This window comes from Nicotiana sylvestris, chromosome 1 (genome assembly GCF_000393655.2).
Source record: "Nicotiana sylvestris chromosome 1, ASM39365v2, whole genome shotgun sequence".
NCBI classification, from domain to species: domain Eukaryota; kingdom Viridiplantae; phylum Streptophyta; class Magnoliopsida; order Solanales; family Solanaceae; genus Nicotiana; species Nicotiana sylvestris.
Genome location: NC_091057.1, coordinates 58,218,111 through 58,289,931, shown reverse-complemented (window position 1 = coordinate 58,289,931; position 71,821 = coordinate 58,218,111). Strand labels below are relative to the sequence as shown.

The 71,821-nt window shown below is 39.4% G+C and overlaps 5 protein-coding genes across 8 annotated transcripts; 3 read left to right on the top strand and 2 right to left on the bottom strand.

The window, feature by feature from the left end:
* Positions 1–30,402: 30,402 nt before the first annotated feature.
* Positions 30,403–37,202, top strand: LOC104227384 (uncharacterized protein At5g19025-like). 2 transcript variants are annotated; one of them, XM_070156576.1, is made up of 2 exons: positions 30,403–31,137; positions 34,777–35,123. In XM_070156576.1, the coding sequence occupies exons 1-2, from the start codon at positions 30,449–30,451 to the stop codon at positions 34,808–34,810; spliced, it is 723 nt and encodes a 240-aa protein (XP_070012677.1). In that variant the 5' UTR covers positions 30,403–30,448; the 3' UTR covers positions 34,811–35,123. The 2 variants fall into 2 exon arrangements, with proteins under 2 accessions (XP_070012677.1, XP_009777922.1); XM_009779620.2 differs by lacking the exon at positions 34,777–35,123 and adding an exon at positions 36,870–37,202 and having other exon boundaries at positions 30,404–31,137.
* Positions 37,203–38,156: 954 nt separating this feature from the next.
* Positions 38,157–40,760, top strand: LOC104227385 (pentatricopeptide repeat-containing protein At5g19020, mitochondrial). Its single transcript, XM_009779621.2, has one exon. It carries the CDS (start codon positions 38,370–38,372, stop codon positions 40,476–40,478), a length of 2,109 nt encoding a protein of 702 aa, XP_009777923.1. The 5' UTR covers positions 38,157–38,369; the 3' UTR covers positions 40,479–40,760.
* Positions 40,761–41,426: 666 nt separating this feature from the next.
* On the bottom strand, positions 41,427–57,730 carry LOC104227386 (mediator of RNA polymerase II transcription subunit 33A). The gene is made up of 12 exons (XM_009779622.2): positions 57,322–57,730; positions 56,400–56,510; positions 55,488–55,832; positions 54,743–55,050; positions 54,554–54,645; positions 53,598–53,955; positions 46,337–46,547; positions 45,829–45,943; positions 45,464–45,625; positions 43,903–44,563; positions 43,377–43,583; positions 41,427–42,821 (listed from the first exon to the last, which is right to left on the bottom strand). Exons 1-12 carry the CDS (start codon positions 57,594–57,596, stop codon positions 41,707–41,709), a joined length of 3,960 nt encoding a protein of 1,319 aa, XP_009777924.1. The 5' UTR covers positions 57,597–57,730; the 3' UTR covers positions 41,427–41,706.
* Positions 57,731–62,998: 5,268 nt separating this feature from the next.
* Positions 62,999–65,686, bottom strand: LOC104227387 (ribonucleoside-diphosphate reductase small chain A-like). Of its 3 annotated transcripts, none has more exons than XM_009779625.2 (8): positions 65,317–65,686; positions 65,180–65,228; positions 64,922–65,048; positions 64,397–64,462; positions 64,165–64,281; positions 63,894–64,021; positions 63,701–63,771; positions 62,999–63,443 (listed from the first exon to the last, which is right to left on the bottom strand). In XM_009779625.2, the coding sequence occupies exons 2-7, from the start codon at positions 65,196–65,198 to the stop codon at positions 63,743–63,745; spliced, it is 486 nt and encodes a 161-aa protein (XP_009777927.1). In that variant the 5' UTR covers positions 65,199–65,228; positions 65,317–65,686; the 3' UTR covers positions 62,999–63,443; positions 63,701–63,742. The 3 variants fall into 3 exon arrangements, with proteins under 3 accessions (XP_009777927.1, XP_009777928.1, XP_009777930.1); XM_009779626.2 differs by having other exon boundaries at positions 65,389–65,686; XM_009779628.2 differs by having other exon boundaries at positions 65,157–65,686.
* A 2,383-nt stretch (positions 65,687–68,069) lies between these two features.
* LOC138870181 (uncharacterized) lies at positions 68,070–68,498 on the top strand. The gene has a single exon (XM_070147966.1). The coding sequence runs from the start codon at positions 68,070–68,072 to the stop codon at positions 68,496–68,498; it is 429 nt and encodes a 142-aa protein (XP_070004067.1).
* The last annotated feature ends 3,323 nt before the right edge of the window (positions 68,499–71,821 follow it).

Sequence of the window (71,821 nt, the reverse complement as noted above, 5' to 3'; positions counted from 1 at the left end):
TACTATCATCCTCACATCATAATATAATAGCAAGCACGGAAACGATATTCGTGAATATCCTCACATTCTCTCAAGCACGAAAATACCCTTCGTGCAATGATATCAATATATGAATAGATCACGGAAACACCCTTCATGCATATCCTCACTTTCACACACAAGCACGACAACACCCTTCATGCATAATCACTCAACCTCACAAGCATGGCAACACCCTTCGTGCTTTTCACTCTTTATCACCAAGAATCACATAACACAGTACCAAGCAATGTGGGACGCACAAACAACATCAAAAGAACCATTTGGGCATAACTCGCCATATGAGAATTTACCACACATTTGCACCAACAACCAAATCAACAATTCAATGATCTCAATGTCCAATATCTCATTAAATTCAACATAAAAAATATCATGAATACGGGGAATCAAAGAAATACACAATCTATCTAAAGTTGGGAAGACATAATACACAAAGTAACATAGCATAAATAAGACTAATTCTACCCGCTTGCTTATTCTATGGCCAAAGCATATACACTCGTCACCTTGTATATATGCCACTCCCAAATCATAGATCACATAGCAAATAGACTCGCTTATACCTTATTTCTCTCAAATCAAGGTAAACCAAGACACTTACCTATTTTCGGAACAAGATCAACAACTCAACATGGCTTTCCTTTAAGAACAAGCCTCCAAACCACCTAAATCTAGTCAATTATAGTTCAAACAAGCGAAAATAAGTTTTAGAAACTACCCTTGAATGAAAAAGGTTCAATCTTTATCATAATTGAAAAGGTCAACAAAAAGTCAACTCGAGCATACGTAGTCGAAATCCAAAATTAAGACCAATTCTCGATTAACCATTCACCCCCGAGCCCGGATATGTGATTTGTTTCGAAATTCGACCTCAATTTGAGGTCTAAATCTTAATTATATAAAATCCTAATTTCTACCAAAAACCCCCAATTTCTACTCTAAGAATCTTAGATTTGATAGTGAAATTGATGAAAAAGTAATGGAAAGTGAATGAAAACAAGTTAAAGATACTAACATATGAAATTGGGAAGAAATTGCTCTCCAAAAATTACCTTTATGGAGTCTAGGTTTCGCAAATGGTGTAAAATGAACCAAGTCCAAAAATCCCCATTTTTTATCGCAAATGCGACAGAACCATCACAATGCAAAGAGCACCACCATCGCAAAAGCGAAGCCGTCCCAAACCCTTCTAGTATCCCAAATGCGAGCTTCACATCGCAAATGCGAGGCTCGCATTTGCGAACAGGTCTTGGCAAATGCGAGACCTCTAGTTTAGCAACACCGATTGTTGCTTCAATTGTCCAAAACCATCTACAACGCATCTGAAACTTACCCAAGATCCTCCGGCATCAATTCGATATCCATATAGTGTAATAACATCATACAAACTCGCCTGCAAGCTCAAATCATCAAAATAACATCAAAACTCAAGAATCGGTCATTAAAACTCAAGATTTTTCAAAGTTAAACTCAATTTTTTAACTTTTCACATCATGCGTTGAAATGGCCTTGCATCACCAGTGACCCAATCAAACATGTACAAGTCCAAAACTATCATACGAACCTACCAGAATCACCAAAATACCGATCTGAGGTCGTTTACCAAAAAAGTTGACCGTGGTCAACTCTAGTCATTTTAAAGTTAAAAATTACATTTTTAAAAAAAATTACATATGAAGGGGAGCCTTGGCGTAACTGGTAAAGTTGTTGCCATGTGACAAGGAGGTCACGGGTTCGAGCCGTGGAAATGCCTCTTGCAGAAATGCAAGGTAAGGCTGCGTACAATAGACCTTTGTAGTCCAACCCTTCCCCGGACCCCGCACATAGCGGGATCTTAGTGCACCGGGCTGCCCTTTTTTTAAAATTTCACATATAAAATTTTCGAAAATTGACGCGGATCATGCAAGAAAGTCATAAATTATCAAATTAAGCTATAAAAAGTCTCGTAACACAGAAAAGGGAGTTAGTACTCAAAATGACCTATCGAGTCGTTACATATGTATATACTGCAAATATAAAATCCAAAAACAACTACTACATTTTAGTGTTAAGCAAATTGGAGTTGGTTATATGATTCCTCATTGACCATGACATGTCGTCCGGTGTATATAAACGTCATATGTGCCTAATTATGTATCAACACCTATATGATGTTGGTTTTCTTGTAATATACCATGTGACCGGTATATATATCTTTTATTATGTGGAAATTAATTATTCCATTAGAGAAGTATTCACTTGTAAATTTCCATTAAAAGAATGCAACAACCCGGTCGGTCGTTTTGAGAGTTGTAGCCTCGTTCCCCCATTTACTGCTACTTTTGTACTTTATAGCTATTATTTGACTTATCGGGTCAGTGAGCTCGGGTCCGGAATGATTTCAAAATAGATGGAGACACTTCGTCTCATAATAGAAAGCTTAAGTTAAAATAGTTGACCGGATATTGAATTATGTATAAACAACTTCAGAATGGAATTTTGATGGTTCTATTAGCTCCGTTGGCTGATTCTGGACTTAGGATCCTGTTCGGATCGTGATTTGGAGGTATGTAGTATAATTAGGCTTGAAATGGAAAAATTTAAATTTTTGGGAAGTTTGACTGGGTGTGAACTTTTTAATATAGGGGTCGGATTCCAATTCCGGAAAGTGGAGTAGGTTCGTGGTTTTATTTGTGACTTATGTGCAAAATCTGGGGTCAATCGAACGTGATTTGATAGGTTTCGACATTGGTTGTAGAAATTTAGAAATTCAAAGTTCATTAGGCTTGAATCCATGTGTGATTCGTGTTTTTGTTGTTGTTTGAGGTGATTTGAGCGTTCGACTAAGTTCGTATGATATTTTGGGTCTTGATGGTATGCTTGGTTGAGGTCCCGGGGACTTCGGGTGAGTTTCGGGTGGTTAATGGATCAAGAGTTGAGGTTGGGAGACTGCTGAAGTTGAGTTTTGCTGGTTCTAGTTTCCTCTTATGCGTTTGCGAGAATGGTCTCGCGTTCGCGAACTGTATCTAGAGGTTGAGGAAGATTTGTTCTTTGTGTTCGCAAAGAAGAGGACGCGTTTGCAAAGGTTTGGGCGGAGAGTGCATTGTGAACGCGAGATGGGTGACACGTTCGCGAAGAAGAGAAGAGGCAACTAGGGACCCCATGCAATTTGTCTATGCGTTCGCGTAGGTGAGGTCGCATTCGCGATGAGAGGGGTTAGTGAAGGTTCGCATTCGTGAGTGGTTTAACGCATTAACGTAGAAGAATTTTGGTCAGAAGCATTATTGTGCTTCGCGAACGTGAGGGTATTTCTGCATTCTCGAAAAAGGCGTACATGGACAGAATATAAGTTTCAAAAATGAGGGTTTAGAGTTCATAATACAAAATTGATTTGGGAGCTCAATAGAAGGCGATTATTTGAAGGATTTTCATGTCGGTGTTTGGGGTAAGTGATTCTTATCTAATTTTGGTTAATTTCCATGATTATGCCTTTGATTCTACCATCAAATTTGTGATTTGGGGTGGAAAATTGGGGGAAAATGAAGAAGAGTTCTTAGGCTAGATTTTTGAGGTTTTGAATGGAATTTTGATATCGGATTTGAGTAAATTTAGTATGGTTAGACTCATGATTGAATGGATTTCGGGTTTTGTGACTTTTGTCGGATTTCAAGACGTGGGACCGAGGGTCGGCTTTGAGTCGATTTATTTTTGAGTTATAACTTCGTAATTTCTTGTGGAATTCATTCCTTTAGCCCGTATTGATTGTATTGTACTTCTTGTGGCTAGATTCGGGACATTTGGAGGTCGATTTACGAGGCAAAGGTGTGTTGGAGTAGAATTTTTCTCGGATTGAGTTAAGTAACATTTCTAAACTTGGTTATGATGGTTCGAAACCCCAAATTATGTGTTATGTGATTGGTGTTGAGGTGACGGACATGCCAATTGACGAGCGTGCGGGCGTGCACCATGAGAATTGTGACCTAGTCGATTCCATGGCACTGTATAGTGGTTCTATCTTGTTGATATCTGTATTTTCATCATGTGATAAAGTAATTGAGCTGTCAATAATGCTAGAGATCATGTTTAGGCTATATGCCAATACTGTTGGGACCCATAGTGGTCGTTTCTTACTGTTGACTTACTGATTTCAATGATATTTCATACTCAGTCATATTTATTCATTTCATATCATATCTCAGTCTCTGTTGTTATTTATTGATACATCATATCATCATGTTCAGGCTAGTTTCATGACATTGTGATCCCGTGAGAGAGACTGGAGAGATTGATGACTGAGTGAGGCCGAGGGCCTGATTATGAGTGAAATTTATGGGATCGGACTGCACGCCACAGTAGTTATACTGATTTATAATAGCGCTTGGGCTGAAAGAGCCCCTCCGAAGTCTGCACACGCCCCTAGTGAGCACGGTTGACTATATTGAGGGATGGATCTTCCTTGGACATGGATCTTGTTTGAAGCATTTATATACCTGGAATGGATCTTCCACACGAGCTGGATTGGCCCTACCCAATACTGAGTGACTGATGGTCAGTTGATGTATATATTCCGAGATGGATCTTCCCTAGGCCGTATTGGCCATATATAGTACTGAGTGATTGAGCACTTGAGAGTGTAAGCATATGAGGCTGCCAGCATGGTGCATCACATACATCATGTGTATTGGCGAGTATAAGTAGCGGAGTATATTCTTCATATCATTCAGATTTGATTTATCTTACTATTTTTAGTTTATTTGTTGAACTTGAAAGCATGCCTACGTTTCAGCACTGTTATTTCAATATAGAATTTTAACGGTTGAGTCCATCACTATCACGACCTTAAACCGGACCCGGTCGCAATGGCATCTATCATAAAACAAGGTCAGTCGACACAAACCCCCAAACCAACTAAGCAGTTATAATAATTCATTTTAAGTCATTAATAAGCTCTAAATCCCAATATATAGAGTGGAATAGAATAGTGCAGAAACAAACACAGCCCGACATCGGGGTGTCACCAGTCATGAGCATCTAAAAATCCGTCTAAGAGTATGAAAAGACTACATAGTCTAATACAAAGCTAGTACAAAGGAAAATAAAGATAGGAAGGAGAAGCACTGGGCTGCGAACGCCGAGCAGCAACCTAGTCAACTCCGAACAAGCCTGCTGGAAAGCAAATTAGTACTCGCTAGCGTGACCCAAAACTACTGGATCTGCACATAGGGTGCAGGGAGTAATGTGAGTATGTCAACTCAGTAAGTAATAAAAGTAAAGGCAACTGAGCATAAGAAAACACGTGAAACACAGCATAATGTTACAACAAAACAATATAAAACCAGAACAATGCAGTAAAATAGTAAAAGCTCGTAAAAACACCTTAGTTCAGTAAAAACCTTTTTAAAACAACTTTTAGTAGTTCAAACGAGTAATGAAAACAAAGAGGAAAAAGGATAGAAACATAAATCATCCCCTTGAGCAAAACATGTACCATAACCGCCCCTTGGGCAAAAATACCAACAGAACCAGACCCTCGGGCTACCACACAATCACTCGTATCAGCCCCTCAGGCAATAACATGGAACAACATCAGCCCCTCGGGCTATATCACATCTCATACTGGGTACCCGCACTCAAGAGGGGTGTATAGACTCTGGAGGGGCTTCTACAGCCCAAGCACTATATCAAGCCATCTCGTGGCATAATCAAACTTGCCCTCGGCCTCATAATAAGCCACCTTGTGGCGTAACAAATCAGGCCCTCGGCCTCATAATCATGAATCAGTACAATACTACTGTGGTGCGCAACCCGATCCCATAATATCCTCACAACACAGGCCCTCGGCCTCACTCAGTCAGAAAATCTCTCAAACCACTCGGGCATAGTAAAACATGATACTCAGCCCAAAATAGCATTTAAAATGTCAAAACGGAGTAAATATGGCTGAGTTATGAAAACAGTAGAATACAGCATGACTGAGTACAAATATGAAGTCAAAACGGTGAGGAATAGTAGTAAAAATCCCCTAAGGGTCCAAAACAGTTGGCACGAGGTCCAAATATGGCATTCAGCCCAAAACATGATAATGCTTTCCAAAACACAATGATATCAAACATGTTTGCAATCAGTTACACGACTTAACAGTCATACGGGACAGACTAAGTCACAATCCTCAACAGTGTACGACCTCACGCTCGTCATCTAGCGTGTGTGTCACCTCAAAGTAGCACAACGATGTAAAATTTGGGGTTTCATACCCTCAGGACAGCATTTACAATCATTACTTACCTCTACCCGGTCCAAAATCTAGCCCGCGATGCCTTTGTCTCTCGAATCGGCCTCCGGATGCTCTAAATCTATCCAAAAACAAATTTATACCATCAAAATATGCTAAGGGAACAAAGCCCACTCGAAAATAACCAATTTACATCAAAAATCCCGTAATTGGCCAAACCCGACCCCCGGGCCCACGTCTTGGATTCCGAAAAAAATATCAAATCGGAATCCTTACACTCTCACGAGTTCATACATATCAAATACATCAAAATCCGACCACAAATGGCCCCTCAAATCCCTAGAATTAGGTCTCCAATTTCCAAGCCCTAACTTCCAATTTTAGGCTTTAGATTCCACAAATTCCAAGTTTAATTAGGTAGAAATCACATTAGGATCGAGTATTAAGTCCATAAATCTTACTTCTTAGTGTTTTCCCTTGATTCCCTCTTCAATCTCCCTCAAAAAGCTCCAAAATCACTCAACAATGGTGAAACATAGACCCAAAATCGCGAAAATGGTCTTTTAAACATTCTGCCCAGCTATTCACGATCCTTCTTCACGAAGCGGTCAACGCGCGTTCGCGAAGCACAAACTTACGTTGACCACTTTTTCCTTCATCAAGAACGCGACACCATGCATGCGAACGCGAAGAACATTTTGACCTGGACCCAGCTGCTCGCCTTAACTCTACGCGAACGCGGCAAAACCCACGCGAACGCGATGACCACTGACCTCAGCCCTTTGCAAACGCGGGACCACCTTTGCAAACGCGAAGGCCAACTCCACTACCTCACACCCTAACCTTTCATGAACGTGGGACATCCCTCGCGAACGCGAAGGCCAAAAGCCTGCAACACCAACAGCAGTTTTCGACAACTATTTCCAACATGAAATGATCCGTTTAACCACCCGAAACTCACCCGAGGCCCTCAAGACCTCAACCAAACATGCCAACATATCCCATAACCTCATTCAAACTTGTTCCAACCTTCGAAATGCTCAAACAACATCAAAACACCAAATTGACGTCGGATTCAAACCTAAGAATTCCAAAACTTCCAAATTCCGCTTTTGATCAAAAAGTCTATCAAACCTCGTCCGAATGACCGAAAATTTTGCACACACGTCACAAATGACACAAAGGACCTAGTCCAACTTCCAGAATTCCATTCCAACCCCTATATAAAAATCTCACCTATCAATCGGAAAATGCAAAATTCCATTTTCGCCAATTCAAGCCTAAATCTACTCCGAACCTTCAAAACACATTCCGATCATGCTCCTAAGTCCCAAATCACCTCCTGAAGCTATCCGAACCATCGCAATTAACATCCAAGCCCCTTTTCACATAAGTCAACATCACATTGACTTTTCCAACTTAAGCTTACTCAAAAAAAGATTAATTGTCTCAAACCTTACCAAAACCTCTCCGAACCCGAGCCAACCAACCCGATAACACATAATACAGCTGAACAATACAATAAATAGCAGAAATGGGGGAAATGGAGCGGTAACTCATGAAACGACCGGCCGGGTTATTACATCCTCCCCCTCTTAACAAATGTTCGTCCTCGAACGAGTCAAGAAATATACCTAAAGCCTCAAATAGGTAGGGATATCTGCTCTGTATCTCCCGCTTGGTCTCCCAGGTAGCCTACTCCACGGGACGAGCTCTCCATTGCACTTTCACTAAAGCTATATCCTTTGACCTAAACTTTCGAACGTGCCGCTCCAAAATAGCTACTGGCTCCACATCATAAGTCAAATCATCATCTAACTGAACCGTGCTGAAATCCAAAACATGAGATGGATCGCCAATATACTTTCGGAGCATAGAAACATGAAATATCGGATGCACACTCGATAGGATGGGTGGCAAAGCAAGCTCATAAGCCACCTCCCCAATCCTCCAAAGCAACTCAAAAGGCCCAATGAATCGAGGAATCAATTTCCCCTTCTTCCCAAATCTCATAACACCCTTCATGGGCAAAACCTTCAATAGAACCTTCTCACCAACCATGTAGGACACATCCCGAACCTTCCTGCCAGCATAACTCTTTTGTCTCGACTGCGCTGTACGAAGCCTCTCCTGAATCACCTTCACCTTGTCTAAAGCATCCTGCACCAAGTCTGTACCCAATAGCCTAGCCTCACCTGGGTCAAACCAACCAATCGGAGATCTACACCGCCTCCCATACAAAGCCTCATATGGAGCCATCTGAATACTCGACTGGTTACTGTTGTTATAAGCAAACTCTGCGAGCGGTAGAAACTAATCCCATGACCTTCCAAAATCAATGACACAAGCGGGCAACATGTCCTCCAATATATGAATAGTGCGCTCGGACTACCCATCCGTCTGAGGGTGAAAAGCTATGCTCAACTCAACCTGAGTACCCAACTCTCACTGCATAGACCTCCAAAACTGTGAAGTAAACTGAGTGCCCCTATCTGAAATGATGGAAACTAGGACACCATGAAAACGAACAATCTCCCGGATATAGATCTCTACCAACCGCTCTAAAGAATAGGTAGTACACATAGGAATGAAGTGCGCGGACTTGGTCAGCCGATCCACAATCACCCAAATAGCATCGAACTTCTTCAAAGTCCATGGAAGACCAACTACAAAGTCCATGATGATCCGCTCCCACTTCCACTCTGGAATATCAATCTACTGAAGCAAGCCACCCGGTCTCTGATGCTCATATTTCACCTACTGACAATTGAGACACCGAGTTACAAATCCCACAATGTCCTTCTCCATTCTCCTCTACCAATAATGTTGTCTCAGATCCTAATACATTTTCGCGGCACCCGGATGAATAGAATACCGCAAGCTATGGGCCTCCTCTAGAATCAATTCCCAAAGTCCATCTACATTGGGCACGCATATCTGGCCCTGCATCCTCAATACCACATCATCACCAATGGTCACATCTCTGGCATCGTCGTGTTGAACTCTGTCCTTTAGGACAAGCAAGTGAGGATCATCATACCGGCGCTCTCTAATGCGATCAAATAAGGAAGACCGAGAAATCACACAAGCCAATACCTGACTGGGCTCCGAAATATCCAACATGACAAACCGATTGGCCAAGGCCTGAACATCAACTGCAAGATGTCTCTCCCCAACTGGAATATACGCCAAACTCCCCATACTCACCGCCTTCCTACTCAAAGCATTGGCCATCACATTGGCCTTCCCCTGATGGTACAACATAGTGATATCATAGTCCTTTAGCAGCTCCAACCATCTCCGCTACCTCAAATTGAGATCCTTCTAGTTGAACAAGTGCTGGAGGCTACGATGATCAGTAAACACCTCATAAGACACTCCATACAAATAATGCCTCCAAATCTTCAACGTGTGAATAATGGCAGCCAACTCCAAATCATGAACATGGTAGTTCTTTTCGTGGGGCTTCAACTGACGAGAAGCATAAGCAATAACTCTACCCTCCTGCATCAACACACACCCAATACCAACTCTCAAAACATCATAATACACGGTATATCAACCTGAAGCTGATGGCAAAACTAACACTGGAGTTGTGGTCAAGGCAGTCTTGAGCTTCTGAAAGCTCTCCTCACACTCATTTAACCACCTGAATGGAGCACCCTTTTGAGTCAACTTGGTCAAGGGTGATGCGATAGATGAAAATCCCTAAACGAACCGGCGGTAATAACCCGCCAAACCATGAAAGCTTCAAATCTCTGTGGCTGAGGATGGTCTGGGCCAACTCTGAACCGCCTCTATCTTCTTCGGATCAACCTGAATACCCTCGCTGGATACCACGTGCCCCAAGAAGGACACTGAACTAAGCCAAAACTTACACTTGGAGAACTTTGCATAAAGCTTCTCCTCCCTCTATCTCTGCAACACAACTCTCAAATGCTCTGTGTGCTCCTCTTGACTACGCGAGTACACAAGAATATCATCAATAAAAACTATGGCAAATGAGTCGAGATAAGGCTGAAATGCATTGTTCATAAAATGCATGAATACTGTTGGGGCATTGGTCAGCCCAAAAGACATCACTAGGAACTCATAATGACCATATCGGGTCCTGAAAGCTGTCTTAAGAATATCTGAGTCCTTGATCTTCAACTGGTGATAACCTGAACGAAGATCAATCTTGGAGAACACTCTCGCTCCCTGAAGATGGTCAAACAAATCATTGATACGAGGCAAAGGATACTTTTTCTTGATTGTTACTTTGTTCAACTGCCTATAATTAATGCACATCCTCATCGTGCCATCCTTCTTCTTCACAAATAGAACAGGGGCACCCCAAGGCAACACACTAGGCCGAATAAACCCCTTATCAAGGAGTTCCTGAAGCTGCTCCTTCAACTCCGCTGGTGCCATATGATATGGTGGAATAGAAATGGGCTGAGTGCCTGGCACCAGATCAATACCAAAATCAATATCCCTGTCCGGTGGCATGCCCAGTAGGTCTGTAGTAAACACATCGGGAAAATACCTTACTACGGGAACAGAATCAATACTACGAGTCTCTGCACCGACATCCCTCACAAAGGCTAAGTATGAAAGACAACCCTTTCCAACCATCCGTTGGGCCTTCAAGAACGAAATCACCCTACTGGGGACAAAATAAATCGAACCTCGCCACTCAATCTGTGGCACACCCAGCATAGCCAACATCATTGTCTTAGCATGACAGTCCAAAATAGCATGACACAGAGATAGCCAATCCATGCCCAATATCACATCAAATTCTACCAGACAAAGCAATAACAGGTCCACTCGGTTCTCCAGACCCCCAATAGTCACCATACATGATCGGTACACACGGTCCACAACAATAGTATCACCCACTAGAGTAGATACACGAAACGATGAAACAAGAGACTCACGAGGCGTATCCATATAATGAGCAAAATATGATGACACATATGAAAAAGTAGAACCGGGATCAAAAAACACAAAAGCATCTCTATGGCAAACTGAGACAATACCTGTAATCACAACATCTGAAGCAATAGCATCGGGTCTAGCTAGGAGTGCATAGAAACGGGCTTGACCACCACTTGATTGACCTCCCCCTCTAGGGAGACCCCTAGCTGACTGACCTCTACCCCTAGCTGGCTGAGTGGGTGGTGGTGAAGTAACTGGCGTTGAAGCCGATGACTGACTCCTCTATTGAGATGGACCTCCAAGACAATAAGCATACTGCCTCCACATGTGGCCCAACTCTCCACACTCATAGCAACTCCCGGGTGCTAGAGACGGGGACTAAAGGGAATCCCTAGCACCGGAATGACTAGCAGATGCACCTGGCATAGAAAAGCCCTAAACTAATGGAGCACAAGACGAACTCTTGGCTGGAAGGGCATTGAGTGATGAATGGCCCTGATGAGAACTATGAGAACCATGACCCGATGGCGCCCCACGATAACCTGGGCGAGCTGACTGAGCATGCTTGAATGGACATCCTCTGCTGTGCTGAAACTGACCTCTCGAAGGAGCACCGCCATAACTACCAGATCTCGAGGCCTCTTGGCCTCTCTCTCATCTCACTCTTGGCGATGAACTGACTTTATCTCGCGAGTAATGTCAACAACCTCCTCAAAAGTAGCACCAGACACCCTCTCGTTGGTCATGAGAATCTGAAGCTGATATATGAGGCCATCAACGAACCTCTTGATCCTCTCTCTGTCTATAGGAACCAACCAAATAGCATGACGAGCTAACTCCGAGAACCTCATCTCATACTGCATCACAGTCATATCTCCTTTATGCAACTGATCGAACTGCCTGTGTAGCTCCTCTCTGCAAGACTGTGGCACATACTTCTCCAAAGAGAGAACGGAGAACTGCTGCCAGGTAAGGGGTGTTGCACCAATAGGCCTACGCCTCTCATAAGTAGTAAATGGAACCCCGCTGGTCTCCATATTACCTGCTGTACGAAGAATCCTCTGACACTTGTCCAAGAAACCCTAGGCATCCTTACTCTCTATACCACTGAAAGTCGGAGGCTGAAGTCTACCAAACCTCTCCAATCTGCGTTGCTCGTCCTCTGGCATAACAGGAGCTATATAGTCCTGAACAGCTGCAACCGGCTGGACTGGAGGTGCCCCCGGTGTCTGAAGTCCCTACACGACCTGCTCAGGTGTGCGAGCGGCGGGAGTCTGAGTGCCTCCCCCGGCCTGGGAAGTAGCTACGACTGTAGTAACTGAGACCGCCTGAGCTAGGCCAGTGTATACTAATAGAATCTGGGCCAGGGCCTCCTGAAGACTTGGAATCACAATGGGCACAACTGGTGCCTGAGCTGGTGCTGCTGGAGCCTCCACAACTGGGACCTAATCATGAACTAGGGTGGCTGGTGGATCTACAGGTGCTGCCCTAGCTGCTGTGCTGGCTACACCCCTACCCCTACCACGGCCTCGACCGTGTCCTCAGCCTCTAGTTTCCCTAGTTGGTGGTACTGGTGGTCGTCCATCCTGACCGGTAGCATGCGTCCTCACCATCTATGAGAGAATAGAATAACAAAAATTTAGTACTTAGATCGACAGATTCGCACGACAAGAATGTCAAGAATATGAAGTTTTCCTAAAGGTTATGTAGCCTCCCAAGGATAAATATAGACATCTCTATACCGATCCGCGAGACTACTAAACCTGCTCATGACTCGTGAGACCCATGTAACCTAGGCTCTGATACTAACTTGTCACGATCCTAAATCGGACCCGATCACGATGGTGCCTATCGTGAAACAAGGCCAACCAACACAAACCCCCAAACTAACTAAGCAATTATAATAATTCATTTTAAGTCATTAATAAGCTATAAATCCCAATATATAGAGCGGAATAGAAGAGTGCGGAAACAAACACAGCCTGATATCGGGGTGTCACCAGTCATGAGCATCTAAAAATCTGTCTAAGAGTAAGAAAAGACTACATAGTCTAATACAAAGGTAGTAAATAGGAAAATAAATATAGGAAGGAGAAGCACTGGGCTATGAACGCCGAGCAGCTACCTAGTCAACTCCGAACAAGCCTACTGGAAAGCAAATCTGCAATCGCTAGCGTGACCCGAGACTCTTGTATCTGCACAAAGGGTGCAGGGAGTAATGTGAGTATGCCAACTCAATAAGTAATAAAATTAAAGGTAGCTGAGTGATAAGAAAACACGTAAAACACAACATAATGCTACAACAAAACAGTATTAACCAGAACAATGCAGTAAAACAGTAAAAGCTCGTAAAAACACCTTAGTTCAGTAAAAACCTCTTTAAAACATCTTTTAGTAGTTCAAACGAGTGATGAAAATAGAGAGGAAAAGGGATAGAAACATAAACTCAGCCCCTCGGGCAAAACAAGTACCATAACCGCCCCTCGGGCAAAAATACCAACAAAACCAGCCCATCGGGCTACCTCACAGTCACTCGTATCAGCCCCTCAGGCAATAACATGGAACAACATCAGCCCCTCGGGCTATATCACATCTCACACTGGGTACCCGCGCTTACTAGGGATGTGCATACTCCGGAGGGGCTCCTATAGCCCAAGCGCTATATCAAACCATCTCGTGGCATAATCAAACTTTCTCTGGGCCTCATAATAAGCCAACTCGTGGCATAACAAATCAAGCCCTCGGCCTCATAATCATGAATTAGTACAATACTGTTGTGGTGCACAGCCCGATCCCATAATATCCTCACAACACAGGCCCTCGGCCTCACTCAATCAGAAAATCTCTCAAGCCACTCGAGCATAGTAAAACATGATGCTTAGTCCTAAATATCATTTAAAATGTCAAAATGGAGTAAATATGGCTGAGTTATGAAAACAGTAGAATACAACATGACTGAGCACAAATATGAAGTCAAAACGGTGAGGAATAGTAGTAAAACTCCCTTAAGGGTCCAAGATAGTTGGCACGAGGCCCAAATATGGCATTCAGCCCAAAACATGATAATACTTTCCAAAACACAATGATATCAAACATGTTTGCAATCAATTACGCAACTTAACAGTCATACGGGATGGACTAAATCACAATCCCCAATGGTGAACGACCACATCCTCGTCATCTAGCGTGTGTGTCACCTCAAAGTAGCACAATGATGTGAAATCCGGGGTTTCATACCCTCACGACAACATTTACAATCATTACTTACCTCTATCCAGTCCAAACTCTAGCCCGCGATGTCTTTGCCTCTTGAATCGGTCTCTGGATGCTCCAAATCTATCCAAAAAAAAGATTTATACTATCAAAATATGCTAAGGGAACAAAGCCCACTCGAAATAACCAATTTACATCAAAAACCCTGAAATTGGCAAACCCGACCCCCCGGCCCACATCTTGGATTCCGACAAAAATCACAAGACTGGAATCCTTACACTCTCACGAGTTCATACATATCAAATACATCAAAATCCGACCACAAATGGCCCCTCAAATCCCTAGATTTAGGTCTTCAATTTCCAAGCCCTAACTTCCAATTTTAGGCTTTAGATTCCACAAATTCCAAGTTTAATTAGGTAGAAATCACATTAGGATCGAATATTAAATCCATAAATCTTACCGCCAAGTGTTTCCCCTTGATTCCTTCTTCAATATCCCTCAAAAAGCTCCAAAATTGCTCAACAATGGTGAAACATAGACCCAAAATCGCGGAAATAGTCTTTTAAACATTCTGCCCAGCTATTCACGATCCTTCTTCGCGAACGCGGTCAACGCCTCGCGTTCGTGAAGCATAAACTTACATTGACCACTTTTTCCTTCATCGCAAATGCGACACCATGTACGCGAACGCGAAGCCTTAGCTTCTCAACCTATCGCGAATATGACTACCAGCTCGCGAATGCGAAGAACACTTTGACCTGGACCCAGCTGCTCGCCTTAACTCTACGCGAACGCGGAAAAACCCTTGCGAACACGATGACCACTGACCTCAGCCCTTTGTGAATGTGGGACCACCTTCACGAACACGAAGGCCAACTCCACTACCTCACACCCTAACCCTTCGCGAACGCGAGGGCCAAAAGCCTGTAACACCAACAGCAGTTTTCTACAACTATTTCCAACATGAAATGATCCGTTCAACCACCTGAAACTCACCCGAGGCCTTCGAGACCTCAATAAAACATGCCAACATATCCCATAACCTCATTCAAACTTGTTCCAACCTTCAGAATGCTCAAAACAACATCAAAACACCAAATTGACATCGGATTCAAGCCTAAGAATTCCAAAAACTTCCAAATTTCGCTTTTGATCAAAAAGTCTATCAAACCTCGTCCGAATGACCTAAAATTTTGCACACATGTCAAAAATGACACAAAGGACTTACTCCAATTTTCAGAATTCCATTCCGACACCTATATCAAAATCTCACCTATCAACCGGAAAACGTCAAAATTCCATTTTTGCCAATTCAAGCCTAAATCTACTATGAACCTCCAAAACACATTTCGATCACGCTCCTAAGTCCCAAATCACCTCCTGAAGCTATCCAAACCATTGGAATTCACATTTGATACCTTTTTCACATAAGTCTATATCCAGTTGACTTTTCCAACTTAAGCTTACTCAAAAGAAACCAAATGTCTCAAACCTTACCAAAACCTCTCCGAACTCGAGCCAACCAACCCGATAATATATAATACAGCTGAAAAAGACAATAAGAAGCAAAAATGGGAGAAACGAAGTGGTAACTCATGAAATGACCGGCTGGGTCATTATAGTCACTACTTTTAGTCCAAAGGTTAGATTTGTTACTTATTGAGTTGGTTGTACTCATGCTACACCCTGCACCTCGTGTGCAGATCCAAGTGCTTTCGGTCACGGCGGCTGCTGAGTGTGGAGTCAAGATCTTGGGAGACTATCGAGGTAGTTGCATGGCTTAAGCAGAACTTGACTCTCATTCATTATCTTTACTTGTATTTCAGTTTTTACTCCTTAGACATTGTTTTAAACTATGTTCTATTTTAGATGCTCGTGTACTCAGTGACACCTTGATTTTGGGAGAGATTATATTAGGTTGCATATTTATTTCTGTTTTCAAAAGGTTTTCCTTAAATATTAACTTCTTCCATATTTTTTAAAGTTTTTGGTTATGTTGAAATGGTTGAGCAGTTGGATTGCCTAGTTCCACGATAGGCACCATCACGACGGTTGATTTTGGGTCGTGACAAGTTGGTATCAGATCCTAGGTTACATAGATCTTACGAGTCATGAGTAGGTTTAATAAAGTCTTGAGGGTCGGTACGGAGACGTCTGAGCTTATCTTCGAGAGGTTGTCGAACCCTTAGGAAACTTCACATTTTTGAATTCTTGTCATGCGAATCTGTGGATTTCGATAACTAAACTTCGATTATTTTATTCTCTCACAGATGGTGAGGACACGTAGTATTGGGCAGGATGGACATCCACCAAGCAGCTAGGGCAGCGAGAGGCTGAGGTCGTGGTAGGGGCAGAGGTGCAGCTGTACAATAATTAGGGTAGCACCTGCAGATCCACCTAGATGCCCCAGTTCAGGAGCAGGTTCTAGTCGTGGATGAGCCAGTGGGGCTAGCTCAGGCACCAACTATGTCCATAGTGATTCCAGGCCTTCAGGAGGTCTTAGCTCAAATTCTGACCGTGTACACCAGTCTTGCTCAGGCGGTCTCAGTTCCGGCTGCAGCAGCCACTTCACAGGTCGGGGGAGGCACTCAGACCCATGCCGCCCACACACCAGAGCAAGTGATGAAGGGACTCTAGACACTAGGGGCACTACCAGCCTAGCCAGTTGCAGCTGCTCAAGTCCATGTGGACCTTGTTATGAGTGATGATGAGTAGTGGAGACTAGAGAGGTTTGGGAGGCTCCAGCCTCTATCTTTTACTGGGAGAGTCGGAGGATGTCTAGGGTTTCTTGGACAAGTGACAGAGGATTCTTTGTACAACAGGTATTCTAGATACCAACAGGGTCACGTTCACTACTTTTCAGTTTTCTAGGGTTGCCTTCAGATGGTGGGAGGCTTATGAGAGGCACAGGCCGGTTGGTGCAGCACCACTTACTTGGAAGGAGTTCTCTGTTATCTTCCTAGAGAAGTTCATGTCACAACCTCGCAGAGAAGAGCTACGCAGACAGTTTGAGCAGTTACATCAAATGACATGTCTGTGATGTAGTACGAGATAAGGTTTTCTGAGTTGGCCTATCATGCAGTTTGGATGGTTCCCACTGATAGGGAGAGGAAAAGGAGTTTCATTGATGGCCTCACATATCAGCTGTGGTTGCTTATGACTAGGGATAAGGTATTTGGTGCTACTTTCAATGAGGTTGTCGATATTCCTCGGCAGATAGAGATGGTCTGCAGCCAGGAGCGGGGTGAGAGGGAGGCCAAGAGGCCTTATGGAACAAGAGTTTTTAGTGGTGTTCCTTCTGGAGGTCAGTTCTACCACAGCAGGGGTTGTCCTTAAAGGCATGCTCAGACAGCTCGTCCAGTTCACCGTGGTGCATCATCTGGCCAGGGTTCATACAGTACACAATAGGGTCACTCATCTCTCAATGCCCTTCCAACTTAGAGTTTATCTCATGCACCATCGGGTTAGGGTTCATCTATGTCGGGTCCTCCTAGCAGTTATCCCGGTGGTCGGGGCTCCCTTCAGTCCCCACCGCCATTCACAGGGAGAGGTTGTTTTAAGTGTGGAGATTTGGGTCATATCAAGAGGCATTGTCCCCGCCTTTTGGGAGGTCCAGCTTAGTAGAGGAGTCAGCCTATGACTTTAGCACCCATTACTTTACCACTCGCCCAGCCAGCTCGGGGTAGAGCTTAGTTAGCTAGGGGTCGCCCTAGAGGAGAAGACCGATTAGGTGGCAGTCAAGCCCGATTCTATGCTCTTCCAGCCAAACCAGATGATATTGCTTCAGACACAGTGATCACATGTATTGTCTCAGTATGCCACAGGGATGCCTTTATATTATTTGACCCTGGTTCCACCTATTCATATGTATCATCGTACTTTTCTTAATATCTTGATATGCCTTGTGAGTCCTTAGTTTCATCTATTCATGTATTTACGCTGGTGGATGATACTATTGTTGTGGATCGTATGTACCGGTCGTATTTAGTGACTATTGGGGGATTAGAGACTAGAGTTTATCTCTTGCTACTTAGTATGGTCGATTTTGACGTGATCTTGGGTATGGATTGGTTGTCTCTACGTCATGCTATTTTGGATTATCACGCTAAGACTGTGACGCTGGCGATGTCGGTATTGACAAGGATTGAGTGGAAAGGTTCTCTAGACTATGTTCCCAGCAGGGTGATTTCGTATTAGAAGGCCTAGCGGATGGTTGGGAAGGGTTGTTTATCTTACTTGGCCTTTGTTAGGGATGTTGGTGCTGATACCCTTACTATTGATTCTGTTTCGGTGGTGTAAGATTCTCCGGATGTGTTTCCTGCAGATCTGTTGGGCATGCTACCAAATAGGAAAATTGATTTTGGTATTGACTTATTGCCGGGCACTCAACCCATTTCTATTCCTACGTACCGTACGATGCCGACTGAGTTAAAGGAGTTAAAAGAGTATATTCAAGAACTTCTTGATAAGGAGTGTGTCGCCTTGGGGTGCAGCAATTCTGTTTGTGAAGAAGAAGGATGGTACTATGAGGATGTACATTGATTATAGGCAGTTGAACAAAGTCACAATCAAGAACAAGTATCCTTTTCTGCGTATTGATGATCTATTTGACTAGCTTTAGGGAGCGAGGGTGTTCTCCAAGATTGATTTGAGGTCTGGGTGTCACCAGTTGAAGATTCGGGACTCAAATATTCTAAAGACAACTTTCAGGAACCATTATGGTCATTATGAGTTCCTTGTGATGTCTTTTAGGCTGACCAATGCCCCAGCAGCTTTCAGGCATCTGATGAATAGTGTGTTTCAGCCTTATCTCGATTCGTTTGTTATAGTGTTCATTGATGATATCCTCGTGTACTCTCGTAGCTAGGAGGAGCATTGTCAGCATTTGAGGATTATGTTACAGCTGTTGAGGGATGAGAAGTTTTATGCCAAGTTCCCCAAGTGTGAGTTTTGGCTTAGTTCAGTGACGTTCTTGGGGAACGTGATATCCAGTGAGGGTATTCAGGTGGATCCGAAGAAGATTGAGGCAGTTCAGAGTTGGCCCAGACCGTCCTCGGCTATGGAGATTCGGAGCTTTCTAGGTTTGGCCGATTATTATTGTCGCTTCATGTAAGGTTTCTCGTCTATTGCATTGCCCTTGACCAAATTGACCCAAAATGGTGCTCCTTTCACGTGGTCAGATGAGTGTGAGAAGAGCTTTCAGAAGCTTAAGACTACATTTACCATAACTCTAGTTAAAGTTCTACCTTCAGCTTATGGTTCTTATAAAGTATATTATAACGCTTCTCGGATTGGTATCGGGTGTGTTTTGATGCAGGAGGGGAGAGTGATTGCTTATGCTTCGAGCCAGTTAAAGCCTCATGAAAAGAACTATCCTGTTCATAATTTGGAGTTAGCTACCATTATTCATGCATTGAGGATTTGGAGGCACTATCTCTACAGTGTGTCTTGTAAGGTGTTTACGGATCATCGGAGCTTAGAGCACTTGTTCAAATAGAAGGATCTGAATTTGAGGAAGCGGAGATGGTTGGAGCTACTGAAGGACTATGGTATTACTATTCTGTATCAACCGGGGAAGGCCAATGTGGTAGCTGATGCCTTGAGTAAAAAGGCACTAAGTATGGGTAGCCTCGCATTCATTCCTGTTGGCTAGAGACCTCTTGTAGTTGATGTTCAAGCCCTGGCCAACCAGTTCGTGAGATTAGATGTTTCGGAGCCCAGTCGGGTTCTAGTCTGTGTGGTTTCTTGGTCTTCCTTATTTGATCGCATCAGAGAGCGCCAGTATGATGATCCTCATTTGATTGTCCTCAAGGACAGGGTTTAGCACGGTGATGCCACAGATGTTACTATTGGAGATGATGGGGTGTTGAGGATGTCGGTCCAGATATGTGTGCCCATTGTAGATGGGTTACGTGAGTTGATTCTTAAGGAGGCCCGAATCTCATGTTATTCCATTCATCCGGGTGCCGCAAAAATATACCAAGACTTGAGGCAGCACTATTTGTGGATAAGAATGAAGAAGGATATAGTGGGGTTTGTAGCTTGGTGTCTTAACTCTCAGCAGGTAAAGTATGAGCATCAGATATCGGGTGGATTGCTTCAGAGGATAGAGATTCCAGAGTGGAAATGGGAGCGGATCACCATAGATTTCATAGTTAGGCTCTCGCGAACTTCGAGGAAGTTCGATGTTATTTGGGTGATTGTGGATCGGTTGACCAAGTCTGTGTACTTCATTCCAGTTGTACTACTTATTCTTTAGAGAGGTTGGCTAAGATTCACATCTGAGATATTGTTTACCTTCATGGTGTGCCATTGTCCATCATTTCAGATCGAGGCACGCAATGTACATTACAGTTTTGGAGAGCTGTGCCGCGAGAGTTGGGCACCCAGATTGAGTTGAGTACAGCATTTCACCTTCAGATGGATGGACAGTTCGAGCACACTATTCAGATATTAGAGGATATGCTACACACTTGTGTCATTGATTTTGGGGGTTCATGGGATCAGTTTCTGCCGCTCGCGGAGTTTTCCTACAACAATAGTTACTAGTCGAGCATTCAGATGGCTCCGTATGAGGCTTTGTAAAGGAGGCAGTGTAGATCTCCGGTGGGTTGGTTCGAGCTAGGTGAGGCTAGGCTATTGGGTATTGACTTAGTTCAGGATGATTTGGACAAGGTTAAATTGATTCAGGATAGGCTTCACACGATGCAGTCTAAACAGAAGAGTTATACCAACAGGAAGGTCTGTGATGTTGCTTATATGGTTGGAGAGAAGGTTCTGCTGAAGGTTTCACCCATGAAGGGTGTTATAAGGTTCGTGAAGAAGGGCAAGTTGAGCTTTTGGTTTATTGGGTTGCTTGAGGTACTTTAGAGGATTGGGGAGGTGGCTTACAAGCTTGCCTTTCCACCTAGCTTATCGAGTGTGCATCCAGTATTTCATTTTCTATGCTCTGAAAGCATGTCGCCGATCCATCTCATGTTTTGGATTTCAACACGGTTCAGTTAGATGGTGATATGACTTATGATGTGGAGTCGGTGGCCATTTTGGATCGGCGGGTTTGAAAGTTAAAGTCAAAGGATATAGCTTCTGTGAAGGTGCAACGAAGAGGATAGCTAGTTGAGGAGGCTACTTGAGAGACCGAGCAGGAGATACAGAGCAGATATCCACACCTATTTGAGACTCCAGTTTAAAGTTCGTCTCATGCACCATCGGCTCAAGGTTCATCTATGGCGGGTCCTTCTAGCAGTTATCTCAGTGGTCGGGGCTCCCTTCAATCCCCACCGCCATTCAGGGGAGACGTTGTTTTGAGTGTAGAGATTTGGTCACATCAAGAGGCATTGTCCCCGCTTTTTGGGAGGTCCAGCTCAGTAGAGGAGTCAGCCTATGACATCAGCACCCATTACTTCACCACCCGCCCAGCAAGCTCGGGGTGAAGCTCAATTAGCTAGGGGTTGCCCTAGAGGGGGAGACTGATCCGGTGGCAGTCAGGCCCAATTCTATGCTCTTCCTGCCAAACCAGATGGTATTGCTTCAGACACAGTGATCACATGTATTGTCTCAACATGCCACAGGGATGCCTCTGTGTTATTTGACACTAGTTCCACCTATTCGTATGTATCATCGTACTTTGCTCATTATCTTGATATGACTTGTGAGTCCTTAGTTTCATATGTTCATGTATATACGCTGGTGGGTGATACTATTATTGTGGATCGTGTGTATCAATCGTGTGTAGTGACTATTGGGAGATTAGAGACTAGAGTTGATCTCTTGCTGCTTAGTATGGTCAATTTTGATGTGATCTTGGGTACAAATTAGTTGTCTTTATGTCATGCTATTTTGGATTGCCACGCTAAGACCGTGATGCTGGCGATGCCGGTGTTGACAAGGATTGAGTGTAAAGGTTCTCTAGACTATGTTCCCAGCAGGGTGATTTCGTATTTGAAGGCCTAGTGGATAGTTGGGAAGGGTTTTTTTATCTCACTTGGCCTTTGTTAGGGATTTTGGTGTTGATACCCCTACCATTGATTCTGTTTCGATAGTGTGAGATTTTCCGGATGTGTTTCTTGCAGACTTGCCGGGCATGCCGCCCATTAGGAAAATTGATTTTGGTATTGACTTGTTGTCGGGCACTCAGCCCATTTCTATCCTCTGTACCGTATGGCACTGACTGAGTTGAAGAAGTTGAAGGAGCAGGTGCAATAACTTCTTGATAAGGAGTGTGTCGCCTTGGGGTGCACCGATTCTATTTGTGAAGAAGAAGGATGGTACTATGAGGATGTGCATTGATTATAGGTAGTTAAACAAAGTCACAATCAAGAACAAGTATCCTTTGTCGCATATTGATGATCTGTTTGACCAGCTTTAGGGAGCGAGGGTGTTCTCCAAGGCTGATTTGAGGTCTGGGTTTCACCAATTAAAGATTCGGGACTCGAATATTCTAAAGACAGCTTTCAGGACCCGTTATGGTCATTATGAGTTCCTTGTGATGTCTTTTGGGCTGACCAATGCCCCAGTAGCGTTCATGCATCTGATGAATAGTGTGTTTCAGCCTTATCTCGATTCGTTTGTTATAGTTTTCATTCATGATATCCTCGTGTACTCTCGTAGCCAGGAGGAGCATGCCCAGAATTTGAGGATTGTGTTACAGCGGTTGAGGGAGGAGAAGCTTTATGCCAAGTTCCCCAAGTGTGAGTTTTGGCTTAGTTCAGTGGCATTTTTGGGGCACGTGGTGTTCAGTGAGGGTATTCAGGTGGATCCAAAGAAGATTGAGGCGGTTTAGAGTTGGCCCAGACCGTCCTCAACTACGGAGATGCAGAGCTTTTTAGGTTTGGTCAGTTATTATTGTCGCTTCATGCAGGGTTTCTTGTCTATTGCATCGCCCTTGATCAAATTGACCCAAAAGGGTGATCTTTTCAGGTGGTCGGATGAGTGTAAGGAGAGCTTTCATAAGCTTAAGACTGTCTTGACCACAACTTTAGTTCTAGTTCTACCTTCAGCCTATGGTTCTTATACAGTGTATTGTGACGCTTCTCGAATCGGTATCGGGTGTGTTTTGATGCTGGAAGGGAGAGTGATTGCTTATGCTTCGCGCCAGTTGAAGCCTCATGAGAAGAACTACCCTGTTCATAATTTGGAGTTGACTACCAATGTTCATGCATTGAAGATTTGGAGGCACTATCTCTACGGTGTGTCTTGTGAGGTGTTTACGGATCATCGGAGCTTCTAGCACTTGTTCAAATAGAAGGATCTGAATATGTGGCAGCAGAGATGGTTGGAGCTGCTGAAGGACTATGATATTACTATTTTATATCACCTGGGGAAGGCCAATGTGGTGGTCGATGCCTTGAGTAGAAAAACAGTGAGTATGGGTAGCCTCGCATTCATTCATGTTGGTGAGAAACCTCTTCCAATTGATTTTTAGGCCCTGGCCAACCAGTTCGTGAGATTAGATGTTTCAAAGCCCAGTCGGGTTCTAGCTTGTGTGGTTTCTCGATCTTCCTTATTTGATCGCATTAGAGAGCACCAGTATGATGATCCTCATTTGTTTGTCCTCAAGGAAAGGGTTCAACATGATGATGCCACAGATGTTACTATTAGAGTTGATGGGGTGTTAAGGATGCAGGGCCGGATATATGTACCCACTGTAGATGGGTTACGTGATTTGATTCTTGAGGAGGCCCACAACTAGTGCTATTCCATTCATCTGGGTGCCTCAAAGATGTACCAGGACTTGAGGTAGCACTATTGGTGGAGGAGAATGAAGAAGGATATAGTGGGGTTTGTAGCTTAGTGTCTTAACTCTCAACAGGTAAAGTATGAGCATCAGAGACTGGGTGGATTGCTTTAGAGGATAGAGTTTCCAGAGTAGAAATGGGAGCGGATCACCATGGATCGGGTGACCAAGTCTGCGCACTTCATTCCAGTTGTACTACTTATTCTTTAGAGCGGTTGGCTGAGATTTACATCTGAGATATTATTTGCCTTCATGGTGTGCCAGTGTCCGTCATTTCAAATTGAGGCACATAGTTTATATTGTAGTTTTGGAGAGCCGTGTAGCAAGAGTTAGGCACCCAGGTTGAGTTGAGTATAGCATTTCACCCTCAGACGAATAGTTCGAGCGCACTATTCAGATATTGGAGGACATGCTACGTGCTTATGTCATTGATTTTGGGGGTTCATGGGATCAGTTTTTGCCGCTCACGAAGTTTGCCTATAACAATAGTTACTAGTAAAGCATTCAGATGGCTCCGTATAAGGCTTTATAAAGGAGGCGGTGTAGATCTCCGGTGGGTTAGTTTGAGCCAGGTGAGGCTAGGCTATTGGGTACTGACTTGGTTCAGGATGATTTGGACAAGGTTAAATTGATTCAGGATCGGCTTCGCATGATGCAGTCTAGACAGAAGAGTTATACCAACAGGAAGGTCTGTGATGTTGCTTACATGGTTGGGGAGAAGGTTGTGCTGAAGGTTTCACCCATGAAGGGTGTTATAAGGTTCGTGAAGAAGGGCAAGTTGAGCTTTCGGTTTATTGGGCTGTTTGAGGTATTTCAGAGGATTGGGGGTGGCTTACAAGTTTGCCTTGCCACCTAGCTTGTTGGGTGTGCATCCAGTATTTCATGTTTCTATGCTCCGGAAGCATGTCGGCGATCCGTCTCATGTTTTGGATTTTAGCACGGTTCAGTTAGATGGCGATATGACTTATGATGTGGAGCCGGTGGCCATTTTGGATCGGCGGGTTCGAAAGTTAAAGTCAAAGTATATAGCTTCACTGAAGGTATAGTGGAGAGGTCAGCCAGTTGAAGAGGCTACTTAGGAGACCAAGCAGGAGATGCGGAGCAGATATCCTCGCCTATTTGAGACTCCAGCTCAGAGTTTATCTCATGCAACATCGGCTTAAGGTTCATCTATGTCGGGTCCTTCCAGAAGTTATCCCGGTGGTCGGGGCTCCCTTCAGTCCCTACCGATATTCACATGGAGAGGTTGTTTTGAGTGTGGAGATTTGGGTCACATCAAGAGGCATTGTTCCCGTCTTTCGAGAGGTCCAGCTCAGTAGAGGAGTCAGCCTATGACTTCAGCACCCATTACTTCACCACCCGCCCAGCCAGCTCGGGGTGAAGCTCAATTAACTAGGGGTCGCCCTAGAGGGAGAGACTGATTAGGTGGCGGTCAGGTACGATTTTATGCTCTTCCTGCCAGACCAGATGATATTGCTTCAGACACAGTGATCACATGTATTGTCTCAGTATGCCACAGGGATGCCTTTGTATTATTTGACCCTAGTTCCACCTATTGATATGTATCATCGTACTTTGCTCATTATCTTGATGCCCTGTGAGTCCTTAGTTTCATATGTTCATGTATCTACGCTGGTGGGTGATACTATTGTTGTGGATCGTGTGTACCGATCGTGTGTAGTGACTATTGGTGGATTAGAGACTAGAGTTGATCTCTTGCTGCTTAGTGTGGTCGATTTTGACGTGATCTTGGGTATAGATTGGTTGTCTCGATGTCATGATATTTTGAATTATCACGCTAAGACCGTGACACTGGTGATGCCGGTGTTGACAAGGATTGAGTGGGGAGGTTCTCTAGACTATGTTCCTAGTAGGGTGATTTCATATTTGAAGGCCCAGCGGATGGTTGGGAAGGGTTGTTTATCTTACTTGGCCTTTGTTAGGGATGTTAGTGCTGATACCCCTACTATTGATTTTGTTTCGGTGGTGCAGGATTTTCCGGATATGTTTCCTGCAGACCTGCCGGGCATGCCGCCCAACAGGAAAATTGATTTTGGTATTGACTTGTCGCTGGGCACTCAACCCATTTCTATTCCTCTATACCGTATGGCACCGATTGAGTTGAAGGAGTTGAAGGAGCAGCTTCAAGAACTTCTTGATAAGGGGTTTATTAGGCCTTTTTTGGAGAGATTTTTACGTGGGTGTTTGGGATAAGTGATTCCTATCTAGTTTTGGTTAATTTCCATGATTATGCCTTTAATTCTGCCATTAAATTTGTGATTTGGGGTGGAAAACTGGAGGAAAATGAAGAAGAGTTCTTAGGCTAGATTTTTGAGGTTTTGATTGGAATTTTGATATCGGATTTGAGTAAATTTGGTATGCTTAGACCCATGGTTGAATGGGCTTTCAGGTTTTGTGACTTTTGTCAGATTTCAAGATGTGGGCCCGAGGGCCGGCTTTGAACCGATTTTGAATTTTTGAGTTATAACTTCGTAATTTCTTGTGGAATTCATTCCGTTAGCCCATATTGATTATATTATACTGTTTGTGGCTAGATTCGGGACATTTGGAAGCCGATTTGCGAGAAAAAGGTGTGTTGGAGTAGAGTTTCGCTCGGATTGAGGTAAGTAACACTTCTAAACTTGGTTCTGAGGGTTGAAATCCCAAATTATGTGTTATGTGATTGGTGTTGAGGTGATGCACATGCCAAGTGACGGGCGTACAGGCGTGCACCGTGAGAATTGTGACCTGGTCGATTCCATGGCACTGTATAGCGATCTATCTTATTGATATCTGTGTTTTCATCATGTGATAAAGCAATTGAGCTGTCAATCATGCTAGAGATCATGTTTAAGCTATATGTTGGTACTGTTAGGACCCATAGTGGTCGTTTCTTGTTGTTGACTTATTGATTTCATGAATATTTCGTATTCAGTCACATTCATGCATTTCACATCATATCTCAGTCTCTGTTGTTATTTATTGATACATCATATCATCATGTTCGGGCTAGTTTCATGACATTGTGAGCCCGTGAGAGAGACTGGAGAGACTGATGACTGAGTGAGGCCGAGGGCCTTATTATGAGTGACATTTATGGGATCCGACTGCACATCACAACGGTTATACTGATTTATGATAGCGGTTGGGCTGAAGGAGCCCCTCCGGAGTCTGCAGACACTCCCACTAAGCATGGTTGATTATATTGATGGAGGGATCTTCTTTGGACATGGATCTTGTCCGAAGCATGTATATACCTGGGATGGATCTTCCCCACGGTCTGGATTAGCCCTACCCCATACTAAGTGACTGATGGTCTGTTGATGTATATATTCCGGGATGGATCTTTCTTGGTCGGATTAGCCATATACAGTACTGAGTGATTGAGCACTTGAGAGTGTGAGCACATGAGGCTGTCAGCATGGTGCATCACATACAACATGTGCATTGGCACATAGAAGTAGAGGAATATATTCTTCATATCATTCAGATTTGATTTATCTTACTGTTTTGAGTTTATCTGTTGAACTTGAAAGCATGCCTATATATCTGCACTGTTATTTCAATATAGAAATGTACCGGTTGAGTTGTCACTACTTTTAGTCCAAAGGTTGGATTTGTTACTTATTGAGTTGGCTGTACTCACGATACACCCTGCACCTCGTGTGCAGATCCAGGTGCTTCTAGTCATGGCGGCTGCTGAATGTGGAGTCAGGATCTTGGAAGACTACCGAGGTAGCTGCATGGTGTTTGCAGACCTTGACGCTCCTTCATTATCTTTACTTGTTTTTCAATTTTTATTCTTTAGACATTGTATTAGAGTATCTTCCATTGTAGATGCTCGTGTAATCGGTGACACCCCGGTTTTGGGAAAGATTGTATTGGGTTGCGTATTTATTTCTGTTTTCAAAAGTTTTTCCTTAAATATTAATTGTTTCCGTATTTTTCAAAGCTTTTGGTTATGTTGAAATGGTTGAGTAGTTGACTTGCCTAGTTCCACGATAGGCGCCATCACGACAGTTTGTTTTGGATCGTGACAAAAAAGCACATTGTACCTCCAGACGAAGGCTCCAAACTAGACCAAAATATGATCCAAATGAAAACATGAATTTTTCTTTTTCTTTTTTTGTATTGCCGAATATGTTATGCAATAATTGTTCTTTGTTTGAGTCTGAAACACAAATAAGCCATCTTTTTAGGAAGAACGATAAGAAAGTATGTCATGTGTAATTTGAATATACTTTTTCGGTTTAAGCTATACACACTAATAATGTAAAAAATAATTAATATTATTAGGGATCATTTAGTTGGTGATATAAGGGATTAAAATTTTAGAATAAATTATGCTATTATTTTATCTCATATTTTGTCATTTTTTATTCGTGGATTAGTAATTTTGGAACTGTTTTACCACAATTGCAATATTATTTTTAATTTAATGTATCTACCAATGAAAGTATATGCACTAAATAATTGTGTTATTAATCTCCGCATTATAATCTCAAAATATTTTGTTCTAAACCAAACGACCTCAGAGTTTAATTTAATATGTTATAAAAAATTACTTATCATTTATTGTAGGCAGCTAGAGTAAGTATTTTTATTAGGGGTATGTGAGTTCCAATTTAACCAATAGACCGAAATAAAAAAAATTATTATTAGTTTATTGGTATGAGGTTATCGATTTAACGGTTAGTAAAGGATTTTGTATAATTTATCCTTTTTTGAACGTTGTTTTTTCATTTTTACTAAAATAAATAAATGTATAAAACATAAAGAACTTGATCCTGCTCTCAACACTCCCCCCCCCCCCAACCAAAAAGAAAAAGAATATATAGAGCGTGAATATAGGTAGCTGTGTGAAAGCAGTAAATGCTAAAGTCAATGGAGGAAGTGAATCTACATGAGGTCCATAAATTCGGTCCTTTACCCAAATTACACCTCCCATAATATGGAATCTAACTAAAGTCTATTTCTCGTACAATTTAATTCGTTATTCTAATAAAATCTTGATTTCGAGGACCAACAACAACAACAACACAGTATAATCCCACTTAGTGAGGTCTGGGGAGGGTAGTGTGTACGCAGACCTTACCCCTACCCTGAGGTAGAGAGACTGTTTCCAAATAGACCCCCGTCATTCTTCCCTCCTCCAAGAACTTCTCACCTTGCTCTTGGGGAGACTCGAACTCACAACCTCTTGGTTGGAAGTGGAGGTTGATTTCGAGGACCAAACTTATTAATTATTCCCTTAATCCACCCTTCCAAGTGGCCCAACGTATTCCTTACTTGTGACTTGCGAGTGAACTTTAGAATCTTGCAATTCCTCTTTTTACCAACTTCTTTTCCTATTGGCCAAATGTACAAGGAATTCGGCAAAGCAATATTATGGAAAGAGAAAGGCGCTTAATGATTAGGGTTGGAAAATTAATTTTCTTTTATCTTATAATAACAATAATAATAATAAAAAGTAATGATTTGGGGTTCATGTCTCCAACTTTAAATGCCGGAAGGAATGGACTCAAATCCATCAATAATAATAACATCAAACGATAGCAATGGAAAAGACAATTCGATCTGATATAATTAATTACATTTAACATATAAATCTTATTTAAATGACACATGTGATTTACTTAATACTTTGTTTCTTATACATTTTAATGAAAATAAATAAACAAATTAACTTATTCAATTCCAGTTCAAAAGATTTAGTTGAAAGGTGAATGTTATTTATTCATTTCAATGAACATAGATTAAAAAAAATTAGCGTAATTGTTTTTTGTAGAAAAGAATAACATCTTTCTCATCAGACTGTTTTAGATTATATGAATATTATTTTAATTTTAAGAAATGAAAGCTTTACTTATTAAAAAAAGTGGATCTCAATATATTACGTATTTAAACACCAAGCACATTCATGAATTCTTTTATTACATAGATTGGAATTTTAAGCCATAAATTCCGAGAATCCTTTTTACAAGAATTAAGGAGTACATGGAGAGGATTATAAATGTTACGTATATTTTAGAGTTGCAAATAAAAACTCCTTGAAAATAAAGGCATAACTCTTATATGGAAAAGTAATCACGCTTAATTATTGGACAATTATATTTCCTTTTTGTAATTATTGAACAATTATTAAAGTGGCAAAATTTTGTAATTGATCGAATGATAACATAGGCCACTAACGTGTACCGCAATATTATCATACGCACTTTCCTCTTCCTCTTTTCCACCTGAAAAACAAAACCCCTCCCCCTAATCACCACCCCACCAGATACTCTCCCCCACCCCACCACCCACCCTTTTTCTCTAACATGCACCATCACCTCCTCTCTTCCTCCATTACCATGGCCCCCCCTTCTTCTTCTTCTTCCCTCTCCAAACCCCCAAAGAAACCCTCAAATCCAAATTTCCCAAATTGCTCCTCCTCCTCCCTCTGTAATCACTCCCCTTCCGCTACCCTTGATCTTCTCATCTTCGTTCTTGTTCTCTTCTCTGGCACTTTCCTCATAATCTCCTACTTCTCTTACATCTTCAATTCCCTTTCCCTTCTTTTCCCCTACCCACTTACCCTAAACGTCGACGTTTTAACAACCCAGTACATCTTTTACGCGTTCTTCTTCGTTGTTTTCTTCGTGGTGGTGATTTCATTCGAGATCTGTTGTGGGTTTTTCGGGTTTTTTAGATCGAGGAAATGTGGGAAACCTGGGTGTAAAGGGTTGAGAAGGGCTATGGAATTTGACTTGCAATTGCAGGGTGAAGAGTGTTTTTTAAGATCTGGTGGGGCTGATAGTAGTAGTAGTAGTAAAGCTGTGAGAGAGATTAACGAGTTGCCTTGGAAAGGTGGGAGTGAGAATAACCCGGATTATGAGTGTTTAAGGGCGGAGTTAAGGAAAATGGCACCCCCCAATGGACGTGCAGTGTTGTTGTTTAGGTCTAAATGTGGGTGTCCTGTTGCTAAACTTGAAGGTTGGGGTGCTAAACGAGGGCGTCGCCATAAGAAGTAAGTAGCTTCTGTTTTGCTTTAAGCATTTACTTTTTGTTGATTGTGTTTTGGTTTCAGTTTCACTACTCATTGTATAGATGATTGTACTTTCAAGAACTGGTTCATTCTAACTGATTGGACAATGAAATCTGTAAAGGTCACTTAATCAATTATAGATTAAAAGGTGCTGAGCTGGTTTATTTCGATTGTGACTGATGGTGCTGAGACTTGTATATGAAAGTTAGAAAAGAAGAAAGAAAAGTGATAGCGATGATGAGTAGAGTTTTATGAGAGATTTATAAAACGGGGTAATGCGGCTTGTATTTTGTTGGGCTTTTTTGCTTCTGGCAGGCAGTTAAGATGTTAGACATCTAAGTGTAGTGAGATAATGTGGCTTGTATACCTGAATTCGTTGCTGATTGATTATGTCCATTAACAAAATGATTAAGTTCGGCGAGCTTGCGCATAACTCGATTAATATACCGGGTAGTTGCTACCTCTCACCATTATATCCATCAAAGCATATATAGATGAGAAGAAATACATTAGCTAGTGATTGTAAGGCTTACTAGTTGACTCAATGGCAACGACTTGTCAAAGAGATCATTCGATCAACTACTTCATAATTGTCTTAATAGCTTCATAGGTGGAACTGGCTTATGAATCCTTTGAATCCATTCTGCTTTATTCAGGTCCATTTCATTCAGATACTAATGATTTGTCTTTTAAGGCAAACGAGGGATTCACTAAAATTAGAAGCTCTCTCAATCTTTTTTTTTTTTTTTGATGAAGTAAGATGTTTCATTGAATGCATCAAGAAGATGCCAGAAAAATACAAAGTGTGAGTCCTTGGCTAACTCTATAAAGACAAAAAAACCTATAAGACCTGAGTTAGCCAAGACCAGAAGCAAAAAGAGGCATTATGCCATGCTAAGGGAGCTAATAAAATCTAAAAGGGAAATGACATCATTTACAGGGGAAAGGTAGCTCCAACTAAACAAATTCATTAGACATTTAGACTTCAAACGGCTGGTGGAAGTTGAGATGCCTTCAAAACATCTGGAATTCCTTTCTGTCCATATACTCCAGCAGATACAAACTGGGATCATTTGCCAGATTTTTTTGTTGGATTTCTCAACTTTCCAGGAGCACCAGCCTTCAAATGCATCTCTAATGTCCATAGGTATTGCCCAACTGAGTCCAAAAACTGCTAAGAACATGTTCTAGATGTCAGATGCCACTGGACAGTGCAAAAAAAGGTGATTTACTGATTCAGTATTGCTGCAGCACATGTAACATCTGTTGACCAGTTGGATTCTCCTTCTGCATAGATTGTCCTGTGTCAGTGTAGCATTCCTGAGGGCAATCCAGGAGAAACAAATAACTTTAGTGGGTAGCTTTGATCTCCAAATGTGTTTCCATGGCCAATTGTCAATCATTCCATTACGTGCACACAGTTTGTTGTACCCTGCCTTCACTGTGTATATACCCTTGCTGGAGTTGCCCCATCTTAGCCTGTCTGTAGTTTGAAGGTCTATGGAAGAACCTTCAATGATTCTGAAGAGATCAAAGAGTTCCTCTAGTTCCCAGTCCTGTAGGTTCCTTCTGAAGAGTGGTTCCCATAAGTTCCCTGCTCTATTCTGTGCAATTGTTGAGTCTGGATCCAAGGCTATCTGGAAAATGCCTGAGTGTGTGTCTTTTAAAGGTTGGGGCAGGATCCACCTATCCTTCCAGAATTTAACAAATCTGCCATCCCCTACTTTGAAGGATACCTCTTGAAAGAATTCCTGTTTTAAGTTGTTGATATACTTCCAGGGCCCAACTCCATGTGGAGCTCTACTTTGTTTGGTGCTCCAGTTGTCCAACTTCCCATACTTAGCTGTCACCACCTTTTTCCATATGCAAGAATTTTCTTGAGCATACCTCCACCACCACTTCAATAAAAGGCTCCTATTGTGCTTTTGTAGATCCCTAACTCCTAGACCACCTTAGTGCTTAGGCATGACTTTGGACCACTTGACTAAATGAAACTTGTGATCTTCACTATTGCCCTCCCATAGGAATGATCTTCTGGCTTTGTCTAGCTGCTTTTTGACTCTGCTTGGCATAGGGAAGAGGGACATAATATAAGTAGGAATGTTGTCCATGACACTTTTAATCAGCATTAATCTGCCCCCAATTGATAAATGCTGCATTTTCCAAGAAGCCAGTCTTTTTCTACCTTTTCAATGACTCCATTCCAGACTTCAATTGTTTTATGCTTTGCTCCTAAGGGGAGCCCTAGGTATGATGTTGGGAAAGACCCAATGCCACAGCCCATAATCCCAGCCAGTTCCTCTAAATTAGTCACCTCATTCACTGAGTAGAAGCTCTCTCAATCTTAACATATCCGTACTTTTCTTTAATTTTCTTTTGACAAATTAGGCACGTCCCCACATTGAGTCCTGTCAAACACCAATCTAATATACATGTAACAATAATAACAGAGCTTTAATCCCAGCTAATTGGCAGAACAAATATGGATCCTTTGATTCCATAAGTTTCTGTGCTTAATTAAGTCTTGTAGTGAATCCGAGATAGTACTTATTTTGAGACAATGTCCCTTTAATGTGATTTTAGATCTACCCTTCCCCTTTTAGTACCTTTAATCATCATTGTGTCGAATCTATGGGGAGTGCATATGAAGGTCTACATACGTAGGATATGGCTAAACCATCCAAACTACCTTCTCCTTACATATTATCTATATAATTTGTCTTGTTTTTGCTCAACCTTAAGCCCTTACTGTTTAGAATGCTCCCTCATAGTTTCAGCTTTCATTGACATCTTCGTTAGTTTCGCTAGTTAACTAATACCATTTGCAAATAACATACAGCATGAAGATCATCTTGTATGCTATTAGTTAATTCTTCCATAAATAGGGTAAACGAGTGTTGGCTCAAGGTAGCCCTCGGGGCTTTGTTCAACGGTACATGTATTATAAAGCGAGGTGTGGTAGGCACTCGTTATGCGTTTGAATTTTGGCTGGTGACCTGAGTCTATTATTTAATTGGAGAGCTTCGAAACAAAAAAAAAAAAAAACTCTCGATCATAAAAAGGTAAGTATCGCCTCAAGGAAAGTTCCTAATGTCAACCCACGTATGTGGGAACTTTGTTGGATTTCTTCCCGCTCTTCTTACCCTTGAGACCACTCTTTTTTTTTTACTTATCAAAATAAAAATATTCTTTCTTGTGAAGGAATAGTACAACAACAACAACATACCCAGTAAAATCTCACTAGTGGGGTCTTGGAGAGTAGAGCGTAGGCAAGACCTTATCCCTACCCCGAAAGGGTAGAGAGGCTGTTTCCGGGAGACTCTCGGCTCTTGTGAAGGAATAGTATCTTGTTCAAACTAAAAAGGAAGTATTGGGAACCAACAGGTGCTATGGTTCATTTTGCTCCCATCTTATGACCTTTTAAACATCTTTTTATTTTATTGACTTTCTTAAAGTCTGGGGTTGACATTTTAGGAATAGCAAGTAAAATGTTCTGTGTGCAAATCTATTGTCCAAATTTATGAGAAGTGAATGTAAAGTTTGTTGCAACTACAATTATTAACTTGTAAGATATTGCCTTTCTGTATATATAACCCTAAGTGGAATGCATGTCTGATGCAGCAGCAAAATGGCTTATAGATCTGCTAATTCATGAGAGAAGGTTAAACTTTAAGGGCTTCAAAGATTGTGTGTTTTCCAATGGTGATGTTAGTACATGGGAGAGTTATAGTGATGTAGACAAGATTGCAGAAGTTCTAAGGGATACTTTGCAGTCTTCAGGCTGAACGTGGATTGGTATCGGGAGTGGACTTCCACGAGTATTACATTCTTTTGTTTCTTAGTTCTCAGTTAATTGGGAATTCTAGTGTATGCTTAACGTGTTTGTTATAGTCCTTGATGATTTTGTTTTTCTTTTTTCTTTCTTTTTTTCAATGGAATTGCATTTCAATAATGAAGCTTTCTACAAATATAATGCCACTAAAGCCAGATTTGTAGGATCTCTAAAATATATCTGGCGTTATCTTTTCTTAACCTATTAGGCTATGATTGCATTATTTAAAGGTCACAATCCAAGATTCCTAGGAGTACATTCCTTTGTACAAGTAGTAAGTCATTTTCACCAATCAGTAGGCAATTCATACTATCTCAACATTCCCATAGCCTTTATGGTGCGTGATCGAATGCCATGGATGAATAATATCTGATTCATTGTTCTATCGGTGCTTGTGAGCATCATGATGTAAGATAAAGCAGATCACTGCTGGTGCTCTTCATTTATGCTTATCTAATTCATAGATGACTCCATTTCTGCTCTAATAACGTTGGTTATCAGATGTGAACTTCATCAATTTAAGACTAACTGAACCAGTTGAGGATTTGGCAGTAGGCTGCTCTGTCAGTTTAAGATTTCTGTCTTTGAGGTAGTGATGGATTTTTTTGAACTTTATGTGAATATGGAAACTGAGCTCCTGGATTTTGCCACCAAACACTTGGTGATGGCCCACATTCTTCCTTTCAGTTGATGGTATCATGATATCGCTGTATAACAGTGCACCTGTATTTTTAGAAATTTAATATGCTAAGTTCTTCGCTGAAGATCCGAGGTCGAGGTACGTGATTAGACGAAGTTGATAATGAATCTTTAGTATAGTGCAGGTAGAACATCCTTTAATATTATCATCAGGTGATCTGATGCTTTAGGTATATATTTTAGCTATGTTGGTTTTTACATAGCAATGTCATATTTTATCAAGTCATGGGTTACACGGTGCGTTATAGTGGGATCGAATATCAAGAGGCAGTTGGAAGGATTAGTCCATGCAACATATCTGATGAGAAATAATAGAGAGACGGAAAGTCTTACAAAGTTTTTGACTATGGCCATCTAACTAGTCGTTCTTTTTGAAGTTGTTTGTTGGACTCAGTATAAATGTGCTAACTAGTAACTACCATTCTGATAAGTAATATGTCTGAGTGCTTTGATAAGTCGATTAATTCGTTTTAACTGTTTGTTTTAGCAGATAACTTGATATACATTAGTCGCTTAGTTCCTTGGAAATTTAATGCATTTGGCTTTTGCTCGATTGTTTTCTGTTGCGATTGATCTGTCCTTTGTCCCAGAAAAGCTCTAAATAGATTCAGAAGACCTGTAAGAGTTAATTTGGTCTGGATCTGAAATTTGAAGACCGTATTTGATGGAATTATATTGAAAATGATGATGATTGACTGATTGGAATTTTTATTTTTTAAAAAAATTGATCATACTGTCAAATACTCCGCTCGTTACATTAAAAGAGCAATTAAACTTGTATTTAATTATTGGTAAAATACATACATTGCATGCTATTTGGAACTCGGGAGCAAGTTGTATTATTTGGCTGTTTAGTAGCAACAATCTGTCAATTTAATCCTCCTAATATATAGGTTAAATTCGATCATACTTCGACCAAAGGTATGCCTAGCTAGTTTCTTGTTTAGAATCCTGATGCTGAACTGTTTTCTTCTGAATTCACATCCTTGCATGGTTTCTACATTCTCAATCTATTAGAAATTTTTACCTACTTGGTCCATCAAGTACAACAACAATAAGTGGGGACTGGGACTTGGTCCATCAAGTGTTGTAACGTATTTTCTTTTGGTCACCTTCCAGATTTTCATTACTGTTTATGCCCTTTCCACTATGACTGACCGATAAATTTGTTGATCTACTGCAGGACTCTGGCACTTAATGGTAAAGCAGATAATCGCTGAATGTTGATCATCGCACATCGGGATCTAATTCGTTGCCTTCTGAATTTGAGAAGCATGGGAGATTGATATTGTTGTTCAGAGCCATTTTGGAAAAAATCCCATTGATACTTACTTTAGAACAATGCTCAATGTGTACAAACTATAGCCAGAACTTTTTCTTTCCTCAAGAAGCGTATACCATAGAACATGAATATTAGATTATCAAATAAGGGATAACATATCTTTCCTCCCTCATTACCTGCCAGGTTTCTGAAGGTGTTGGAACGGTGTTTTCTCTCTAATTTTTCCTCTCACAACGTTCTATAGTATTATCTTTCAGTCAGCTAAGAGATTGAACTGTTTAAACAAGTTTTCCACTTGAATAAAGCCGGTTCTATGAACAAACGCTATATATAAGCTTGTCTTGAGGATCCAACTTAGAGCTGCTGCTACTCTTAAGTCTAAACTATCGTGTGCCTATTAGGCATGAGCGGATGTAGTTATGGACTTGTGGGTTCATCCGAACCTAGTTTAAAAATTTACTCCAACTAAATAAGTACAAATAGTACCTAGTCAAATGGGTTTGTGCTAGAATTCGGGATTCGACCTCCGCCTATGCTATTTGGAACTTTTCACAATCAATATCAAAGGTTAGTTCATGACAATATTGGCACGGCTTATATAAGAATTTCACTATACCCATAGTCATCTATGTACAGGAGTTGTAAGGGCAGAAAATTGTAAAGATGAAATATAAGAGCAAATTTTGAAATCTAATGTGTGTTGCAGGCAATGGCTCAAGTAGGATGAAAGGAAAAAAAATATTGAATGAAAATTAAATTCTTACACCTACAAATTGTAAAATGAAGTGCGAATTTTGGTTAAGTTCAATCTATTGATGATTCAACTATACAAGTTAATTTTCTTGAATTTCCTATATATATGGATGAACTCCACTAGTTGACTCTGTTTTGCAATTTGCACAAACAAAATGGATCCTTTGAGCATCTAAATTTTTTGATAGAACAAATAATTCTCCAAAGTTATGTTGTTTGTGATTACGTGAATAAGGTCAAAGGTGTTGAATGACTTGTTTGGTTTTCTATAGTTAACCTGACAAAATGTCAATTCTTTATCTGCTTAAAGGTTGTAAACAATTGTTTGTTGCTTAATAACCAAAATATATAGTATTAAGTGTGGATTGAGGGTACGTCACGACGTTATTAATATTTGAGTTTCAAGTTCAAAGTCTCTCACTAATTTAAGCTTAATATTTTTCTTACAAGTTCAAACTCTTGTCACTAATCTGAGCTTAATATATAAGTGGAAGCAAGGTAAGGACAAACTATATTCTCTCAAATTACCTAGCTTATCTAACTTGAAATGGAGTATTTAATTCTTCAAATGATCCACGAGACCTTCCTTCCTTAAGGCACCAAATTTTGTTTGAGTGGAACCAAGAAAGTATTCCATGGTATCATGTGATGATCATTGGATTCAGACACAAGCCATCCTTTCACCTTCTCGTTCCAATATTTTCACTCTCCTTTCCCTCTCCAAAATGGGTCTCTTCGTCAGCTCAAAAAACACCATCTTCACAAACCCCATTGAATCACCAACCCCACCTCCAAATCACCAAGAAACAAAAACCTAATTACGAATTCTCACTTGTTTCAGCCTTCAAGTCTTGTTCAACTGATTCATGTATCACACAAGGCCAACAACTTCATTCCCTTGTCTTAAAATCTGGCCTTGAATCCAACATTTACATCCTAAATAGCTTAATCACTTTTTATGTAAAATGCGGATTAGTAGCTGATGCTAAGACAATCTTTGACACTTGTACTAGGTTAGATGTAGTGTCTTGTAACATAATGTTGTGTGGGTATGTGAAATTTGGGCTTTTGGTCGAAGCTCGTGTGGTGTTTGATAAAATGCCCGAGAGAAATTGTGTGTCTTATACGACTATGATAATGGGTTTGGTACAGAAGGGGTATTGGAGTGAGGCTATTTGGGGTTTTCGGGATATGAGGTACTTTGGTGTTGGTCCAAATGAGGTGACTATGGTGAATGTCATCTCAGCTTATTTGCATTATGGAGGGGTTGAGGCGGGTAAGATGCTTCATGGGTTGGTGTTGAAAGTTGGGGTTATGGATTTCGTTCACGTATCCACCAATTTGCTTCATTTGTATTGTCTTAGTGGGTGTTTAAAGGATGCTAGTATGTTGTTTAATGAGATGCCTCAAAAAAATGTGGTTTCCTGGAATGTGATGCTGAATGGGTATACTAAGGCTGGGTTAGTTGATTTAAGTAGAGAGGTTTTTGAACAGATTGCTGATAAAGATGTGGTTTCCTGGGGTACAATCATTGATGGTTATTTGCAAGTGGGGAGGTTGAGTGAGGCTGTAAGAATGTATTCTGAAATGCTATATACTGGGCTGCGTCCTAATGATGTTATGATTGTAGACTTTCTGTCAACATGTGGACAAGTGATGTCTATTTATGAGGGTAGGCAGTTTCATGGTGTAGCAGTGAAGAAGGGTTTTGATATCTTGGACTTTATACAGGCAACAATAGTTCACTTTTATGCAGCTTGCGGGGAAGTTGATCTTGCTCGTTTGCAGTTTGAAGTAGGAAACAAGAACCATGTTGCATGTTGGAATGCCCTAATTGCAGGACTTATTAGAAATAGAAAAATTGATGAGGCGAGACATTTATTCGATCAAATGCCTGCAAGAGATGTTTTCTCGTGGAGCTCCATGATTTCTGGTTATTCACAAAGTGAGCAACCTGATTTGGCTCTTGAGCTTTTTCATGAGATGTTAGCTAATGGCGTAAAACCAAATGAAATAACTATGGTCAGTGTCCTCTCTTCTATTGCTACTTTGGGATCATTTAAAGAAGGTAGATGGGCTCATGATTATATTTGCAAAAACTCCATCCCTTTGAATGACAACTTGAGTGCAGCACTGATTGACATGTATGCCAAATGTGCTAATGTCAATGATGCCTTGGCGGTATTCAATCAAGTTCGAGAGAAAGCAGTTGATGTCTCACCATGGAATGCCATTATTTGTGGCCTGGCAATGCACGGGCACGTGCATTTATCTCTTGATATTTTCTCAGATTTGCTGAGGCGAACCATTAAACCCAATTCAATCACCTTCATTGGAGTCTTAAGTGCATGTTGCCACGCCGGATTGGTGGAGGCTGGTGAACAGCATTTCCAGAGCATGACTAAGTTGTATAATGTAAAACCAAATGTTAAGCACTATGGTTGTATGGTGGATCTTTTTGGCAGAGCAGGAAGGTTGAAAGAAGCTGAAGAGCTAATAAGGAGCATGCCTATGGAGGCAGATACCATCATATGGGGCACATTGTTGGCGGCTTGTAGAACTCATGGTAACACAGAAATAGGAGAAAGGGCTGCAGAGAACCTTGCAAGAGTGGAGCCATCTCATGGTCCTAGTAGGGTCCTTCTGTCTAACATTTATGCAGATGCCGGCAAATGGGATGATGCATTTCTAGTAAGGCAAGCTATGCGAAGTCGAGGATTGACAAGGTCAACTGCATATAGTGGCGTTGTACGATAAATCAATTTTGTTAGCTGTTGCTGCAGCAAAAACTCTTTTTGGCACTGGTCTGCCAAGAGAAGAGTTCACCTATTTTTTTGAGTATCCGAATACAGAGTTAATATCAGCATCTAGTCTATCTTGGCCAATGTCATCCCTAACTGATTGATTGAGGCATAGTTTCCTTATCAAAGAAAAAGAGAGAGGAATAATTGATTGATTAGTTGGTTGATATCTTGACCAATACATTGTACATTGCAGTTGCCAAGAAAATATTTAAATCAAACTGCTGTGTTTTCTTCAGTTTCTTTTATAATGTCCAGCTACCTTGTGTTACTAAACGTAAAAGGTTTGGAAACCATAGGCATAACCTGCAACTAAAGAGTAGCAGTGTAATAGAGGATCCTGTGCCTTCAATATCACCTCAAAAGACAAAAGTTGGTTCAATCTTGTTTATCACATAGAGATAATCTTTAGTAATTCGAACCTAAAAGATATATTTTCGCACCAAATGTACATGATTTCCCTCCCATCAACAAACAGCCTAAAAAGCACATAAAGTAGGGTTACACCTTTAAACTGTACACAAGGTTCCTTGGTTGAACACTAAGTTTAAACTACCAATAACAATCTACCTACAAAATTTCTTATGGTAAGAAGAAATACTATGATGAAACCTCCATGATCAATTCTGCAGCTGATCCCATTGTACCAACACCACCAATGCTAAGCAAAGCAAGAGCAAGGTCCTCCTCATGCCATAGTTTCCTTATCAAAGAAAAAGAGAGAGGAATAATTGATTGATTAGTTGGTTGATATCTTGACCAATACATTGTACATTGCAGTTGCCAAGAAAATATTTAAATCAAACTGCTGTGTTTTCTTCAGTTTCTTTTATAATGTCCAGCTACCTTGTGTTACTAAACGTAAAAGGTTTGGAAACCATAGGCATAACCTGCAACTAAAGAGTAGCAGTGTAATAGAGGATCCTGTGCCTTCAATATCACCTCAAAAGACAAAAGTTGGTTCAATCTTGTTTATCACATAGAGATAATCTTTAGTAATTCGAACCTAAAAGATATATTTTCACACCAAATGTACATGATTTCCCTCCCATCAACAAACAGCCTAAAAAGCACATAAAGTAGGGTTACACCTTTAAACTGTACACAAGGTTCCTTGGTTGAACACTAAGTTTAAACTACCAATAACAATCTACCTACAAAATTTCTTATGGTAAGAAGAAATACTATGATGAAACCTCCATGATCAATTCTGCAGCTGATCCCATTGTACCAACACCACCAATGCTAAGCAAAGCAAGAGCAAGGTCCTCCTCATGCCATTGTCTCAAGCCTTTACTGAGCCTCTTTAACAACTCAGCATCTACTTCAAACACCCAAGTTGGTGTACAACCAACCATCAGGCTCACAAATCCCGACACGTAGGCATGCCAAGTAGCTGGATCACAACCAAGTGATATTTTGCCATCCAAGACACTGGCTATGAATTCCACGTGACGCCCAATGATTTTTGGACGTCGCTTTGATGCCATGGATAACGAGTCGACGCCACTCGCGAAAGCTCCACAGAGTACTGCAAAGTATGCCAGTGCATACCCCTTGAGCATCGGAACTAGACCACCCTCACCTCCTTGATTGGAGCTGTGAACAGACAAGAACCAAGAGGGAAGAGTCTCTTTTATTAATGACTGCACCAGCCCTGAGCCACCAGATAACCATAATAAAGAAGCCCCAAGCAAGGCAGCTAATTTCACCCTTGTCATTGTTTTAGCAAGTGAAACATTTCCAAATTTCTTTCCATTTTTGGATTTCTTCAGTTTGCCCAACCTTTGTCTTGGAAGCTCACTGTGTGCTATATCACTTATAGATTGCATCAGAAGAGAAACAATCTCTTCTCTCAAGAACATGATGTCTCTGATGGATCTGTAAACTCGTAGATACAGAATACCTGGGGCAACCGGAGAAATACCACCATAGAAATGTGATCCAAATCCGTGTCCAAGAAGTGCACCAATACCACCATTGCTTGATATGGAGGAAGAGTTCAAACCAAGGGTGGTCATGAAGCAACTTTTGAGAAGCTGAATGACTGCATGGTTGTTGTTCAGAAAGACAGTTCGAGATGCAGAAAACACAAGGAAGTCACTCCACCGTTTTGCCTTCTGGGTCCACAAAGAAGCCACAATTGGCATGCATGGCCAAGGGCAGCCAGCTGCAAGTGACTCCAGAGCGGGGCCTGCCAGATTGAGAAAACGCTGGGACGCTTTATCGAGTTTATACGTTATAGTAAGGCTGACAAATGCAGCCAATGGAAGTGGAAGGATTGCCGGCGAGCTGCCGCCTGGGGAAGAAAAAAATTGGAATCAATGATCAAGTACAAAAAGTTGAAGAAAAGATTCTCATCATGCCTAGAAACCACAGATGATTTCAGTTCTTACACAATCAAATATAAATAACCATAGGTTTCCCAAGAAGGAAATGACACATAAAGGTCTGTTATTTTAAAAATGTTTTTCATGAATCTTTTGCCGCTCTTATTTTAGATACTCCCTTACTTCCAAAAAGAATGTCAGCATATGGAGTGCTAGGGGATTTTCAGCGCAAATTCAGACATCGATGTCTTAATCTTTTTGAAATAACATATACATATTAAAAACTATTTAACTAGAAATAACATTTTTTTATAGTTACAACAACTATAAAAAGGTTAGAAAAATTGAAGAAAAAGAAAATAGTACGACTTCCCAAAATAGTAATTGTGTCATTCGTCTTGGAATGGAGGAAGCTAGCTTCAGACTCAAGTCTACATGTGGTTCAGAAGAAGTGAAGCAACATATGTGGCTTGACACAATATAGATAATGACATTCTTAATCACTCTCAGTAATGGGGAAAAACCTGCAGCAAGGCTTGGGACATCTACACCAGTGGCTGCTAGAATTTTCTTGATCTGTTCCTCAACATTGGAGAGATTAGCAGCAGGACTTGGCCAATCAGTGCCATTCATAAAAACTGGTTTCCAAACACCACGAGTGACCTCAGCTGAGAAGTAGCTTACAATGGTTGCTAGCGATGCAGGAAGAAAATCAGCCAAATCTTTAAGTCCTGAAATTGAGAAATGGAACTATTTGATAACATAGAACCATAATTTTAAACCCTCGATGAGAACTAAAGGCATTGTCAAAGTGCTTGAAATTCCTAAACCTCCTCCCCCTTAAAATTATGCTTTAACACATCAAAGATATACTTATTTACAAGGAAGCAACTAAAATCAAATTCCAAAGAATGTATGCTGCAACCTGCAAAGTGCGAACTAGTTTTAATTGCTAATTAGTTTACTCAGAGATTTGCAAGTGGATGATCTTGAAGTTGTGGATACTTAGGTTGAAAGGAAAAGAGTCATTTGTCACATTCATTGACTAACCTGTGCACAGTTCTCGGGGAGAAAGTCTTCCATGAGCACATGCTGTGAGAGCAGCATCAACCACGAAAGGAACGGCTTCGAGGATGTCCCAAGCAGGTAACTTAGGCCTTGGAGAAGTATCCTCACTTCCAGTTCCAGAAGAACTGCTACTTCCAGATGTTATGGAGATCAAACTCTGACTTCCCCCGTTAATCTTTTTGAACATCATATTGAGTAAAAGATCAACAGTTTGACAGACAAGAGTCCCATTTACAAGACCTGACAAAGTTGAAGCTATACATGCCAAATGTTGCCTATACCAAACTCTCAATTTTGGAAACGAGTCCACAAATATAGGATTAGGAGAAGATGAACTTGCAACAGCTGCAAGCCTCCTTCTATTTGGATCCTTTAGCATGTCTCCGGAAGACACAAGATGGGAATTCCTCATTAGTAGGAGGTATTCAGGAGTTAGTTGGCATCCCACAGGGGGCACATCTCCGACTCTATATTCAATAGGTGGATGGTTGAACCTCCATAACTTTAGTAGTAGAGCAAAGGCATTTGAGAACACAGCATGCACTGAGATGTCCTCTCCTGTTGTCAGCGTCCATGAGATATTAGGAGCACATGAACCAAATACCTCACAAATTGTCATTAATGAAGCAGCAAGTTGCGGGACCTGCAAAAATAGAAATCAGTACCTTGAAGTTTATGTAGGCATGCAGAACTCTGAAATTATTCATGCCTCACTCTCTCATTTAAGTAAAAATGTAGAGAAAATGAGTTCTCCCATCTGACCGGGAGGTATTTAAGGGCATCTTAAACGTTTTAAGGATAGAGTAGGATGCTGCTACAACTCTTACTTTCCACAGTTACCTGAATACAACTTGACTGTCAAAAGAAAAATTGAATAAATCTTTAAGTTCTTTCATGTTTTTGTTAAGTAAGATTCAGATTTGGTTATTCGTTTTTTGGCTTCAAGAATCTGTTGAGAAGAGAAAGCTAAAATGTTCTCTTCTGAAAACTTTTATGTTTTCCACTTCCTCCTCGTTAAATTTTTCTCAAAGTTAGCAAATTTTAACAGCATTTAGCGGAACCTAATGGAAGTGTCATGCTTATTATGTTTCAAGTTTCAAAACGAACATAGTCACGGGTGTAGTCCACAAGTTTTAAGGCCTCTTATACATGTCATACTGTACAATGTCAGCATGATACTCAATCTTATCTTGGATAAGAAAGGAAAAAGTAACCAATCAAGCAAGTGATCTATCATGGAGAAAAAACTCAACTTCTACACACAATGAGCTGAGACTATGGACTTTGTTTCCCAGCTGAAAATAATAAAGTTCAAAAAAGGCGCCCACAACTGAGACGCAGGCCCTTTGTTTAAGATAACTTAGTTCTTTTGCATCTCTAGCAGCCCTTAAATGAATAATAAATTCTAAACAATAAGTTAGGTCTGGATATTAGTAGAACCAATAAATTCCTTAGTAGTGTAACCAACATGCAAGGACCATCAACACATAGAAACTGTATTTTCATCTTATATAAGAAAAAATATGAAGCTTAACAAATATACCATGCCGTGAAGGGAGAAAATCTGAACACAGTCCACTGGTGCTATTCCAACGAGTAAGACATTTAACGTTGGGGCATAGCCTATCAAATGGCTATCTTTACCAGAGTAGTCAGTAGGAACTGGAGGAGACAATAACCTGGTTATGAAATTAACAGTATGTTCCTGCATGATCGTAACCAAAAGGAAGGATCACATTATCTGTCTGCATGAATGATTTAATAATACTTAATGGGTAACAGGACCATAATGTGATCACTTAGGCTTGACACATGAACCATTTGGCACATGCATCCACAACATAAACTAAAAATTTTCTTTCTCTTATAGAGCTACAGATGTGCTGAAATAAATTATTTTCTTGTTACCTGGATATTCCAACCATGAATTAGTGAGGCTCCACAAAGAATGGTGGCAGCAGCTATCTTCTCATCGTCTGCTCCTTTGACCGCCATCTCGAAAATCTTCTCCATCTCTGCTAAACTTCCATTAAATCCACGAGCTTAAATTAAGTTGCTTTACTCTTGGCTAAATCAATAAAAAAGAGCATCTGATATACCTGGCTTCAGGAAAGAAAAAAAGCAACTGAAGACCAGGCTACAATCAAGGAAAACTACAAATTATGACAACTATCTGTCATTCTCAACTTAGGAGTCATTTGCCTAGGATAAGAGGACAACTATAGATAACTCTACCATCGTCCGTTTCCATAATATGCACAGCCAATTGTTGCTTCAGTATTGCAAGCTTCAATTGTTACACAGATTCGACACTCAGATTAGTTACAGCATGAACTTGGTTTTTCCTTAATTAATCATTGAACTTTAAACATTTTTAGGTAACTAAAGTATCAACGTAAAGCTAACCTAGGCATACCTTGAAGCAGGAGCAGAAACCAAAGCATTAATCATTGCTTGAGTCAATGGGGCTCCCTTCATAAATGATGACCAACCAGGCACTTGAGTTGGCATACTGTGCGGTAACTGGTTCATGCGTCCATTCACGTAGCCGGGCCAGAAATAAGCAGAAGTGTCCAGCAGATTTCTGGCAATGCATGCCTCAACTATCAAATGATACAGGTTACCAGCTGCAAGAGCAAAGTTCATACGTTGTTCAGAAAGCAATAGCATAATAAAAATAAAAAACAAAATCTGCAAGAAATGTTGGACCACCATAATGTCCATTTCACTGGTGTCATTTTCTCATATGCGTGAGTTCTAGCCACATACAATAATAACATCTTCTAATATATAACCACATTACAATGAAGCTTACAAGAAAGTGAGCATTGTTAGGCATCTTGTCAGGAATGGAAACAAGATCAGATGGTAAATTTTTCAGCAAATTGATCTATTAAATAAGGTTTAAACAATCACCAAAAAAATGTTTAAAATGCTTATTCTTGTACATTTAACAGACTTTCTCTTGGATAAACAGCATTGAAAAGTGTAAATCTTCTACCAAACCATCAATAACTTTCACAACATCAGTAGAAAATGAGTGTACATTTATAGGCACATGATAACAGGCACAACCGGTGGTACAAAATAGGTATCAAAAAGCGAATCTGCCTTAATTTGTGCCTACTTGTAAAGCATACTCATATAGGCCACATGTCAAGGATACTTAGACTCTGATCATCATAAATCTACCACCAATTCTTGGTCACAGATATACATACACAAACAATATATATTTTATATTTTCATATACATGCCATATATTTGCAACAACATTTGTTCTGTATAATGATGCATAGCATAATCTATGTTCTTGCCAAATATTTAACATTCCTCTTGCTTCTAGACTACTCGTATATATGCAATTACTTTTTTTTTTTTTTTTGAATTGATAACTATTGTATATATAATAAAAATCAGTACATAGGTTGCACTGAAAACCAAATTTACATAGAGAGAATTTATAGATATTCTAATTTGAGACCTAGCAGGATCCTAGTATGTCTATGATTGTCAATGTATCTTCTGTGTACATCTGTTTGCACCAAAAACAAAATAGAAGAATACAATTGAGTTTGATCTTCTGCAGTGAATTGCTTCTGTCTTCAAAACATCTAGTATTCCTTTCCCTCCAGACTGTCCACCAAATACATGCCGGAACGGTCCTCCATCTATCTCTGCTCGTTGCTTCAGCTCCAGCTTCCTCCCAGCTATAAATGACATCTTTAATCCTGTATGGCATTGACCAAGAAATACCCCTAAGACTAATAAAGATTTTCCATAGTTGGTCTGTAATCTTGCAGTGTAGAAACAAATGGTTGACAGTTTCTGCATTTTCCCCACACAGAAAACATCTTGAACACAGAGAAATTCCCCTTTTTATGAGATTATCCTGGGTTAAAACCGCCTCCTTTGCTAGTAGCCAAGTGAAGCAGGCTACCTTGTATGGAATCTTTGTTTTCCATATATGTTTCCAAGGCCATGTGTCTACCTGTTGATTATCATGATTCAAAATCTTATATGCATCCTTCACACGGTAAATCCCTTTGTTGTGCCTCTTCCACCATATTGAATCCAAACCTTCCTGTAGTCCTGTGAATGCTTCCAGCTCTTTGTAGAGATCAGTTAATTCTTGTTATCTCCCAGTCATTCAGCTGTCTTCTTAGAGCTATTTCCCATCCTTGACAACTCCTCATATCAGCGACTGTCTTATGCTGGTTTTGTGCTAAACCGAACATATCTGGGTATCTTTCCTTTAAGCTTCCCATTCCTAGCCAGTTATCATTCCAAAATGATGTGTTCCTTCCGTTGTTCACTCTTATAGAGGAGTGATTCTTCATTATTGGCCAAAGTTCTCTGATGGATTTCCACACACTTACTCCATATGATGTACTGACTTTTTTTGACACCCAGTTGTTTTCTTCACCATACTTTGCTTTGATCACTTTGGCCCATAAAGATTGGGGTTCTTTAGAGTACTTCCATAACCATTTAATTCTAAGAGCCTTGCTTTGGTTCTTCAAATTCCTTATCCCTAATCCACCTTGTTTTTTATCCATTGTTAGTGTCTTCCAATTGACTAAATGGAAGACCTTTTTCTCCTTATTGCCTTGCCAGAGGAATGTTCTTCGGAGTTTGTCCAATCTCTGTAAAATGGCTGCTGGAATTGGGAACAAAGACATCATGTAAGTAGGTAGAGAGTCTAATACTGAGTTGATTAGAACTAGCCTACCCCCCAATGATAGGTACTGCGATTTCCATCTTGACAACTTCCTCTCACACTTTTCTATGACTGAATTCCAGATTTCTTTTGATTTGGATCTTGCACCAAGAGGCATCCCAAGGTAAACAGTTGGTAGGGACCCAACTTCTCCTCCCAATATCTGAGTCAGTTGCCCCATGTTATTAACTTCATTAATGGGAAAAATATTGCTCTTTCTCCAGTTAATGTGTAAACCTGATACTCCTTCAAATAAAACCAAAATGATCCTTAAGAATCTAAGTTGGTCTTTTCCAGCATCACAGAAGACTAGAGTATCATCAGCATATTGGAGATGTGTGATCTCTAGATTATTAGCCTCACTCCTATTTACCTCAAAGCCTTTAACCCATCCACTGACTTTAGCCGTTTTGATCATGTTGTTCAATCCTTCCATGGCTATGATGAATAGAAATGGAGATAAAGGATCACCTTGTCTGAGACCTCTGTGTGAGTGAAAATAACCTTTAGGACTTCCATTTATAAGAATGGAGAATTTCACAGTAGATATGCAAAATTTCATCCATCTAATCCATTTTTGCCCAAAACCCATTTGTTCTAACATTCTTAGTAGGAATCTCCAGTCACATGATCATAGGCCTTCTCGATATCCAATTTGCATAAGATTCCAGGTTCTTTCTTTTTTATTCTTGAATCCACAGCTTCATTGGCAATCATGACTGCATCAATTATTTGTCTTCCTTTGATGAACGCCATTTGTTGAGCATCAACAAGTTTCCCAACCACCCTCTTAAGTCTTTCAGTTAAGACTTTTGAGAGCAGTTTGTAGAAGCTCCCTATCAGACTGATCGGTCTGAAATCTCTCAATTCTTTCGCACCTGTCTTCTTTGGAATCAATGCTATATATGTTGCATTGAAGCTTTTCTCGAACATCTCCTGTGAATGGAAGCTGTTAAAAGCCGCCATGATATCTTCCTTCAAAATGTCCCAACACTTTCTGAAAAAACCCATTGTGTATCCATCTGGACCTGGAGCCTTGTCACTTGCACACATCTTCAAACTGCTCAGCACTTCTTGTTCCTCAAAGTTACTCTGTAAAGACTCCCTTTCCGATTCAGAAATGCTTGGACTATTTTCGAAATTGACTGTTGGTCTCCACTGTTCAGGTTCTGTGTATAGCTCCTTGTAGAAATCAATAATCTCGTTCTCTATTCTTTCTGGATCCTCAATTACTTCATGTCGAATCATTATTTGGTCAATGTTGTTGTTTCTCTTGCGTGCATTTGCAGTCCGATGGAAAAATTTTGTATTCCTATCCCCTTCTTTGAGCCACAAAGCTCTTGATTTTTGTCTCCATGCAAATTCTTCATTCTTGAGTTGCACCTCAATCTCCATTAGAGTGGCTGCTTTCCTGACTGATTCCTCCTCTGTCAACGCTCTTAGTTGTTGCGTTGTCTCAAAATCTGCTAGTTGACTTAGCAATTTTGATTTCTGCAGTCCCAAATTGCCTTCGTAACTTCTGCTCCAACCTTTTAGCTTGCCCTTGAGAGCTTTTAACTTGCAAGCTAAAATGTAATCAGGTTTTCCTGAGAATTCAAAAGATCCCCACCACTCTCTAATTCTGTCCTCAAAACCTTCCACATTCAGCCACCAATTTTCAAACTTAAAGTATGATTTAGCTTGTTCCCACGCACCGCAGTCTAGAGCCACAGGTGAATGGTCCGAAATCAGCCTTTGTTGGATAGTTTGCTTGATGTTTCTGAACCTTACATCCCATTCTTCTGAAATGAGAAATCTATCAATTCTTGAAGCCGCTGTATGATTGTCCCCTTTGAACCAAGTATAGTTTCCTCCTTCAAGTCGAAGATCTATCAGCTCCATATCTTCTATAAAATCCGAAAACTCCACCATCGCTCTGGACCTCCTTGAGCATTCCCGTTTTTCAGAAGGGTACCTTGTAACGTTAAAATCGCCACAAACCGCCCAAGGACCTTCCATCAATCCCCTCACTGCACCAATTTCATTCCATACTTTTTTCCTTTCTATTCTACAATTTGGAGCATACACTCCTGTTATGTGACATTGAAAATTCTGTAGAAGAGCGTCAAACTTGCACGTCAAAGTGTATGCACCAGTCTGTAACACCTCCCCTTTCCATACTCTGCAATCCCATAACATCAAAATCCCCCCTCTCGTGCCGCTAGCTTCTAAACTTGCATACCTAACCCATCTACCACCCCATATTTGCCTGACTATTTCCTCGATATCCCCCTCGACTTTTGTTTCTTGCATGCAAATAATGTCTGCCCTCCAATTCTGCACTTGACTTTTTATTATCTCCCTTTTCTTCTTATCATTTAGACCCCTTACATTCCAGGAAATTACTTTGATCCTCATATAGAAATAATTGATAGATCTCTTCCCCTACTCCTTTTCCCGTCACTCTTGAATTTGACATCGAAAGAAGTCAAACCTTTTAATTCCAGTGATCCTTTGAATCTTTGTTTCTTCACCTCCAACTCTGTCTCCACCCTTCTAACCTGTCTGCAGCTGTCAATTTGCATTAACAATTCCAGTGCTTCTTCTTCATGTCCTTGGAAATCTACTCCAAACATTTTCCCCAATTTGATCATATTTTGATGGACCCATATTGTTGCATCCATGTCTTTATCCAATAATGGATTGTGTTGCTGAACTGCTAAAGGATTCACCTCCTCAATTTCCCACTCTTGAATAGGGCTAAATTGCTTTAGATGTTCCAAAGTACTTCCCACGTGATCATTCCCCATCTTTGAGTTTATGCTTTGTTCCCCTTCCTTCTGTTCCAATCTTGCTAAATCTACTCCACCTTCTGGCTGACTGCAACTGGTAATTGTTTCCTTTTGCATACTTTCACGATTCACATTAAAGGTTTGATCCCCTGGAGGTGACTCTTTTGCCCCCGATTGAGAATGGCCTCCCATTTCCTCGATATAAGGCTTCAGCCCAGTATCATCAGAGATCTCACACGAGAGGTCATTAAAAATGACTTGTGCAGCCATATCGGGGCCATAGGATCTCAGCTTGACTTTTGACACTTTACTGCTTTGATTCATCGAAGTTGAACCTTGTGTAAATTGTCCACTTGCTTTTCCTTTACCAGTGTTTAGCTCATACCGTGTGTTTCTTTCAACCCAGATTGGGATGAAGAATTTGGTACCATCTTTTTCAATCCCCACCTCATTGGGAGTCTTTCTGCCATCACCAACAATTTTGATTCTCGCCCACTTAAGATGGTTTTTGAGATCAGTTTCTTCTTCTGTAGCTAACCAACCCCCACAGAGATCTCCTATTTCTTTGAAGATCTTTTGTGACCATAGATGTAAAGGAATCCCCATGGCTCTAATCCAGCATGTTTCCTCAATTTGTGAGTTTGGAATGCAACCAGCTGTATGATTCCACCAATCCAGATGAAGCTTGTATTTTTTCCATCTCCATTCTCCTTGCACAATCTGCTCTGCCATGAATCTGTTTGGAAACTCAAAAAGAAACATGTTTCCTGTCATTTCATATATGTTTACTCCGGATGCTTTGTTCCATGAAGCACTAGCCCATCGCCTTATATCTGCTAAAGTGGGTCTCTCATTGATTTCTTTCCCTAAAGACCCGATAATGCATCTTTTTAGTAGGCATGTGTCCTCTCCTCCAGTAGGTTCCAAAACAGTGATATCGCCATTGTTCGTGCTGACCCTTGCCTCTCGAAGAGTATTGGATTGCCATTTACTCTCCTTAACTGCTTGGGCATAAGAGAAATTTTCCACAGTATTTCTGGGTGGTACTATGGGATTCAACTTGGTGGATATGAATCTCTCTATCTTAGCTGCTATGTCTTTCCAGCCAGAATTCAAAGTTAACTCTGGGATTATAATCACTGACCTCCCTTCTCTCTTCAGTGACAGAATACTCATATATCTTCCATGTGCGTTAAATTTCCTAGTACAGAAATGTTCTGTCATTTGCTCCTTGTACTTCCATCTCATCACTCGATTGTTTTGATCAGTCGACGCTTCTTTAAGTGCAAAGCATATCCATTCCATTGCCTTACTACCCATGGATGATCTTCTCATCATGTTGCGGCTTCTCTCCACCCATTCAAACCAAGTATCTTTGTTGGAGTTCCATCTGGTGATGTCAAAAGATTTGAATCCTGCGTTGAAGTATATCCTGTTGTCTCCCATATTGTACTAAACAGCTGCTCAGGTTATGGAATTTTAGGGGTTGTTTGGACGTTATCACCGTGAGCTATAGAGCTTGAAAAAAAGAACAGAAAAACCAGAATTCTGGACAGAGAGAGATTCCCCGCCACCGGAAAAACTAAAAGTTGTCGAAATTCAGAAAAAGTTGTATGGGTGTGCTCGGAATTTCCCAACGATCATGCTGTCCAAAACAAAAATTTTGAAAAGTGGCCGGGATTGAGCTCACGCGCCGGCGCGTGGCGTTTGGCTCGCCGGAAAGTGCCGCGCGTGGCGGCGCGTGAGAGGCTGTTTGTCGGAACTGTTTTCAGAGGGTTGGTCGGAATTGAGTGAGCATGCTCATGGTGTTTATGGATCCTCAAGATTCCTTGTTCTCAGGCTCCTCGGGGAGTGTGCCTGAGAGCTCAAGAAAATAGAGAGAGAAAATCAGTAAGTAGATTTAAAATTATCAGCGTATATATGCAATTACTTTGAGTTATACCTATATCTCAAAGCTTATTTTTCCTCACACTATTGACATATATTGTTCACTAGAGCCTAAAACCCGCATAGAATTTAGAAAAACCAAAGTATTTCCCAAGCCTATAGTTAGAAACCCAGTGAACCCGTCGATTCCACCTCTCTTAGTCTCTGTTAGAGTTAACAGCAGTAAAACAAAGGGTTTAACACTGGTGGTTTCATAAACCTTCAAGTTCTGTTTGGTTATGTAAAAAGAGAGTACTTACAACAGTTGATTGGCAAATCCTTCATGTTGATGCACTCAAAGTATGAACTGTTGCTATTGATGCCTGATCTAAACATCATTGCTTTAGCAGCAGCCTGGTTGGCTGCAGTAGTGATTGCCTGAGGCGGCGTTAGCAGACTTTGATAATCGCCCAGACTCTGTAAACAAGAGACTATATCCCTACGACGTGTGCCTGCAACCTGATTTTTCATGTGCCTGTCTATGCTGGATTCAATTTCATCACATGCTTCACTTTCCTCTTCCTCAATAAGATCGGCAACGACAAGTGTTATGATAGAGAACAACATGCACAAGCGAGTATCCAGGCGAGGCATAGGGCCCTCAATTGGATCCCTCTCCTAAGACAATTGAAAACAAGATTTGTCAAAATACAAATAAAAAGATTTAGCACTACTAATGAAATAAACCGTATCATCTTAATATCTTGGTCAACTTTTGAATGAAAAGAATTGTGTGCTCATGGATGTAGCATCATATTTCCCTCACCTCAGACTTGCATACTGCATCTGTTTAAGCAACACTTGACTTATCCAAAAAAAACCAATAATGATAATAATAAAACTGTTAAGGTAACACTTGAAAACATATTCTTTTGTTCTGGGGAAATTCAGAACTGAGAGAAAATGAAAAAGATATATCTTATGTCCTAAGACAAGCTTTGGTAATCAAGTGCCTAAATTAATTTCTACAACTCTCTTGTCTTTCTCTACCAAATAGCTTTATTAAGCTATGTTGCAGCTCCGTCATACAAACTTAAATATTATCCTTCCAAGATAAAGATGAAAATATTATGCATTTATCACACGAATCATACAAGACAAATATAAGGGCACTAATGCACTACTTTGAAGCCCATTAACTTAAGGTTTGGAAATTAAGTTGGAGAAGGTAAACATGAGTACATTAAGCACAAAGTAATCAAAAGATTTTTCTAACCCTTTGAACAAGTCGTAGAGCTGCCATCCAAAGTCCTAAAAATGTCTCATGCCAAGTTGTAGCATTGATTGCTTGTAGGGACTTGACTAAGTCTGCAGAAGTAAAGCACCTGATTCTATTAGCCACATCAAATAATTATTACAGTTTTCTTTATTGACACAGAAAATGTGACAGAAAAAGTAATCGCACCAGTAATAATTTCAATAGCGCTTGTAGCATTAACTTGTGAACCATCCATTGCATCTTCCAGGAAGAGATCTAGAGGAAGCCAAAGGGAAGAACGGCTACTCCCAAAACAAAGACCAGCACAAGTAGCTAGAGATCGTAAAGTGCTTCTGACATAACGTTCTTGTAAGGAATTTGTTTTGATTAAATTGTGAGCATCTGATGCCAGCTGAAGAAGTGCCTCGGGTGATATAACGCTTGAACTTTGCAATGCTGATGAATTTCCAGCTAGTAGTTGTATACGCTGAACAAAAGCTCCCCAATGTATGGGCCTGACAGGTTTTGGTACAATATTAATTGGATATTTCCAATGAGAGTAAAATTTCAGAAAGTCATTCCAAGGAAGTGTATATATATATATATATATATATATATATATATATATATATATATATATATATATATATATATATATATATAAAGTATCAAAATGAAGCTCGAGTAGTCAAGGTACATATGATGTGAAACTATCATTAAGGAGACACAAAGGTTAAACATGTGGCAGTTACATTAAGGTACTATTGATTTCATTATTTTCAATGTAAGTGCATCTAAAACTACGTGAGATAATGTTAAATCACAAAGCTTGTAACTTGACATGCAAAGCTAAAAGTAAACCGTTAGTCTTTTCAGCATAGACAAACATCAAAAAACACTTGAAACAATGCATAGAGTTTGGAAAGAGATTGTGAAGGGAAAAAGTTCTCACATGTTTTGGCAAGCCAAGTAAAGAATCCTGGCAGTTACTTTATTTTGTAGAAATTGTGCTATCAACTCAATAGCCAGAAGAGTATTTAAATTCTTCAACCGTTCTTTGTGTTCATTTCTCTCCATATCAGTAATGCAGCCATCTATCTCCATATCTTCAGGCTTAGTTGGCCATCTAGATTTCTTTTCTGGAGTAAGTTGGAGCAACCCTTCATCGTCCAATGATGCATCGAGTAATTGCCAAACAATTGAAAAGATAATCTCAACAACAAGAACACCAGGCTCATCAGCGTGCATGCCAAAAATCTCAGTCAAATAGAGGACGCTATTCAAGAAACTCACAATCCTGCATATAGAACATTAATTTGCCCAAAAAGATACGAGCCAGGTCAACATAATGGATAGATTGTGGAATGCATGCATTACCTAGGATGGAACTAATGGCGGGAGAAGATAATACGAAAGGGTTCTACGAGAAAAGTCAAGTTCAGAGTCACCACAAACCTAAACACTTGACACACCCAAGATTCAATATTCGCCGATATACATACCATCTAAATGTGAAATGTAAGCAAATACAGTTTGGTTAATCTACAATTTTAAAAACCAACGATCATTCTTTCCTCTACTCTTGAAATATCCTTAATCTCTACAATAAAAATTGTCTAGCTTTAATGATATATATGAGAAGTATTTCATACATCATCTGTCATGCCTTAAACTAAGTAACTTGTCTAGTATTTCCCCTTAAGTAAACATTGCTTCTTTAGCTTAGCAAGCCAAAAACTCCCAAAGTAGTGGGTGCAATATGGAGCACAGGAGCCCTCGGTTTCTGGGAGATACTCACACTAAAGAAGAATGTGACAGAAAGATCCATTAACAGATGAAAAGTACAAAGGGAAATTCCACTCACTTCTTATAGCTTTGCATGTTTACATGGATTTTAAGAGTAAAAATATGTCTTCTGAGGAGTTCCATGTAGAGCCTAAATGCAGCCGGCCTCGAGCGCCGATTTTGGATTACCCTGTAAAAATTAAGTGAAGGTAAAAATAAAGCTACTCACACATAAAAACAAAAACAGAAAACAATAAACAGGATTATGATGAAGATACTACGAAAAGTGGGTTGACAAGTATTCCACAATGCCAGCAAAACATCAAAAGAACACATAAAGGGCCAGAATTTGTTTCTAAGTTACATGTAAAGACAATACAAAAAGATGAAAGATTAAAACAAGAAAGTTGGAACCTAAGCACCTGCACAAGTAAAAGAAAATTATTGCACAATGTCCATTAAAATCTGCATAAGTATTCGTTCCAGCTCATGTGACTCAGAGCAGAAAGGTGGTTTGCAAGGTTGCACATAGTTATTGTTAATGCACCTCGGAAAAGCCTACCACGGCTTCTCAAGGGATATACCACGAACTTTCAGATTATTTTTCTCTGGACAATAAAGAGAGTCATAAAGATCCAATCTTTCAAAGAACAAGATACAACACACAGCACACTGAGAACACACACACACACACTTTTGATCTCATATGCACATTTGTTGCAACAATACATTCTTCAACAAAACAACCCAAGTAAAATAAAGATTCAATCTTTCAAAGAACAAACGCAAGTAAGACATAAATGCAGTATGAAGAACAAGACACAGCACACTAAGACACACACACGCACACTCTTTTGAACTCATATTCACATTTGTTACAACAATACATTCTTCAACAAAATAACCCAAGGTAAAGATTCAATCTTTCAAAGAACAAGGACAAGTAAGATAAAAATGCATAACAAATTGGAAACCAGAAAAACAGAAAAACAAATAAATACCTGCTGGAAAGAAGAGGGAAAACAATGATGGGAGACACAATCTTGAGGACCAAGGCCTTCTCCAAAAATTTCCACACTATAGGCAAATTGTTTTCCCAACAAATGTGAGATACCAAGAAATTGGCTAATTCAAGAGAAGGCAAAGATACCCCTGCTGAACTCAGACATGAAGAAACTTGTATTGCCCAAACCAATGGATCACCACCCTTTTCTTGGGATACCTTAGTTAGCTCCAAAACACTGTCCCAAAGGCTGCAATCCATAGATACTTCCATTTACATTACTCTGTCATCACTCTTTGTTCAACAGAAGAAAAGGGTTGAAGGTTAATGGAGTTTTGTTCAGATTTTGAGTTTTGACTTTTGATACACTCCTCCTTGGAAGGCAGGCTTTTTGGCATGGCAATAGGTAGAGTCGGGGGTGCACTTAATTTTATTTTTATTTTTTTTTTGCGGGGGCTTATTTTTTGTTATTAGACAAGTGGAGTTAAAATGATGTTAATTTTTAGTTGTTCACTTTTAATTTGTACTTACTTTAAAATATATATATATATATATATATATATATATATTATTATTATTATTTTACCCATAATAATGATAACATTTTCAAAAGTAAAATAATTTAGGAAATGAGTAGTTAATGGAAAGAGTAAAATAAAAAATATTGTCAGTTTCTTTTGATTTTGCATAGTAGATAAGTAAAAGTAAAAATACATTTTAAGTATAGCGGACAAGTAAAAGTGAACGGAAAGGGTACTATTTAACTAAAGATCAAATATCATGGTAGAATGAATAGGATTTCACCGTTTTTAATTAAAAGTTTCGGAGTTCAAATCTCAAGAATAAGTGAATATCAAACATTAAATTAGAAAAAAAAAATATAATTAGTGAGATGTGGTTGGTTAGAAATGTGAAGGTCAAACTCAATGAAGTTGATCTAAGAAAGTTGCTAAATGGGAGTCAGGGCATGACTCATGAGTGCTGTTAGAATATTAGTTCAACCTCCTTTTTTTTGTTATTGGTTTAAGCAAATAATAATTGATGTGAGGAGGTGAAAGTGCTATTATGTCCTCTTATTTTATTTTTTGAAGTCTTTTATAAAAAAGTGCATAAATTCATATATTGGGCATTATCAATCTTATCTCAATGTCTATTTCAATGTACATAATAGGATCTAGATTAAGAGGAGACATATTCAACTTTAACAAGATCAAGATTTGTATGATAGTAATAGATTAAAATTGTTTTATATTTTTTACTAGGGGTAGGAAATTGGAATTACAAAATATTTATACGGGATACAGTCAAATCTTTCTGTAACAGCTTCGTTTGTTCTGGATATTTTTGGTTGTTATAGCAAAGTGTTGTATTATTAGAGAACATATATTATAACATAACATGAAAATCGTTTCGAAAAAGCTTGGCTTTTATAATGAAGTGCTGTTATACATGGATTTTGTTATAGAGAAGTCTAACTGTACTAGGTTTGAAGTCCTTTTCACAATGTTTTCTTTGGTTAAAATGAAACATCAGTCAATTGACATAATAAAAAAAAAAGACATAATAGTTGAGAAAGATGTTCTTATGGTTGCATGTTTTAAGAAGAGAACCATGCAATTATTATTTTTTAAATACTATCCAATGCAAAATTTATATCTCTAATGACAAAAAGGGCCATTTTGAGATTTAGTGTTTAATAAACAGTATAATGAAGTTGGAGACATTTCATTTACTAATAGATACATTAGCTCAAGGTCCACCTATGCATTACACTTAAATCATTTATTAATTTGGATGTTAGATACATCTCTGATTCTTCTTATTGAGTTTAAGAGTGTTTATTTCTCAATGGATCTAAATGTAATCTCCCTCCAACTATATCCCTTGAGAGAGTAGTTGATTAAATTATAACCAGAGAAGATTAGTTTGTCTGGATAAAGTTAAGTGAAGTCAATTTAAAGATTTATTACTAGTAGTTAGTTAACTGCTCAATCTTAAAACATATAGTCATAAGTCAATTTTAGTACAAATAGAAGAACCCCAATACGAGGTATTATTGTAACATTTTTGAAAAGGGATGCTTCATATTAGGGAAATTAGGCTAATTTTTTTAAGTTATAGGGAGTTTTAAACAAAAAGCCTATTAAAATAAAGTTTATTTTATATACACCATCGGTAAATTCTCAATAAAAAATGTGACATTAAGAGAGTGCAAGAAACATTTTAAGTTAGTTTTTTTTTTTTTTTTTGAAATTTGATTTATGAGAAATTAAGAAGAAAAGTGAAAGAGCAAGAATGGGAAATAGTCAGAGATGTGAGCGCTATGTAGTGCACCAAATCCTATGGCCCACTCACATAGATCTAACAGAAGATTAGGATTTATCATATAAGTAGGAACAGTGTTGAATTTTAAATGGGATAACTATTATTTAAATCATAATGACAACCAATATAATGACATGTTGACTAACTCTAATATTTTTAGTGCAAATGACAAAGAGTTGTTACGCGTAAAAATAATCACCTGCAGAAATATAAAAGAAAGTATATAGTCATTGTTGTAATTCCACCTATTACAAAAGTTAAATAGGTCGAGTTGCCCTTTTTAACTTTAGTATCCCATAACCAATGCATCAACTATAATTACACTTAGTTTCTCACCAACTCTACTCTCCCTTTCATTTGTTCCTTTTTCTTTTCATTTTTATATTTTGGGATATAGAGTAAAACTTCGTAGTGGTTTGGGGTAGGTAGAGAAGATGACATGCTGATGTCCCTATCAAAGTTGGCCTGCTGGTGATGTTGCTTTAGGTATGAAAAGCCAACTTCCCATGCCCACTTTTTTTTTTTTTTTCCTGCAAATCATAAGGGTAAGTATGTACATGTTGCCTTAGGGCCGAGATAGTAGTCTAAATGTTCGAATGCAGTAGCTTTTGCTCAAACAGTATATTTGTGTTTAGAAATTTATAAAATATGTACATATATTAAATTCAAAATCCAATTATTAATACTTAAAATCATCGTTCTAAAATTCATAACCCATAAAATTAAAATTTTTGCTCCACCTTTGATTGCCTTATCCTTGTGCTCTATGGCATGATCATGATATCTTGGTAGGTAGTCCACTACTGCTACTTGGCCTCCAAAACTCATGTGATTCAAAGAATGGGTCCATAATTATCCTTATTTTAGAACATATTTGCCAACTTCCAAAGTTTCCTTTTTTACTCCATTTCACTTTTCAAGAATAATTTTTTTTTTATAAAAAAAATGCTGTTCTTGGCAGTTTCTTGTTTTAGTGTTTTTCTCCAGACCAGAAACTATGTTTGGCTTCTAACTTGGATTTAAGAAAAGGTTAAAGAAAAAAGACAATCAATTATGCAGCTAGAGACTTTGTTTAGAAGTCATTATAGTTTGCACATGCTAGGGTAATAATTACCATAATATAGGAAATGTTAATTACTTTTATATCCAAAGTGAATTAAGTTGACATTGTTTGTTCTCATCCACAAGATAACTCTATAATAACTGCCTCAAGAGAGGTTGAACTTCTCATGTGTTGTTAGAAGTTTTGTGGGTTTGTTGGTAATTAATTAAATTTGCTAGATGTTGATTGAGTTAATTTAATGTTTATGAGTCTGAAGAGAGAAATTTTAAATAGTTTCTTAATAGAGTTGTTTAGGACAACAACTGGATATGTCTGGAAGATGGTGCTATCTCACCATAAAATAAAGATGAAAAGGTAAGTAAACAATAATCTGTTATGATGTCTTTGTCTAGACCTTAGAGAGATTAGGAATTCATTCAACAAATAGAAGGACAAAAGAAAATTTGATGTCTTAATCTTTATATCTGTACTTTACTGCATATTGTCTGGTGGTTAATCAATACCAGAAAAATAAGGTGTAGCTTCAAAGTTGAAACACTCCATGTGGGACCCTCTCTTGATCCCATACCCTTTTTATCCTTCTACCAAAATTCTCATCTTTGGTCACATTATCCTATTATATTTTTTATTTAATTTATATATACCGTGTAAATAATTTTTTATGTCTTCATTGCATTTTAATATGTAGATTGTCATCTGATCTTATTTTTCAGGTTAATGGTTCTAGTTTGAACAATTATATATAATTGTTATTTAAGCTACTTAAAGATTCTTTTATATTGTCTGTGTATAAAAATTATACTCTATTTTTTTGGAAGGGAGTAGTGGGTGGGAGGGATGATTCTTGCATTATCTCAAACCACCAACTCCTTTTTATTTTCTTTTTCTCTTAGCACCATGTGGAGTGTGCACATTTGATGATTCAGAAAGACAGCAAATGGGGTGAAGCATGGAACAATTTTCCTCCCTTCTTAATATTTAAATTCTTAATATTAGGATGGATGAGCAAATGTAATGGCAAAATTTGTGGATATAAGAAATTACAAGAGCTCCACCAAAATGGCCTTTTTGATGGGATGTGGCAACCAAGTCTCTTTCCATTCCTGCTAGTGCTTCAAGATTTTGGCTAGTGTCTAATAACTTGTTTGGCCAAGCTTATTTTTGGTCAAAAGTGTTTTTTTTTTTGTCAAAAGCGCTTTTGGCCAAAAATTGAGGTGTTTGGTCAAGCTTTTGGAAGGAAAAAATGCTTTTGAGGAGAAGCAAAAGCAATTTTGGAGAAGCAGAAAAAAGTAGCTTCTCTCCAAAAGCACTTTTTTGAGAAACACTTTTGAGAAAAATACACTTAGAAACAGTTTTTTAAAGCTTGGCCAAACACTAATTGCTGCTCAGAAGTGTTTTTCAAACTAATTAGTCAAACACAAACTGCTTCTCCCCAAAAGTACTTTTGAGAAAAACACTTTTGAAAAAAGCACTTCTCAAAATAAACTGATTTCTACAGCTTGGCCAAACGGGTTATCTCATAGTTACAAAGGATATCGATTTCTGATAATCACTTTGCCCGATCCAATGGAACCCTCAGAGTTCATCCGACTCAAAGAAAAAAAGAGAACAAGATGTGGGCGGGTTTGGTTGGGTGGGGGGGGGGGACTTGCCTTCTCGTTCCCTTTTACCTATGTCATGACGCTCATGGGCGCTTATCTCTAATTGGATTTACTTATCTTTCTTCTTCAAAAAAATGTACACACAACTAATAGCACCAAGTAAAATGTTGGTTGATTCATTTACTATACTAGCTAAGTTACAACCCCCCCTCCCCCCTCCCCACAACATACAACAACAAGAATAACAACCCAGTGGAATCCCACAAGTGGGGGTTGGGGAGGGTAATGTGTGCGCAAACCTTACCCCTACCTTGGAGAGGTAGAGAGGCTGTTTCCGAAAGACCCTCGGCTCTAGAGGAAGAATAGGAACAAGTAAATAACAACAACAAGGCCAGAAAAATGGTACCTTCAATATATAAACCGGGGGAAAAAAACAAATGGAAGAAAGCAATAGCACGAAGCAGTAACACGACAGAGTACTAGAAAAACGAAGCGAAAGACCGTACTAAAAAAACAACCCTAATAGTACACAGTATAATCACACTAAGGCTATAAATAATGATATAACAAAGTTTCATGCAGCAGAAATCTAATATCCTCCTCTGGTCCATATCTTGTCTGAAGAATATTTATGATGAAATAGATAAAAAGCAACAAGTAAAAGTGGGCATGAAGTGGAAACCAAATGATGATTAAGCCAATCCACCTAAGAAGATGAATTCAAGAACCAATTTTCACTATCTTTGCCCTTACTAGTCAACAAATGGTTGGCCAAAGAGTTTCACATAGTCTCCAAAGTCCAACCAACAATCATAACTACCAAAATTATCATGTTTGACAAATACACTTACTTTTTCTTCACATAAGGCAATCAAATGCCCTTCTAAAAAGGTATTTACTATAAAGGATATGATCTTTAATGAATGGTACTACAAAAAGATGACATCTTTCAGCATCAAGGTGATGCTAGAGGAAGTAAAGCCTCTTACTGAGGAGACAAAAAGGGAAAAGGAAAAAGCTCTAGGTCCTCAGCTAGTTTGAACTCAAAATTCTTGCCATTGTCTTGCAAGCTTGACATCACAAAAGCCTTCTGATAGTCACCTACTCCTCTCAAAGAAGTTGGCTTTGTCCCTGCACAGTCGAAGACTGAATTAGAAACTATAAACATGATCAAATTAAATCATAAAGGAAAATTTTACTATCCCGTAGGGTCCAGAAAAGAAGGTGGAATCCAAATAATCATATGAGGTTAAACATCAATTAACTTAATCACTTCGCGGATCCTATCTATGCTTTCCCAGCCACTACTTGTATGTTATCCTTCTAAAGAAAATGCAGAATTGCTACAAAACAGAGTCAGAACCAACTTTGTATGCATTGATACTTACTGAAGTGAAATAAATTCCATCCAATCAAAGGGGTTCTCAACATTATACTTCTTGTCGTACCCTAATGTAACCTGAAAATACGATTAACGAACTTGTTAGTTCAAGGAGAGTGATAAATTACATCCACTCTCAAGCAAAAAGCGCAAAGTAGTGACTTGGTATCAGGAGACGATAACAAATTTTATGTACTGACTCATTAGTTCTGCATTCATGCCAATCAATGCACACGGAAGGGCATCACAGACGAATTCAGTCTCAATTTCAACAGCTTCATGCACAATCTGATGAACTTTTTGCCTAGTCAATTGCTTTCTCAGAAAACTGCACAACAGAAATTAGTTAAACTACATCAAGTTATGTTCATCAAGCCATTTCTTCCCACTATTACTGAGAAGAAAGAAAGCAAAGAGAAAAAAAGAGAAAGAAGGCAAATTTGAAGGTTACTTGAAAGTTGAAACAATTACCTATAAAGAAGGCAAGCAAAGTCAGAGTGGAGACCCTCATCCCTTGAAATGAGCTCATTTGAAAAAGTCAATCCCGGCATCAAACCACTCTTTTTCAACCAAAAAATGGCACAAAAGCTGCAAACAAAATGAGTTACAGCGAGTAATATTAACCTTCAATACTACTAGTAAGGAGCAAATCTAATCATTCTAACTGGAATCATTTAGACCAAATAATGAATTAGCAGCATACCTTCCCGAAAAGAAAATTCCTTCCACACAGGCAATGGCTACAAGCCTCTCAGCAAATGAGCTGGAACTGCATGAAGAATGAAAAAGAGGTAACCAAAGGATGCAGTCAGTAAGTCAATTTTGGCCAGCACCATCAATTCTAGATATATAAAGATTGAAAAAACATATAGCGTATTCATTTTTGTATCAACATAACTTCAGAAACTAAAAAGCGAAATAATATAGATTTATCAAACAAGCTCCAGGAGAAATAAGTAGGAAACAAATAAAGAAGCAAATACGCCATTGAAGCAGTAAAAAGTCGTCAATTCATGCAAGTAATGCGAGTGAAAGATAAAGATCGGTTACGAAAGAATGAGCAACAATGGTACTTATCCAAGTAGTTTTTTCCCTGATACGGTACAGTGTCCGGAATAGTTAACCAGAACTAATTGTTTCTCATATTGCTTACATATATTAAGGGTCTTAAATATATACATTAAGAGCAGCAAGTTTAAAACAATGTATAAGAAAGATGAACTGTTACCTCTGTATCAAATTCAAGGCCCACTTGGCCTTCCGTGAGACGCAAGGAATGCTTTCAATTGCATTAAAAAGCTTATTTTTCTGCCTTGAGTCCTTGATACAAGTCTCCAGAAGCAAGCTGTACATCTCTATAAGCAGAGAAGCTCCAATCAGACATCTAAAGAGTACATAGTACAAACCCCTTACTTCTCTAAAAGAATAACAAGCAAAAGGAGAAAAACGTGTTGACTACACACACAAACAGTTAGAAAAGCTCTACCGGAGTGAATACTTTCCATTGTAATTTGAAAACCATAAAATGCGTGTGCCTGCGGAAAGAAGAATGATGTTGTCTGTAAAATCAGAGTTATTTTATAATAACCATATTGGCTAAACACCTAAAATATTGCTCCCTACCCTCCAAAAGTTCTTATTGTCAGATGATTAGCCATTTGAAAAACATGCTGCCAAAATGAGAATGTTTCTTACAAGTTCATTGGCAGAAGAGAGGTTAAGTATTGGAAAAAATGCATCAACAGCTGATTGAGTATTAAAACCATTCACACATTATTGGCAAGTTCCCCGCTTAGCCAGTGAAATGCAGCGATTAAGGGACAAGAAAAATATGCAAATTAATCTAGATACTCCCCTTTCCAGTAATGCCTAGTTGTCAGGTTTAATGAATGTGATATCCCCTCCAATATATTTAGGCACTGATGATAATTTTTTAGTATGGTGCTCCAACTATCCGTTTCTTTTTAGTTATTTAGAAGCAGATGTGTTAGCAATGAGAAATCTACCAAAAACAGCTTCCAGAAGTGTTATTCCAACAATATTACATAAGACAACTACTCCCTCTGTTTCAGTTCATGTGACCCTATTTCCTTTCTAATATGTTCCAAAAAGAATGAACCCTTTCAAAATTTCGAAACAATTGAACTTAAACTTCTTTGCCTTTCACTAGTGTCGGCGGAAGGGTGAGGCAGTCAAAGCAATGACTTTAGGCCCCTAAAGTTTTGAAGGCCCCATTTTTCACAAGTAGTAATAGTTTTATAAGTTACCACTATTTTTATAAAAAAAAAATCTGAATAACTTAAAGTAAAACGTATAATTTATAATAAAAAAGAAAGTAAAAAGAAAACTTATTGTTATTAAAGTTAACCATTAAGATTTGAATAATTCGAAACATGTGAAAATATTTTTGATTTTCTGTTTTGTGAGAAAAACTTTGAGATCACCAAAAGATAAGAATCTAAAAAATGCCTCAATCTCGATAAAAACATAATAGTCACTCTGATATTGATAGTTTAAACTTAATTTTCAATTATAAGTGTTAAAGAAAATATTACAAGTAGAAGACAATACTCTAATCAATATACTCGATCAGAAAACAAGACCTGATTTTTTTCTCAAACACCTATATTACTCGTAGAATAATAATCCTATAACAGTTATATCTGCGGAAAAAAGTTTTTCTAAATTAAAATTGATAAAATTTACCCAAGATTAACGTCTTAGTAGAGATTAAAAGGATTAGTGATATGATCAGTTGAAAAGAACTAATAGAATAAGTTACTAATAAAATTATCAGTAACTTCACATTTTAAGAAGTTAGGAAAATAGACTTCAAATAAAAATATAAAGAAAATATTTTAGTAAAAATAAATAAATAAATAAATAAAGCCTCTCATCAAGATTTGGCTTTAGGCCACCAACAATGTTGAGCTGCCCCTGTCCTTCACGACAAGATTTCATCGCCGCACATATGTTATGGCATGTTTAAGACCACAAGTTTCAAAAGTTTTCATTTCTTTCTTAAACTTCCTGACCAGTCAACATGAAACGGATGGGTTAGGAACTGATTCAATTACTCTTTTAAGTTTATTGGCTGGATGAAGTTATTTACTGTGAGTTGAATAAATCTTTTACTAGAGTTGACAAAGTCTTTAGGTCAGTTGCTATTTTTTCTAATTTGGTTGCTGTTTTTATGGTCATTTCCTAGATTTTAGTCAAGTGGGTGTAATGGATAGATATTATCTTTACGAGCTTGTAATCCTATAAAAGGCACACCACTTTCAGTTAATAAAAAAAACCCTTCTACAGAATATCTCTTTTAGCTTCTCTGCATCTGCTTTAAGTTTTCTAGTTAAAGACAATCTCTTTTTCTACATTGTGCTATCAGAGCCTGCGTTCGGTCTTCGACTGGGCGATAGAGGGATAAGGAGAGAAACACGTGAGGGAGTGAAATACGAGAAAAACAAAAAGGTATGGCAGCAAATGCTATTTCCTCTTCTTCACAACCACTCATACCCGTCTTCAATGGCGAGAAGTATGAGTTTTGGAGTATCAAAATGAAGACCTTGTTTAAGTCTCAAGAGTTGTGGGACTTAGTTGAAGATGGGTTCGTTGATGTGGACGAGCCGGATGCAGAGGATGAGAGGATATTAAAAGAAGTCAGAAAGAAGGATGCCAAAGCTTTGTTCTTTATTCAGCAAGCTGTTCGTGAGACGATTTTCTCAAGAATTGCAGCAACAACAACCTCAAAAGAGGCGTGGCTGATCTTGAAAAAGGAGTTTCAAGGTTCTTCAAAGGTAATTACTGTAAAACTACAATCTCTTCGCCGCGATTTTGAAACATTGTTCATGGAAAATAATGAATCTGTGCAAGATTTTTTATCTAGAGTTACTGGGATTGTAAGTCAAATAAAATCATATGGTGAAGAGGTAAGTGATGAAACTGTAGTAGCAAAAGTTTTAAGAAGTTTACCTCCAAAGTTTGATCATGTGGTTGCAGCTATTGAGGAAACAAAAGACTTATCTATGTTTTCGTTTGATGAACTAATGGGCTCTTTGCAATCTCACGAGTCACGAATCAACAAGTCGATTGAGAAGAATGAAGAACAAGCTTTTCAAGTTAAGGAAGAGTCTCCAATTCAGAATGAGAAGTCGCTAAAGCAAAGAACACAATGACGTGGTGGGAGAGGTGCTTTTAGAGGAAGAGGACGTGGTAGAGGCAGAGGCCAATTTGGACGTGGTAGAAATGGAGTGCAATGTTACAACTGCCACAAGTTCGGTCACATAGAAGCTAACTGCTGGTACAAAAACAATCAAGCTAGTTATGCAGAGAAAGAACAAGAAGAAAGCATGCTTTTTATGGCTCGCTCTACTATCATGGATCATAAGATTGGTGTTTGGTTTGTTGATAGTGGCTACTCCCATCACATGTCTGGAGAAAGGTCAGCATTCAGAGAGTTAGATGAGACAAAAATGAGGCGAATTTGGCTTGGAGATAACAAGGAAATACATGTTGAAGGTGAAGGTACTGTGGCTGTCCAAACGAGTCAAGGTAAAGTAAAACTTATTCAAAATGTTCTCTTTGCTCCTGGTTTGGCTCATAACTTGCTAAGTATTGGGCAATTATTGAATAGTGAATTCTCTGTCTTGTTTGATGATGGATTATGTGTTATTAAAAATAAAAAGACGGGTCAAATTTTAGCAAGTATTCATATGACAGAAAACAAAATATTTCCTCTTGAAATTTCAAAATTAGAACAAGCATTGGTTGTTAGTGAAAGAAATCTTGAAGAATCTAAGTTGTGACATTTACGTTATGGACACTTGAATATGAATGGATTGATGTTGTTGAGTCAACATAAGATGGTTCATGGTTTGCCAAACATAAAATCTGTTGAAAATGTGTGTGAAGGTTGTATATATGGCAAGCAACATAGAAAATCCTTCCCTGTAGGAAAATCTTGGAGAGCTACTAGTTGCCTTGAAATTATTCATGCAGATCTGTGTGGCCCTATGAATACGCAATCGCTTGCTGATTCTCGATATTTTCTACTATTCACAGATGATTATAGTCTTATGAGTTGGGTATATTTTTTGAAGTTCAAATCAGAAACTTTTGCAAACTTCAAAAAATTCAAGGCATTGGTTGAGAACCAAATTGGTACTAAACTAAGGTTCTTCGTACAGACAGAGGAGGTGAGTTTGTATCTCAAGAGTTTAAGTTCTTTTGTGAAGATAATGGCATTCACAGGGAATTGACTGCACCTTACACTCCGGAGCAAAATGGAATTGCTGAGCGAAAGAATCGAACCGTAGTGGAGATGGCCAGAAGCATGCTGAAGAGCAAAAATCTTCCGAATCAGTTTTGGGCTGAGGCAATTCATACTGCAGTTTATTTGCTCAATATATCTCCTACAAGAGCAGTCATAGGTCAAACACCAGTTGAAGCTTGGAAAGGTAGAAAGCCGTGGGTAAGTCATTTGAGAATTTTTGGTTGTATTGCATATGCTTTAATAAATTCTCAACAACATCAAAAGCTTGATGGAAAATCTGAAAAGTGCATCTTTATTGGATATTGCTCTGAATCCAAAGCTTTTCGACTATATAACCCCACAAATGGCAAAGTGATTATCAGGAGAGATGTGGTATTTGATGAAAACTCATGTTGGAAACGGGAAAGCAGCAGTAAAAGTTCACAAGCTGTAATGGAAGATGAAGTTTTTCCTAGTGAAGGAGAAAGTGAGCTTTTTGTTAATACACCAAGCCACTCTTCAGAAAGTTCCAGTAACATCAGTCCAGTTCAACATTGATGGTGCCCGACTCAGAAGATTCTGATGAGACTCCTCCACAGAAGACTAGATTTCTTGTAGATATTTATGAAACATGTACTTTTTGCTTTATTTGGTGCAGATCCAGCTAGCTTTGAAGAAGCTTCAACAAAAAAGGAATGGAGGTGTGCAATGGAAGAAGAGCTTATGGCAATAACGAAAAATGGAACATGGGAATTGGTGGATCTTCCGGACGGCAAAAATGTTATAGGATTAAAATGGGTGTTCAAGACAAAATACCATGTTGATGGGAGTGTGCAGAAACGTAAAGCCAGACTGGTAGCAAAAGGATATACGCAGCAACAAGGAATTGACTTTGACGAAACTTTCTCTCCAGTTGCTCGTTTTGAAATAGTAAGAATCCTTTTAGCATTGGTTGTACAGTTAAAATGGAAAGTTTATCAGTTTGATGTTAAATCTGCGTCCCTTAACGGCGACTTGAAAGATGAAGTCTATGTAGCCCAACCAGATGGCTAAGTAGAGAAAGGAAAGAAAAACAAAGTGTACAAGCTGAAGAAAGCACTTTATGGGCTTAAACAAGCTCCGCGGGGCATGGTACAGCAAAATCGACTCCTATTTTAGAGAAAATGGATTTGAAAGAAGTAAGAATGAACCAACTTTATATGTGAAGAAGTATGAAAAAAATGATCTTTTGTTGGTATGTTTGTATGTTGATGATATGATATATATGGGCTCAACGTACTCTGTTATACGTAATTTCAAATCTTCCATGATGAATAAGTTTGAAATGACAGATTTGGGATTGTTGCACTATTTTCTTGGACTTGAAGTAAAGCAAGGAGAAGATGGAGTTTTCAGTTCACAAAGGAAGTATGCCATTGATTTGCTCAAAAGATTCAATATGCTTAATTGCAAAACAGTGCCAACTCCTATGAATGTAAATGAGAAGCTGCAACTTGAAGATGGTACTGAAAAAGTTGATGGAGACTATTTTAGAAGCTTAGTTGGAAGCCTGATTTATTTGACTCACTCCCGTCCTGATATATCATTCTCTGTTGGAGTTATTTCGAGGTTTATGCATAAACCTTCAAAGCATCATCTTGGAGCAGCTAAAAGAATCTTGCGCTATGTTGCTGGAACTATGGATTTTGGATTATGATACTCTCGATGTTCTAGTTTTAATTTGTATGGCTTTTCGGATAGTGACTGGGCAGGATCTTTGGATGATAGGAAAAGAGTCTCTGGGAATTTTTTCACTTTTGGTTATGTAGCTATTACTTGGAGCTCAAAGAAACAAGCAGTAGCGTCGTTGTCATCTTCAGAGGCAGAATATGTTGCAGCAACGTCATCAGCATGTCAAGCATTATGGATAAGGAAGATACTTGCAGATCTTTACCAAAAGCAAAAGGAAGCAACAAAAATCTTTTGTGACAATTTATCAGCAATTGCAATGACCAAAAATCCTATATTTCATGGAAGGTCGAAGCACATAGACATTCGACATCATTTCATTCGTGAACTAGTTGCAAAGGGGCTGATTGAGTTGAAGCACTGCAGCACTGAAGAGCAAGCAGCAGACATTCTTACTAAAGCACTTCCTCCGGCAAAACACAATTACTTTATGTTATGCCTTGGTGTATGTGATTTTGAATCAAGGGGGAGTGTTGGGACCGATTCAATTACTCTTTTAAGTTTATTGGCTGGATGAAGTTATTTACTGTGAGTTGAATAAGTCTTTTACTAGAGTTGACAGAGTCTTTAGGTCAGTTACTATTTTTTCTAATTTGGTTGCTGTTTTTCTGGTCATTTCCTAGATTTTAGTCAAGTGGGTGTTATGGATATAATGCTGTATTCTGGCCCGGGCCTTAGTGGGCCTAACGGGCCGGGCTTCGTGGTCCCGGGCTTCGTGGGCCTGGGCTCTGGCGGTCCCGGGCCTGGCGGTCCCGGTCTTCGTGGGCTCAATGGGTGGAACCGGCCCGTGACGGGCCTAAGCCCACATGGTCCTGTGCTTAACAGGCCGGGCTCGTGGGCTTCGCGGGCCTAGCAGGTTTTTTTTTTTTTTTTTAAGGCAATTTCTTGTAGTATCATGGCTATATTAAAAATTCACTATGTAGTATATATGTAGATCTAATTATTAAAGTGCTTGACGAAAAAGAAAATAACAAAACAATAGTAAAACACTAAATTGTCATGCATAATATATTGTCTTGTAGTATATATATTGTATCTTATGTATATATATTCTCTTATATATTTTCTTGTAGTATATATATTGTATCTTATGTATATATATTCGCATAATATATTTTCTTGTAGTATATATATTGTATCTTATGTATA

Excerpts from the sequence above, each read along its gene's own strand:
- LOC104227384 (XM_009779620.2), top strand. The coding sequence starts at position 30,449 with ATGCACCATCACCTCCTCTCTTCCTCCATTACCATGGCCCCCCCTTCT. Across the intron at positions 31,138-36,869 it reads CGAGGGCGTCGCCATAAGAA|GACTCTGGCACTTAATGGTA; the intron begins GTAAGTAGCTTC and ends GATCTACTGCAG.
- LOC104227385 (XM_009779621.2), top strand. The coding sequence starts at position 38,370 with ATGATCATTGGATTCAGACACAAGCCATCCTTTCACCTTCTCGTTCCA.
- LOC104227386 (XM_009779622.2), bottom strand. The coding sequence starts at position 57,596 with ATGGAAGTATCTATGGATTGCAGCCTTTGGGACAGTGTTTTGGAGCTA. Across the intron at positions 55,833-56,399 it reads AACATGCAAAGCTATAAGAA|GATTGTGAGTTTCTTGAATA; the intron begins GTGAGTGGAATT and ends TTCTATATGCAG. Across the intron at positions 46,548-53,597 it reads GGATTTGCCAATCAACTGTT|CTGGTAACCTGTATCATTTG; the intron begins GTAAGTACTCTC and ends TTGCTCTTGCAG.
- LOC104227387 (XM_009779625.2), bottom strand. Across the intron at positions 64,282-64,396 it reads GGAATTTTCTTTTCGGGAAG|CTTTTGTGCCATTTTTTGGT; the intron begins GTATGCTGCTAA and ends TTTTGTTTGCAG. Across the intron at positions 64,022-64,164 it reads TTTGCTTGCCTTCTTTATAG|TTTTCTGAGAAAGCAATTGA; the intron begins GTAATTGTTTCA and ends TCTGTTGTGCAG.
- LOC138870181 (XM_070147966.1), top strand. The coding sequence starts at position 68,070 with ATGGATCATAAGATTGGTGTTTGGTTTGTTGATAGTGGCTACTCCCAT.